Genomic DNA, 63268 nt, shown 5'->3' on the forward strand with positions numbered 1-63268 from the left:
ACCCTCACAGTACACCTCTGCTGTCTTCAACCAGGATCTCAGCGATCACTGCCTCATTGCCTGCGTCCGTAATGGGTATGCGGTCAAACGACCACCCCTCATCACTGTCAAATGCTCCTTTAAACACTTCAGTGAGCAGGCCTTTCTAATCGACCTGGCCCGGATATCCTGGAAGGATATTGACCTCATGCCGTTATTCTTTAAAAGTGCCTTCCTCACCATCTTAAATAAGCATGCCCCATTCATTTTTTTTTAACCAGGAACAGATATAGCCCTTGGTTCACTCCAGACCTGACTGCCTTTGACCAGCACAAAAACATCCCGTGCATTAGCATCAAATAGCCCCCGCGATATGCAACTTTTCAGGGAAGTTAGGAACCAATATACACAGGCAGTTAGGAAAGCAAAGGCTACAATTTTCATCCAGAAATGTGCATCCTGTAGCACAAACTCCAAACAGTTCTGGGACACTGTAAAGTCCATGGAGAATAAGAGCACCTCCTCCCAGCTGCTCACTGCACTGAGGCTAGGAAACACTGTCACCACCAATAAATCTACGATAATTGAGAATTTCAATAAGCATTTTTCTACGGCTGGCCATGCTTTCCACCTGGCTACCCCTTCCCCGGCCAACAACTCTGCACCCCCCACAGCAACTTGCCCAAGCCTCCCCCACTTCTCCTTCACCCAAATCCAGATAGCTGATGTTCTGAAGAGCTGCAAAATCTGGACCCCTACAAATCAGCTAGGCTAGACAATCTGGACCCTCTCTTTCTAAAATTGTCTGCCTCAATTGTTGCAACCCCTATTACTAGCCTGTTCAACCTCTCTTTCGTATCGTCTGGGATCCCTAAAGATTGGCAAGCTGCCGCGGTCATCCCCCTCTTCAAAGAGGGAGACAATCTAGACCCAAACTGTTACAGACCTATATCTATCCTACCCTGCCTTTCTAAGCTTTCTTCGAAAGCCAAGTTAACAAACAGATCACCGACCATTTCGAATCCCACGTACCTTCTCCGCTATGCAATCTGGTTTCCGAGCTGATCATGAGTGCACCTCAGCTACGCTCAAGGTCCTAAATGATATCATAACTGCCATCGATAAAAGACAATACTTTGCAGCCGTATTTATTGACCTGGCTTTCTACTCTGTCAATCATCGCATTCTTATCGGCAAACTCAACAGCCTTGGTTTCTCAAATGACTGCCTCGTCTGGTTCACCAACTTCTTCTCAGATAGAGTTCAGTGTGTCAAATCGGAGGGCCTGTTGTCCGGACCTCTGGCAGGCACTATGGAGATAACACTGTGTTCAACTCTCGGGCCGACTCTTTTCTCTGTATACATCAATGATGTCGCTCTTGTTGCTGATGATTCTCTTCTCCACCTCTACGCAGACGACACCATTCTGTATACTTCTGGCCCTTCTTTGGACACTGTGTTGACAAACCTAAAAAAAAAGCTAAAATGCCATTCACCACCCCTTTCGTGGCCTCCAACTGCTCTTAAATGCAAGCAAAACTAAATTCATTATTTTCAACCAATCGCTGCCCGCACCTGCCTGCCCGTCTAGCATCACTACTCTGGACGGTTCTGACTTAGAATATGTGGACAATTACAAATACCTAGGTGTCTGGTTAGATTGTAAATTCTCCTTCCAGACTCACATTAAGCATCTCCAATCCTAAATTAAATCTGGAATCAGCTTCCTATTTCTCAACAAAGCATCCTTCACTCATGCTGCCAAACATAGCCTCGTAAAACTGACTATCCTACCGATCCTTGACTTCGGCGATGTCATTTACAAAATAGCCTCCAACACTCTACTCAGCAAATTGGATGCAGTCTATCACAGTGCCATCCGTTTTGTCACCAAAGCCCCATTTATTACCCACCACTGCGACCTGTATGCTCTCGTTGGCTGGCCCTCGCTTCAAATCCATCACCAAACCCACTGGCTCCAGGTCATCTATAAGTCTTTGCTAGGTAAAGCCTCGCCTTATCTCAGCTCACTAGTCACCATCGCAGCACCCACCCATAGCACCCTGTCCAGCAGGTATATTTCACTGGTCACCCCCAAAGCCAAATTCTCCTTTGGCCACCATTCCTTCCAATTCTCTACTGCCAATGACTGGAACGAACTGCAAAAATCACTGAAGATGGAGACTCATATCTTCTTCACTAACTTTAAGCATCAGTTGTCAGAGCAGCTTACAGATCATTGCACCTGTACATAGCCCATCTGTAAATAGCCCATCCAACTTCCTCATCCCCATATTGTTTTTTTTCCCCTTTTGCACCCCAGTATCTATACTTGCACATTCATCTACTGCACATCTAACACTTGTGGTTAATTGCTAAATTGTAATTATTTCGCCGCTATGGCCTATTTATTGCCTTAACTCCGTAATCTCACTTTATTTGCACACACTGTATATAGACTTTTCTATTGTGTTATTGACTGTACATTTATTTATTCCATGTGTAACTTTGTGTTGTTGTTTGTGTCGCACTGCTTTTCTTTTTCTTGGCCAGGTCACAGTTGTAAATGAGAACTACCTGGTTAAATAAAGGTGAAATATATAATATAATTTACATAATCACACATGCCCATGTATTTCACTTTGTTTTATATAATCACACATGCCCCATGTATTTCCATTTGTTTTATATAATCACACATGCCCCATGTATTTCCCTTTGTTTTATATAATCACACATGCCCCATGTATTTCCATTTGTTTTATATAATCACACATGCCCCATGTATTTCCATTTGTTTTATATAATCACACATGGCCCATGTATTTCCCTTTGCATTTTGTACATTTTGTACACCTGGTAGATTTCAAATGAAATGATCTGTTTTTTGTTTTCAGTGAAACCACAGGACAATTATTGCCCGGACAAAATAGTTTATATTTTGTATACTTTATTTAATATGATAGATGAGTTAGGACAAATATTTGATTACTTTATTTGTCCATCAAAGTGGAAAATGTGTCTTTAGTACTGTATAGGGAGGAGCACAGTGTCAGCCTCAGTGCTGCCCCTGGAGATATGTAGAGGTTAACTAAGTGTGTTGCTCAAGAACAACAGTAGGAAGTGGTGCCAGGGATCTGAAACCAGCAACCTTCTGATTACTGATCCGTTTCTCTAACCTAACACCATCTCAAATTGAAATAAGTGTTTGACACTTTGAATTGTGGCTGTTTATCTGGAAGAGGATAGGCCATTGTTGAACTGGGTGTCTGAAATCAAATATTTCTCAATAGAGTATCAAAAGGAATGAAAACAAGAACACGGTATATATGCACAGCCTATTGCCAACTTTATTTAATTGTTTTGAATGGCTAAAATAAAATAAAAATTGAATAAGAAGCTGAAATGATTTCTCCTACTTTTAGCAGATTACTTTGCAGGAACGTGTTGAACATAAATAGAAAACTAATCTAAGCAGTAAAGGGATGGTAGTGGAGAGTCATTCATCTTCTCCTGCGTCGTGACCTTGTGACCTGGGTTTCCTCCGGGGTCACGCACTCTGTCCTCTGGCAGCCACATTTATTGATGTGGATGTAGGAGTGGTTGAACTTTGAACCGTCTGGGCAGATCATCTCCACTTCCTTCTTGGTGGTGGATTCTTCCCGACAGCAGGTACAAGAGCGCTCCATCATGTTGGCCTCAAGAGAATACCTGAAAACAGAAAGGAGAGATGATGTCATTATGTGGAAGTAATGATTGTAGCAGTTGTAATTATATAACATTGGCTGCGTTTACACAGGCTACCTAATTCTGATATTTTGACCAATCAGATGAGCTCTTTTGCCAATAATTGGGAAAAATATCAGAATTGGGCTGCCTTGTAAACACAGCCATTGTAACATAACATATTACTGAAAATATAATTTGTAGTTTGCATTTAGACAGGCAGCCAAATTCTGTTTTATTGGGAGGAATAATGTGTTAGTGTTCCTGAAATATTTCAGGAATGATCAAAATACTCACATGGCGTAGGTGACACAGGATCCACTGCATGTTGTCACTTCCACCGTGTTTGCAGACTTGCAGCCATTGCTGTCCAGGTACACTTTGCTCTTTGTCACGTTGCATGGCTTAGTTATTGGAATACCTGCACACAAAAGTGACATTTTCAAATGAATTAACGTTAATCATCCTGAGGACCATGGCAATAGCTAAAACACTTTCCCCAATGCCTGATAAAGGGCAAGAATGATTTACAAATGTCTATCAAAAAGGATGGTGTTAAAAAGACACTCACAGCCATGGCAGCAACCATCTGGACCAATGACTTCAGTTCCCTTAAAAACAAGAAAATGGAAGAAAAAACAAGAACATTTTTAAGTCACTGACGTAGCATTTACCAAACTGTCTCCTCATATTTTTCAGTGCAGTGTTCTTGTATTGTTCACTTTAAGCAACAGGTGTCAATAACCTCACATAAATACACAGTAGGCATACTATATTAAGCAACAGGCCTTGGTCTGAGTGACTGGGCATGTTTAAACTTCATTTCACAAATATGATTTTGCACATTGTCCAGTTGTTTTTAAATGGGCCAGTTATCCGGACCCAGATAATTTGCCAGATGGTTATTGTAACTCACGGGTACGCAGTCTTCTGGGTGGAAGACAGGGCACACAGTCTTAGCCTCGATTGGGATGAGTTGGTCCTGAATCTTTACGCACTCATATTTGAGACACTTGTCTCCCGATGGTATCCAGATGGAACCAGGCTATAGAGGTGAGAATATGAAAGATATCAACAGGAGATTCTTCAAATGATATACGATATACTGTATCATTGCTAAGATAGTTATTTTGCATAAAACTGTATTGCTACAGTAAAATTACATGTTGATGTTTTTAAATAATCAAGTGAAATAGGACTGATATGTTTTACGAATTGTAAAAAAAAAAAATACAATTTGAGAATCTGTGAGAGATAAATAATGCGTCTTGATGCTATTTTACCTGAATAGTGTGTGTGGTGTTATCTGGCAGCATAACCACACAGCTTGTCTGTACACACTTCCCACAACACTGCCCAGGAACGGCTTGATGATCATAGCCCTGAAAGGAAGAAGACAGACCAGAGAGGAGAAAACCTTTATGATGTGCACATGATCTCTCTTATACCAATGTGTGATCCTTGTAACTCACTAGTAATTACACTTATCCAGTAGTAGTCCAATAGTGGACACAGAGGAATCAGTGTTATTATAATATTTTGACATGGATAAGAACTCACATTACACTAAGTATGTTGAATTACATAATGAGGCCAAAGGGTGTCGATGCGTCAATGGAGATCACTTACCTGCTGGCAGTGAGTGTCACATTCAGTAGGATGACACTCAATGATATGTAGATGGCTTTGGGCATCTACACTGTCACCACACACACAATTCTTACACTTGTCCTCAGGAACATTGGCACCAGGCTGGAATGAGAACATATAATATTTATATTGAAAGTCTATGAATTGAGACACTTTTTTTGTCCTATCTAATCTCATAAATGGATTGACCAAAAACATTGTTGGCACCCTGACAGAGGCCTCTAATTGCTTAAAGGAGGAATTTGCATAGTTTAACTTGTTTTTTAATTAATGTATGCAAGTAAAAATAACGTTGTACTCTTTAATTAAGTTGATAATTTAGAAGTGGTGGGACTGGCCAAAATGAAAATAGCATAGAATGCATTCTCACCTGATATTCAGTGTTGTTAAACACACAGACATCCTTTGGCACTGTGGGGCAAAGAACATGGATAATCATTCAATAATGCAACTAAGCCTGTTGGGATTTCTAGGATATGCACAAATACTGTACACGCACACTCAAACACATGCAGACGCAAACTCACCGCATTGATAAGTTAGGCAGCAGACTCCCATAGTTGCCTCTGTCTCGAATCCGACTGGGCAAGTTATCTTGGAAGTAGAGCATCGTGTGACATCACACTCTGTTTGGAAAGAAAAAACGATTGTTTTAAAAACTATGCGAATGGCCACAGTGGTTGGATTTTTTTTTTAACCAAAATGTTAAAAAGCCCACATATAAAGCACATTATCCAAACAAGTCACTCACCGCATTTGTCCTTTTGACAACAGTCAACGGTTTCTACGATCTTAACTTGGCCCTCCTGATCACAGGTGAGAGGAGGCTGATGTTGGCATGCCATAGGCTGGCACTGGATTTCCAGACTGTACGGGTCACACACACACTCCTGGCAGTTGCTCACCCAGGTCTCATTAGCCTGCAATGAGGAACAATTTAAGTACACTAAGGTTTGTATGGACACTACCAGTACAAAGTTCAATCATTCAGTGTGTGGAATTAGTAATCACTGAAGCGCTTTGAGGTTTTATGAAAGCACTATAGAATTGTAATACATTATTATTATTATTATAATTATTATTATTGCATACATTACTATACATGATTGCCAAAAGTGAAATACAAGCTACATGACCTTTTTTTTTCAATTTTCGTCTATATTACATACTCAAATCTAACTGCCTGTAGCTCAGTCACTGAAGCAAGGATATGCATATTCTTGGTACCATTTGAATGGAAACACTTTGAAGTTTGTGGACATTTTTGTCAAAAATGAAAAAGGCATGCTGTCGTACAAGGTTAGTAGCTACAGTTTACGACATATACATGGTTTCCGGATACTCCCGTTAAGCCCAGCTCATTGGATATCTAGCTAGCTTTGTTTGACCCCGATTGGTGCTTATTTGACAAAGATACAGTTGTTCAAGTGATGGCCGCCCGAGTCATCGGCGTGCCATGAAGGCGTCGCTCTCTGACCAAATATGGTGTTCTATAGGATATACTACACCCCTAATGATATAGTAAAGTCTTGTTACCTTCTAGGATCTCTGAGGAATACATACAAACGTGATTTGACTCATTGAAACAACATTTAAGGTGAGATTCCTTTCTTTGCAAATTGAACGAGTGGAAATATAAAATAGATTGTGCGTGCTGTATGGACCTTTTTAGGATAGGAAAAGGGATTTTATTAAACAAAACGACACTTCATGTTATCTCTGGGACCCTTTGGATAGTAAATCAGAGCAAGATTTCAGAATATAAGTTTACATTTTACCTTCAGAGGTGAATTTATCAAACCTATCACAGTGAAAAAATTATTTTGTTGTTAGGAGCTCTCCTCAAACAATTGCATGGCATTTTTTTGCAGTAATAGCTACTGTAAATTGGACAGTGCAGTTATATTAACAGGAATTTAAGCTTTCAGCCGATATAAGACACTTATATTTACCGACGTTTGTTGTTTCTCTAAAATCTGCGATCTTGACATAACGCGCTGCATGATTTACAACTGTCCCATTGATGGGACGCCGATCCTTAAGTTAATGTGTATATCAGAAATGAATAGTTTCTCTTCCCTGCTTAAACCTGTGAGTGAAATTCAAACACAATTTTACCTCTTTCCATTCTCCATTTGGCAATGGGCAAATATCTAATGAACCAAAGAGAAAAAAATACATTACAAAAACTAAGTAATTGAAATACATTCCACAACTTCATTTTGATAATGCATTTTATATACCGGAAGCACTTGATGAAATCAATATCAATCAAAATAAACCAAAACCTGCACAATTGAAGTATCTGTGAAAAATGCTGTGGATATTTTTTGTTTGTTATACAAAAAGCTGAACCAGCTTTCAAAAGACCACTACAGTAGCAACAAACACTTTGTGCTTCCCAAAGTGAAGGTCAGCAGGATGTAGCTACTATCACAGCACCATACAGTAAGTCACCACACCCTCATTATACAATGCTGTTATTTGACCATTCTTACCACAGCTGGGGATACAGTAGTTTGAGCTGGAACTCATAAGAGTTGTCCCAGGGGGACAATAACATCCCTCCAATTGTATATCTCCCATGACACTGAACTCATTTTGAGTCTGGATGAATTTGAAATTGTACCTGCAGAGATATTCAAAAAATGTTTCAATAGCTGAAAGACGTTTGCCCATCATTATACCCATCCACTGAACAACAGCATTATACATACCAGGCATTACAGGTTGGTTCAACTTGTGGACCGCAGGCTTTATAAACCTTGGGTTTCTCACATGTGAAGTCTGTAGCGGGGGAGATAAAAAGGTTAATAACCAATAAGCAACATCATAGAGAGGCTATCTGAGCTTTATGGTCTTGAGGAGTGACCTACTTACCACATTGTCCATTTGTATAATTTCTCCACTCAATACAGACTCCTGCTTGTGCACATGCATCAGCATAGGTCTGCAAGCTGGTGCAGCCAATGGTAACATCATCCATATAACACACATCAAAGATACATGCCACAAGGAATGGCTCGTAGGGGATTATCTTATGGCAACTCTCAAAGACCCTAGAAAAGATGTCACGCTTCAGTTAGAGTAGATACTTAAATATGATAATTCACTTTGTTTTGTCATCAGGCTTTGTCAAATGATTGCCGTGTTTTAGTATGTCAAGTTACTGTTGGCACTGAGATTATTATGATTGGGAGGTTATCGATCCGACAGAAGAGCTAGGTTTACTGTAAATACTAATTGCTACTTACTTGCTTTGAATGAGATGACAAATGGGTGGATCACAGCCTGGTGGTGGTGTCGGCTCTGGTGGTGGTGGTGTGCACTGACTGTTATTGTGGTCAGCAACATGCCATTGGTGTGCCATGTCAGGACAAGATGAATCGATAGTCCCATTTGGCAAGCGGCAGTCATCTGTCCGGTTGTTGTCACATGTACCTGAATAAGATTGAAAACCATTGTTAGACAATGAGACATCATGGGGTAATCATCTTAACAAAGTGACCATAAAACACCTGTACTCACCACACTGTCCCTCAGTGTTGCCACTGAACTTGTCCCAGGGCAGGTATATGCTAAACATAAGACCAGTGAATGACACCTTGGCATTAATTGCTGGTATGACTAAAAGGGTCTCAATTCCGTTGTCTGTGATGCGGAAGTCCTTGGTCTCATATGCTGGGATGATGCGTTTCTGGTTTACATAAATCTAGGACCAAAATATTAAGAGATGGACAAAATAGTTACAATAATTCAATATTTTTATACCCAATAGTATTCTAGAACTGTATCCTATATCTAATACATAAAGGAAGTATATCAATCTTAAATGGAAGCTAATCAATATCTAAGCTAATCCAAAAACTAATCCCTCTTAAATGAAAAAACGACTGAAAATCTCTTGAACATACAATATTTGAGATATTTTAATTACCAGACTTGTGAAAACTCCATCAACGTCCTTCTTGGTCATGAATATCTTGTAAGATTGATAATAAATTGTCAGAGACTGAGGACAGGAAAGTCCATCTGGGGCATCACAATAGTAATTGTCGATTACAACACTGAAGTTGTACTTTGGCAGGATTTCTTTGACCAAGACGTAAGAACAATTTCCTTGGAAGCCATAGTATGTTCCATCAAAGGTGACATAGTGAGGGTCTCCCCAACCATAGCAGATACCTTTGTAAGAAGAGAATGATTAGCATTTAAAAGGACACAGATGTGGAATGTTTTATGCAAAATTAATGGTGCTGTGCTGAACGTTTTCCAATGTTAGACATGCATATACATTTACTGCTGGTAACTATTAGATAAACCTAAACAAGTCAAAGAGAAAGAATAATTTTGAACTAAAATCAATGGCTAAAGTAGGATTTGTGACACAAAGAGTAAACATATCTATTTTTTTGGGGGGGGGGGGTGGTAAACTTACATTGACACTCATAGTGGAAACAGCATCCAGATTCGTCAAACACTTGGATCGGAGGATAGTTATTTTCACATGTTATAGGCTTCGGAGTCTCACAATGTACATGCTCATAACTAACTTTCCCGTTGGCGCATGTTCCGTTGGTGCATTGGTTATGTTTCCAGCTGTCACCGTTCTACAAACACAGAAATATATTAGTTCTACAGGAAATGTCTATAAAATCATTCAATTATTTTTGTAATGTAATCATCCCTTTGTAAATAATAATTCCTATGGAACAAAAGTTATTATCTATAGCAGAGTAAAACCTGTCTTGGAGGATGCTCATGGTCACAGTTCTTCTCAGTTGGATATGTTACATGTGGAACTGTTATTGTTGGGGGCTGTGAAGTGGTTGGTGAAGTAGGAGTAACTGGGGTAGTTGATGTACCACAGCTGGTCAAATGTGTTTCTATTTCACAAGTCTTGTTGCAGAGACCAATGTAGCACCATCCATCATGGTCAGAGACATTATAAACAATTGAGCCTGAAAGTAATTTGAGGTGTAATCATTATTAAGGAAGTTTTCCAACTTAACGTGTAAAATGACATACAAATTGAACATCACTAATAGCTGAACTAATAGTACAAAAGGTTTCAAACTTGGAAAGGTGAAAAGTAAAACTTACCAATGAGGAAATCAGTATGATTGAAATGGCAAAAAGAACAATGAGTATTGGGTAATGTGACTGGAATCGATGGTTTCGCTGTTTCACCAGTTATTACAAAAAAAGGAGTTGTAGTAATAATAGTAGTGGTGGGAGGCAGAGTTGTTGTTTTTGTTGAAGATGGAACTGTTGACGTTGAGGTTGTAGTAGTGGGTGTAGGAGTAGTGATGTGAGGACCTGTCGTTGTTGTGGTGGTGGTTGGGATGTGTGTTGTGGTTCCACATTGACAACATTTCACTCGAATCTCGTAGTCGAAGCACTTTTGCTGAAGACCTTGCATATTGTTTTGACAAATCAGTCCAACGGATGGATTGCAAGTCACGTCTTGGCCAAGCTGAGAGATCTGAAGTCCAGGGTATTGTTTTGCTCTACATTCAACTGCCTCTGGAGCTGAGCAAATGTGATAACCAGCAGAAATGATGCTCTTAATGGATTCATTATCTCCACCTTCAGAGCCAGACGTTGGCTGACCAAGGTTGATCCAGTCTGACCACACACATTTTTCTTCACCACTGCATTGGATCGGTGTTACTCCTGTTGATGTAGGAGTAGTGGTTGGAGTTGTACTAGGGCTGGGTGTCTGAGTTGTTGTTTTTGTTGTAGGTGGAGCTGTCGATGTTGAGGTTGTAGTAGTGGGTGTAGGAGTAGTGATGTAAGGACCTGTCGTTGTTTTGGTGGTTGGGATGTGTGTTGTGGTTCCACATTGACAACATTTCACCCGAATCTCATAATCAAAGCACTTTTGCTGAAGACCTTGCATATTGTTTTCACAAATCAGTCCAACGGATGGATTGCAAGTCACGTCTTGGCCAAGCTGCGAGATCTGAAGTCCAGGGTATTGTTTTGCTCTACATTCAACTGCCTCTGGAGCTGAGCAAATGTGATAACCAGCAGAAATGATGCTCTTAATGGATTCATTATCTCCACCTTCAGAGCCAGACGTTGGCTGACCAAGGTTGATCCAGTCTGACCACACACATTTTTCTTCACCACTGCATGTGGTCGGTGTTACTCCTGTTGAGGTTGATGTAGGAGTAGTGGTTAGAGTTGTACTAGGGCTGGGAGTCTGAGTTGTTGTTTTTGTTGTAGGTGGAGCTGTCGATGTTGACGTTGTAGTAGTGGGTGTAGGAGTAGTGATGTGAGGACCTATCGTTGTTGTGGTGGTGGTTGGGATGTGTGTTGTGGTTCCACATTGACAACATTTCACCCGAATCTCATAATCAAAGCACTTTTGCTGAAGACCTTGCATATTGTTTTCACAAATCAGTCCAACGGATGGATTGCAAGTCACGTCTTGGCCAAGCTGCGAGATCTGAAGTCCAGGGTATTGTTTTGCTCTACATTCAACTGCCTCTGGAGCTGAGCAAATGTGATAACCAGCAGAAATGATGTTCTTAATGGATTCATTATCTCCACCTTCAGAGCCAGACGTTGGCTGACCAAGGTTGATCCAGTCTGACCACACACATTTTTCTTCACCACTGCATGTGGTCGGTGTTACTCCTGTTGAGGTTGATGTAGGAGTAGTGGTTAGAGTTGTACTAGGGCTGGGAGTCTGAGTTGTTGTTTTTGTTGTAGGTGGAGCTGTTGATGTTGAGGTTGTAGTAGTGGGTGTAGGAGTAGTGATGTGAGGACCTGTCGTTGTTGTGGTGGTGGTTGGGATGTGTGTTGTGGTTCCACATTGACAACATTTCACCCGGATCTCATAATCAAAGCACTTTTGCTGAAGACCTTGCATATTGTTTTCACAAATCAGTCCAACGGATGGATTGCAAGTCACGTCTTGGCCAAGCTGAGAGATCTGAAGTCCAGGATATTGTTTTGCTCTACATTCAACTGCCTCTGGAGCTGAGCAAATGTGATAACCAGCAGAAATGATGCTCTTAATGGATTCATTATCTCCACCTTCAGAGCCAGACGTTGGCTGACCAAGGTTGATCCAGTCTGACCACACACATTTTTCTTCACCACTGCATGTGGTCGGTGTTACTCCTGTTGAGGTTGATGTAGGAGTAGTGGTTGGAGTTGTACTAGGGCTGGGTGTCTGAGTTGTTGTTTTTGTTGTAGGTGGAGCTGTTGATGTTGACGTTGTAGTAGTGGGTGTAGGAGTAGTGATGTGAGGACCTGTCGTTGTTGTGGTGGTGGTTGGGATGTGTGTTGTGGTTCCACATTGACAACATTTCACCCGAATCTCATAATCAAAGCACTTTTGCTCAAGACCTTGCATATTGTTTTCACAAATCAGTCCAACGGATGGATTGCAAGTCACGTCTTGGCCAAGCTGCGAGATCTGAAGTCCAGGGTATTGTTTTGCTCTACATTCAACTGCCTCTGGAGCTGAGCAAATGTGATAACCAGCAGAAATGATGCTCTTAATGGATTCATTATCTCCACCTTCAGAGCCAGACGTTGGCTGACCAAGGTTGATCCAGTCTGACCACACACATTTTTCTTCACCACTGCATGTGGTTGGTGTTACTCCTGTTGAGGTTGATGTAGGAGTAGTGGTTAGAGTTGTACTAGGGCTGGGAGTCTGAGTTGTTGTTTTTGTTGTAGGTGGAGCTGTTGATGTTGACGTTGTAGTAGTGGGTGTAGGAGTAGTGATGTGAGGACCTGTCGTTGTTGTGTTGGTGGTTGGGATGTGTGTTGTGGTTCCACATTGACAACATTTCACCCGAATCTCATAATCAAAGCACTTTTGCTGAAGACCTTGCATATTGTTTTCACAAATCAGTCCAACGGATGGATTGCAAGTCACGTCTTGGCCAAGCTGCGAGATCTGAAGTCCAGGGTATTGTTTTGCTCTACATTCAACTGCCTCTGGAGCTGAGCAAATGTGATAACCAGCAGAAATTATGCTCTTAATGGATTCATTATCTCCACCTTCAGAGCCAGACGTTGGCTGACCTAGGTTGATCCAGTCTGACCACACACATTTTTCTTCACCACTGCATGTGGTCGGTGTTACTCCTGTTGAGGTTGATGTAGGAGTAGTGGTTAGAGTTGTACTAGGGCTGGGAGTCTGAGTTGTTGTTTTTGTTGTAGGTGGAGCTGTCGATGTTGAGGTTGTAGTAGTGGGTGTAGGAGTAGTGATGTGAGGACCTGTCGTTGTTTTGGTGGTTGGGATGTGTGTTGTAGTTCCACATTGACAACATTTCACTCGAATCTCGTAGTCGAAGCACTTTTGCTGAAGACCTTGCATATTGTTTTGACAAATCAGTCCAACGGATGGATTGCAAGTCACGTCTTGGCCAAGCTGCGAGATCTGAAGTCCAGGGTATTGTTTTGCTCTACATTCAACTGCCTCTGGAGCTGAGCAAATGTGATAACCAGCAGAAATGATGCTCTTAATGGATTCATTATCTCCACCTTCAGAGCCAGACGTTGGCTGACCAAGGTTGATCCAGTCTGACCACACACATTTTTCTTCACCACTGCATGTGGTCGGTGTTACTCCTGTTGAGGTTGATGTAGGAGTAGTGGTTGGAGTTGTACTAGGGCTGGGTGTCTGAGTTGTTGTTTTTGTTGTAGGTGGAGCTGTTGATGTTGACGTTGTAGTAGTGGGTGTAGGAGTAGTGATGTGAGGACCTGTCGTTGTTGTGGTGGTGGTTGGGATGTGTGTTGTGGTTCCACATTGACAACATTTCACCCGAATCTCATAATCAAAGCACTTTTGCTGAAGACCTTGCATATTGTTTTCACAAATCAGTCCAACGGATGGATTGCAAGTCACGTCTTGGCCAAGCTGCGAGATCTGAAGTCCAGGGTATTGTTTTGCTCTACATTCAACTGCCTCTGGAGCTGAGCAAATGTGATAACCAGCAGAAATGATGCTCTTAATGGATTCATTATCTCCACCTTCAGAGCCAGACGTTGGCTGACCAAGGTTGATCCAGTCTGACCACACACATTTTTCTTCACCACTGCATGTGGTTGGTGTTACTCCTGCTGAGGTTGATGTAGGAGTAGTGGTTAGAGTTGTACTAGGGCTGGGAGTCTGAGTTGTTGTTTTTGTTGTAGGTGGAGCTGTTGATGTTGACGTTGTAGTAGTGGGTGTAGGAGTAGTGATGTGAGGACCTGTCGTTGTTGTGGTGGTGGTTGGGATGTGTGTTGTGGTTCCACATTGACAACATTTCACCCGAATCTCATAATCAAAGCACTTTTGCTGAAGACCTTGCATATTGTTTTCACAAATCAGTCCAACGGATGGATTGCAAGTCACGTCTTGGCCAAGCTGCGAGATCTGAAGTCCAGGGTATTGTTTTGCTCTACATTCAACTGCCTCTGGAGCTGAGCAAATGTGATAACCAGCAGAAATTATGCTCTTAATGGATTCATTATCTCCACCTTCAGAGCCAGACGTTGGCTGACCAAGGTTGATCCAGTCTGACCACACACATTTTTCTTCACCACTGCATGTGGTCGGTGTTACTCCTGTTGAGGTTGATGTAGGAGTAGTGGTTAGAGTTGTACTAGGGCTGGGAGTCTGAGTTGTTGTTTTTGTTGTAGGTGGAGCTGTCGATGTTGAGGTTGTAGTAGTGGGTGTAGGAGTAGTGATGTGAGGACCTGTCGTTGTTTTGGTGGTTGGGATGTGTGTTGTAGTTCCACATTGACAACATTTCACTCGAATCTCGTAGTCGAAGCACTTTTGCTGAAGACCTTGCATATTGTTTTGACAAATCAGTCCAACGGATGGATTGCAAGTCACGTCTTGGCCAAGCTGAGAGATCTGAAGTCCAGGGTATTGTTTTGCTCTACATTCAACTGCCTCTGGAGCTGAGCAAATGTGATAACCAGCAGAAATGATGCTCTTAATGGATTCATTATCTCCACCTTCAGAGCCAGACGTTGGCTGACCAAGGTTGATCCAGTCTGACCACACACATTTTTCTTCACCACTGCATGTGGTTGGTGTTACTCCTGTTGAGGTTGATGTAGGAGTAGTGGTTAGAGTTGTACTAGGGCTGGGAGTCTGAGTTGTTGTTTTTGTTGTAGGTGGAGCTGTTGATGTTGACGTTGTAGTAGTGGGTGTAGGAGTAGTGATGTGAGGACCTGTCGTTGTTGTGGTGGTGGTTGGGATGTGTGTTGTGGTTCCACATTGACAACATTTCACCCGAATCTCATAATCAAAGCACTTTTGCTCAAGACCTTGCATATTGTTTTCACAAATCAGTCCAACGGATGGATTGCAAGTCACGTCTTGGCCAAGCTGCGAGATCTGAAGTCCAGGGTATTGTTTTGCTCTACATTCAACTGCCTCTGGAGCTGAGCAAATGTGATAACCAGCAGAAATGATGCTCTTAATGGATTCATTATCTCCACCTTCAGAGCCAGACGTTGGCTGACCAAGGTTGATCCAGTCTGACCACACACATTTTTCTTCACCACTGCATGTGGTTGGTGTTACTCCTGTTGAGGTTGATGTAGGAGTAGTGGTTAGAGTTGTACTAGGGCTGGGAGTCTGAGTTGTTGTTTTTGTTGTAGGTGGAGCTGTTGATGTTGACGTTGTAGTAGTGGGTGTAGGAGTAGTGATGTGAGGACCTGTCGTTGTTGTGTTGGTGGTTGGGATGTGTGTTGTGGTTCCACATTGACAACATTTCACCCGAATCTCATAATCAAAGCACTTTTGCTGAAGACCTTGCATATTGTTTTCACAAATCAGTCCAACGGATGGATTGCAAGTCACGTCTTGGCCAAGCTGCGAGATCTGAAGTCCAGGGTATTGTTTTGCTCTACATTCAACTGCCTCTGGAGCTGAGCAAATGTGATAACCAGCAGAAATTATGCTCTTAATGGATTCATTATCTCCACCTTCAGAGCCAGACGTTGGCTGACCAAGGTTGATCCAGTCTGACCACACACATTTTTCTTCACCACTGCATGTGGTCGGTGTTACTCCTGTTGAGGTTGATGTAGGAGTAGTGGTTAGAGTTGTACTAGGGCTGGGAGTCTGAGTTGTTGTTTTTGTTGTAGGTGGAGCTGTCGATGTTGAGGTTGTAGTAGTGGGTGTAGGAGTAGTGATGTGAGGACCTGTCGTTGTTGTGGTGGTGGTTGGGATGTGTGTTGTGGTTCCACATTGACAACATTTCACCCGAATCTCATAATCAAAGCACTTTTGCTGAAGACCTTGCATATTGTTTTCACAAATCAGTCCAACGGATGGATTGCAAGTCACGTCTTGGCCAAGCTGCGAGATCTGAAGTCCAGGGTATTGTTTTGCTCTACATTCAACTGCCTCTGGAGCTGAGCAAATGTGATAACCAGCAGAAATTATGCTCTTAATGGATTCATTATCTCCACCTTCAGAGCCAGACGTTGGCTGACCAAGGTTGATCCAGTCTGACCACACACATTTTTCTTCACCACTGCATGTGGTCGGTGTTACTCCTGTTGAGGTTGATGTAGGAGTAGTGGTTAGAGTTGTACTAGGGCTGGGAGTCTGAGTTGTTGTTTTTGTTGTAGGTGGAGCTGTCGATGTTGAGGTTGTAGTAGTGGGTGTAGGAGTAGTGATGTGAGGACCTGTCGTTGTTTTGGTGGTTGGGATGTGTGTTGTAGTTCCACATTGACAACATTTCACTCGAATCTCGTAGTCGAAGCACTTTTGCTGAAGACCTTGCATATTGTTTTGACAAATCAGTCCAACGGATGGATTGCAAGTCACGTCTTGGCCAAGCTGCGAGATCTGAAGTCCAGGGTATTGTTTTGCTCTACATTCAACTGCCTCTGGAGCTGAGCAAATGTGATAACCAGCAGAAATGATGCTCTTAATGGATTCATTATCTCCACCTTCAGAGCCAGACGTTGGCTGACCAAGGTTGATCCAGTCTGACCACACACATTTTTCTTCACCACTGCATGTGGTCGGTGTTACTCCTGTTGAGGTTGATGTAGGAGTAGTGGTTGGAGTTGTACTAGGGCTGGGTGTCTGAGTTGTTGTTTTTGTTGTAGGTGGAGCTGTTGATGTTGACGTTGTAGTAGTGGGTGTAGGAGTAGTGATGTGAGGACCTGTCGTTGTTGTGGTGGTGGTTGGGATGTGTGTTGTGGTTCCACATTGACAACATTTCACCCGAATCTCATAATCAAAGCACTTTTGCTGAAGACCTTGCATATTGTTTTCACAAATCAGTCCAACGGATGGATTGCAAGTCACGTCTTGGCCAAGCTGCGAGATCTGAAGTCCAGGGTATTGTTTTGCTCTACATTCAACTGCCTCTGGAGCTGAGCAAATGTGATAACCAGCAGAAATGATGCTCTTAATGGATTCATTATCTCCACCTTCAGAGCCAGACGTTGGCTGACCAAGGTTGATCCAGTCTGACCACACACATTTTTCTTCACCACTGCATGTGGTTGGTGTTACTCCTGCTGAGGTTGATGTAGGAGTAGTGGTTAGAGTTGTACTAGGGCTGGGAGTCTGAGTTGTTGTTTTTGTTGTAGGTGGAGCTGTTGATGTTGACGTTGTAGTAGTGGGTGTAGGAGTAGTGATGTGAGGACCTGTCGTTGTTGTGGTGGTGGTTGGGATGTGTGTTGTGGTTCCACATTGACAACATTTCACCCGAATCTCATAATCAAAGCACTTTTGCTGAAGACCTTGCATATTGTTTTCACAAATCAGTCCAACGGATGGATTGCAAGTCACGTCTTGGCCAAGCTGCGAGATCTGAAGTCCAGGGTATTGTTTTGCTCTACATTCAACTGCCTCTGGAGCTGAGCAAATGTGATAACCAGCAGAAATTATGCTCTTAATGGATTCATTATCTCCACCTTCAGAGCCAGACGTTGGCTGACCAAGGTTGATCCAGTCTGACCACACACATTTTTCTTCACCACTGCATGTGGTCGGTGTTACTCCTGTTGAGGTTGATGTAGGAGTAGTGGTTAGAGTTGTACTAGGGCTGGGAGTCTGAGTTGTTGTTTTTGTTGTAGGTGGAGCTGTCGATGTTGAGGTTGTAGTAGTGGGTGTAGGAGTAGTGATGTGAGGACCTGTCGTTGTTTTGGTGGTTGGGATGTGTGTTGTAGTTCCACATTGACAACATTTCACTCGAATCTCGTAGTCGAAGCACTTTTGCTGAAGACCTTGCATATTGTTTTGACAAATCAGTCCAACGGATGGATTGCAAGTCACGTCTTGGCCAAGCTGAGAGATCTGAAGTCCAGGGTATTGTTTTGCTCTACATTCAACTGCCTCTGGAGCTGAGCAAATGTGATAACCAGCAGAAATGATGCTCTTAATGGATTCATTATCTCCACCTTCAGAGCCAGACGTTGGCTGACCAAGGTTGATCCAGTCTGACCACACACATTTTTCTTCACCACTGCATGTGGTTGGTGTTACTCCTGTTGAGGTTGATGTAGGAGTAGTGGTTAGAGTTGTACTAGGGCTGGGAGTCTGAGTTGTTGTTTTTGTTGTAGGTGGAGCTGTTGATGTTGACGTTGTAGTAGTGGGTGTAGGAGTAGTGATGTGAGGACCTGTCGTTGTTGTGGTGGTGGTTGGGATGTGTGTTGTGGTTCCACATTGACAACATTTCACCCGAATCTCATAATCAAAGCACTTTTGCTCAAGACCTTGCATATTGTTTTCACAAATCAGTCCAACGGATGGATTGCAAGTCACGTCTTGGCCAAGCTGCGAGATCTGAAGTCCAGGGTATTGTTTTGCTCTACATTCAACTGCCTCTGGAGCTGAGCAAATGTGATAACCAGCAGAAATGATGCTCTTAATGGATTCATTATCTCCACCTTCAGAGCCAGACGTTGGCTGACCAAGGTTGATCCAGTCTGACCACACACATTTTTCTTCACCACTGCATGTGGTTGGTGTTACTCCTGTTGAGGTTGATGTAGGAGTAGTGGTTAGAGTTGTACTAGGGCTGGGAGTCTGAGTTGTTGTTTTTGTTGTAGGTGGAGCTGTTGATGTTGACGTTGTAGTAGTGGGTGTAGGAGTAGTGATGTGAGGACCTGTCGTTGTTGTGTTGGTGGTTGGGATGTGTGTTGTGGTTCCACATTGACAACATTTCACCCGAATCTCATAATCAAAGCACTTTTGCTGAAGACCTTGCATATTGTTTTCACAAATCAGTCCAACGGATGGATTGCAAGTCACGTCTTGGCCAAGCTGCGAGATCTGAAGTCCAGGGTATTGTTTTGCTCTACATTCAACTGCCTCTGGAGCTGAGCAAATGTGATAACCAGCAGAAATTATGCTCTTAATGGATTCATTATCTCCACCTTCAGAGCCAGACGTTGGCTGACCAAGGTTGATCCAGTCTGACCACACACATTTTTCTTCACCACTGCATGTGGTTGGTGTTACTCCTGTTGAGGTTGATGTAGGAGTAGTGGTTAGAGTTGTACTAGGGCTGGGAGTCTGAGTTGTTGTTTTTGTTGTAGGTGGAGCTGTCGATGTTGAGGTTGTAGTAGTGGGTGTAGGAGTAGTGATGTGAGGACCTGTCGTTGTTGTGGTGGTGGTTGGGATGTGTGTTGTGGTTACACATTGACAACATTTCACCCGAATCTCATAATCAAAGCACTTTTGCTGAAGACCTTGCATATTGTTTTCACAAATCAGTCCAACGGATGGATTGCAAGTCACGTCTTGGCCAAGCTGCGAGATCTGAAGTCCAGGGTATTGTTTTGCTCTACATTCAACTGCCTCTGGAGCTGAGCAAATGTGATAACCAGCAGAAATGATGCTCTTAATGGATTCATTATCTCCACCTTCAGAGCCAGACGTTGGCTGACCAAGGTTGATCCAGTCTGACCACACACATTTTTCTTCACCACTGCATGTGGTCGGTGTTACTCCTGTTGAGGTTGATGTAGGAGTAGTGGTTGGAGTTGTACTAGGGCTGGGTGTCTGAGTTGTTGTTTTTGTTGTAGGTGGAGCTGTCGATGTTGAGGTTGAAGTAGTGGGTGTAGGAGTAGTGATGTGAGGACCTGTCGTTGTTGTGGTGGTGGTTGGGATGTGTGTTGTGGTTACACATCGACAACATTTCACCCGAATCTCATAATCAAAGCACTTTTGCTGAAGACCTTGCATATTGTTTTCACAAATCAGTCCAACGGATGGATTGCAAGTCACGTCTTGGCCAAGCTGCGAGATCTGAAGTCCAGGGTATTGTTTTGCTCTACATTCAACTGCCTCTGGAGCTGAGCAAATGTGATAACCAGCAGAAATGATGCTCTTAATGGATTCATTATCTCCACCTTCAGAGCCAGACGTTGGCTGACCAAGGTTGATCCAGTCTGACCACACACATTTTTCTTCACCACTGCATGTGGTTGGTGTTACTCCTGCTGAGGTTGATGTAGGAGTAGTGGTTAGAGTTGTACTAGGGCTGGGAGTCTGAGTTGTTGTTTTTGTTGTAGGTGGAGCTGTTGATGTTGACGTTGTAGTAGTGGGTGTAGGAGTAGTGATGTGAGGACCTGTCGTTGTTGTGGTGGTGGTTGGGATGTGTGTTGTGGTTCCACATTGACAACATTTCACCCGAATCTCATAATCAAAGCACTTTTGCTGAAGACCTTGCATATTGTTTTCACAAATCAGTCCAACGGATGGATTGCAAGTCACGTCTTGGCCAAGCTGCGAGATCTGAAGTCCAGGGTATTGTTTTGCTCTACATTCAACTGCCTCTGGAGCTGAGCAAATGTGATAACCAGCAGAAATGATGCTCTTAATGGATTCATTATCTCCACCTTCAGAGCCAGACGTTGGCTGACCAAGGTTGATCCAGTCTGACCACACACATTTTTCTTCACCACTGCATGTGGTCGGTGTTACTCCTGTTGAGGTTGATGTAGGAGTAGTGGTTAGAGTTGTACTAGGGCTGGGAGTCTGAGTTGTTGTTTTTGTTGTAGGTGGAGCTGTCGATGTTGAGGTTGTAGTAGTGGGTGTAGGAGTAGTGTTGTGAGGACCTGTCGTTGTTTTGGTGGTTGGGATGTGTGTTGTAGTTCCACATTGACAACATTTCACTCGAATCTCGTAGTCGAAGCACTTTTGCTGAAGACCTTGCATATTGTTTTGACAAATCAGTCCAACGGATGGATTGCAAGTCACGTCTTGGCCAAGCTGAGAGATCTGAAGTCCAGGGTATTGTTTTGCTCTACATTCAACTGCCTCTGGAGCTGAGCAAATGTGATAACCAGCAGAAATGATGCTCTTAATGGATTCATTATCTCCACCTTCAGAGCCAGACGTTGGCTGACCAAGGTTGATCCAGTCTGACCACACACATTTTTCTTCACCACTGCATGTGGTTGGTGTTACTCCTGTTGAGGTTGATGTAGGAGTAGTGGTTAGAGTTGTACTAGGGCTGGGAGTCTGAGTTGTTGTTTTTGTTGTAGGTGGAGCTGTTGATGTTGACGTTGTAGTAGTGGGTGTAGGAGTAGTGATGTGAGGACCTGTCGTTGTTGTGTTGGTGGTTGGGATGTGTGTTGTGGTTCCACATTGACAACATTTCACCCGAATCTCATAATCAAAGCACTTTTGCTGAAGACCTTGCATATTGTTTTCACAAATCAGTCCAACGGATGGATTGCAAGTCACGTCTTGGCCAAGCTGCGAGATCTGAAGTCCAGGGTATTGTTTTGCTCTACATTCAACTGCCTCTGGAGCTGAGCAAATGTGATAACCAGCAGAAATGATGCTCTTAATGGATTCATTATCTCCACCTTCAGAGCCAGACGTTGGCTGACCAAGGTTGATCCAGTCTGACCACACACATTTTTCTTCACCACTGCATGTGGTCGGTGTTACTCCTGTTGAGGTTGATGTAGGAGTAGTGGTTAGAGTTGTACTAGGGCTGGGAGTCTGAGTTGTTGTTTTTGTTGTAGGTGGAGCTGTCGATGTTGAGGTTGTAGTAGTGGGTGTAGGAGTAGTGATGTGAGGACCTGTCGTTGTTTTGGTGGTTGGGATGTGTGTTGTAGTTCCACATTGACAACATTTCACTCGAATCTCGTAGTCGAAGCACTTTTGCTGAAGACCTTGCATATTGTTTTGACAAATCAGTCCAACGGATGGATTGCAAGTCACGTCTTGGCCAAGCTGAGAGATCTGAAGTCCAGGGTATTGTTTTGCTCTACATTCAACTGCCTCTGGAGCTGAGCAAATGTGATAACCAGCAGAAATGATGCTCTTAATGGATTCATTATCTCCACCTTCAGAGCCAGACGTTGGCTGACCAAGGTTGATCCAGTCTGACCACACACATTTTTCTTCACCACTGCATGTGGTCGGTGTTACTCCTGTTGAGGTTGATGTTGGAGTAGTGGTTAGAGTTGTACTAGGGCTGGGTGTCTGAGTTGTTGTTTTTGTTGTCGATGTAACTGTCGATGTTGAGGTCTTTGTAGTGGGTGTAGGAGTAGTGATGGGAGTAACTGTTGTTGATGTGGTAGGTGGTGTAGTCGATGTTAAGATTGTGGTATTTGGTGTTGGAGTAGTGGTAGGAGTTGTAGTTGTGGTTAGAGGTAGAGTTGATGTTGGAGGAGTAGTGATTGTTGTTGGTTTACTTGTTGTTGTAGGTAATGTGGATGCTGACATTGTTGTTGTTGTGACAGTAGGTTTAGTTGTTTGGACTGGTGTTGTAGTGTGACATTTCACAGTCTTGCAACACTTCACCTTAATTTCATAGTCAAGGCATATTGGAGGAATGCCTTGATCTTTGTTCTGGCATATTAGTCCAACCTTCGTATTACAGACTACATTCTGTCCTAATTCAGACAATGGGATCCCTGGATATCGCACTGCTTGGCACATGACATCCACTGGTTTTTCACAAATATGTTTTCCAGATTCTAGAATCTTTTTAATTGATTCATTGTCGCCACCCCCAGGACCAAATTGAGGATAATCCACATTATACCAAGGTGACCACTCACAAACTGTGCAGTTAGGGGGTTTTGTATTCAACGTGGTTGTTGAGATAGTGGAGGTGGTTGCGTTTGTAGTTGTTGTTGTAACAGGTGGTCTTGTAGTTGTTGGTGAAATGGTTGTAGGCTTAGATGTACAAAGATCTTCATCACAGCAGAGGACTCGAACTTGGTAGTTAAAGCACAGTGGAAATTTGCCTGACTGGTCTTCATTTCTGCAAGTCAACCCTTCTGCTACATTACACTGCACCACTTGGCCTACTTGGCTTATGCTAACATTTGGGTACTTCTCGGCTCTGCATTGGATCTTGCTTGGCTTCTCACATATATCGTGTCCCTCTGCTCTTATGTTGTTGTAGGTTTCAGAGTCTCCTCCTGGAGTTCCAAGTGTAGGGAATGTGGTATCAAACCACTGTGACCACACACATGGATAGCCACATGTAGTAGTAAAGGTTGTTGGAGACACTGTTGTCTCTGTTGAAGTTGTGGTTGGCGCTATAGAATCAGGGATTACATTACAGTTATTTGGTTGAACTTGAAACAAACAAACCATTTTAAATGATGTAAAAACATTTAATTATGGGGCATAAATAGCAATGTCCTTAGCCATTTTGATCACAAAAGATACCTGCTGTAGTTTTTACATTTCACACATCAACTAATTCACAGTCATTCAAGTCTTAGTCTCAAGTACCCACCAGTTGTGGGTGTTGAGAAAGTAAAGACAGTTGTTGTCACTGTAGAGGATGGAGTAGAGTTAGGAACAGATGGAGTTAAAGTTGGAGTTGTAGTTGAACATGGGTAAATGTCCCTCTGAGTGGTTCCATTCTTCCCACAGATGGCTGTGATACAACTGCCGTGCCCATTTGTGGTGTGATAGATGATATGCCCATTGGGGTATTTGTTCCCATTGTAGGTGCAAGTGCAAGCTGAAAGGGTAAGATATATTTTAGGGTACTGGAATGTTGCAGAAATCATGTATGTGTTGTTGTTTTGGTTGAAGGATCTGTTCATACCTTGTACATCGTATTTGCAGTCCACTGTCACAGAATTACAATAGCTTTGGAAAAAGAAGCATTTACAATTCTACTTAGTTTCATTCTTAACACTCAAACACAGTTACAGTGTTCACAATTTTAGCCAAAACCAAGATTCTCTGCATTATTAAAGGCATACCATGTCTGGCAGTTTTCTGTGGTCGGTACTTTTTCGCCATTATTGTAGTGTTTTCCATCTCTGCCATAGCAGCCACACTGCTCCTTCTCCACACACTTCATTATATCTTCATCAAAGAAGGGTTGAGCAGGAGGACATTTTGGATAGCAACCTAAAGAAGAAGAAAAATATTCAAATATTAATGATCAAAAAGCTATTTTTTGATAGAGGGATATGGTGAAGAAACACAGTGAATAGAAAGGGAGTGAAAATGTAAGAATATCTAAAATGACCTCAGACAGTTATTCTTCTAAATACTTGATGATTGTAAAACTGGAATAGTCCAACAAAAAGACAAAATAAATGAATAGAAGTTTATACTATAGTTATACCACCAACACCAGGTACACAAACTCTTTACTATCAAGCTGAGCCATATACTTGCTGGATCACTTTTCAGTTAGCATGGTTTGGTAAAAGATGTAGCCTGCATTTCTTTCACACTGCCAATTCCATTCAGATAAAATTGATAGTAATTTAAAGCTAGAATCCTTTGTCACGAAAGCATGTCGTGCCCCATAAAATAACCTAAAATATATACTTGTTTAACCCCAATATTTGTAAACAAAACAAATGAAATCAAACACTTTATAGCCTCAAAACATGGTTAAAACAAAACTTTTTATGTCATGAATTGTCAGCCCTTGCATCCATAGCTCTGTCTATGGATTTGAGAGTGGTTACAATTTTCCTGGGCCTTCCCTCAGCTTTTTACCTAAACAGAGGCGGGGTGGCGACTTTGTTATTGTTTCAATTAAGGACTCTAGCTTCAACATTAAATAAATACTAAGTACCTGTTATAGAAAATTGTAGTTACTCAAAATAGATCCTAAATTAATGTCTACTGTACCTTCAAGAGGTGGTATCTGAGTTGAGCAGCTCCCGGAGGGATTCCTGCAGGTCTTCATACACTGAGCTCCACATGCCTTGTAGTGCCACTCACATTCTCCAGGGGGGTTGTAGTAATCACAGAACAGTGCTGTATGTGGTGGACAAAAGCTCTCTGTAAGTACTATCTTCAATTCGGTTTAAACTGACTGGATTAAGCCTATTTTTATGTCAGCACTTAAATGAATGGAACATTTAGAAACTCACGGCAGATTTGTGGGCTTCTCCAGGCTATGCAGGCTCCAGCCTCATTACAGGCCTCTGCATAAGCTGCCACAGCAGTACAGAAACACTCACAGTCTCCACCACTGTCGCAAGCACACGAGTCTGTCACACAAGCATCGTAGAAAGGAGAGGGGTCCACCTAATTGGAAAACAGATCTTATTTGACATGATCATATCAAATTCCTAAACATTCAGTGAACGACTAAAGTCTAAACCTACTTTAGAATGGCAGTCTGTGAAAACGTTGCTCTGTATGATGCTGCACTGCTTCTGTGACCAAGACTGCCTGTAAGGGTTGGCAGTACAGGGGCTCCTTTTGTTCTTTGCATCGGGGCAGCTTGCAGAGACTTTCCAGCTGTTTCCAAAGTCTAGAGGATTGACAACTACTGCCTGGCTCCTGGTAGTGAAGTCATTGTTTGCATTGCCATCATAGTTTCCACACAGACCACAGACATGTCCCTGAAGAGGACATAGCAAAAGATTGAGTTGAGTGATTAAAAGGAGTCATAACAGACTTGTGAATATCAGTTGATGGAACACTACACCCATATTTTAATATCTAATGTGTCATCCAATCAAAGTTGAAATGTACCTTGAACTGTGGGTTCAGTTTGATGAACATGCTTGTTTTCCTGTCCCACATGAGAATCAACCCATTATTGGCTTCAATCACAAGGTAGATGCCCATTGTACGAATCTGGTAAGGAACCGCCTCCCCTGTATTTCTCTCAACGACTTGGTAGTTCCCGTCTGTCAGAATTAGTTCATTGTTCTGAAATAGATTTTTTTTTAAATAGTTTGAGTATGCAGTTAAGATATTAATTTATGTAATTACTCATCATGTTATAATGTATGCCATAATGTTCATTTTTTTGCCAGGCCTCATGAAGCTTTGATTTATGTGTATATTGTGCTTTATAGTATGTATGTATGTATGTATGTATGTGTGTGTGTGTGTGTGTGTGTGTGTGTGTGTGTGTGTGTGTGTGTGTGTGTGTGTGTGTGTGTGTGTGTGTGTGTGTGTGTGTGTGTGTGTGTGTGTGTGTGTGTGTGTGTATGTATGTATGTATGTATATATGTATGACCGAATATTAGTAGTCTTGGCTTCAGTAATGGTATGTGCCAGGCAGAAAGCAGGAATCTAGTTACCCCCAGGAAGAGCTTAATGGCCTTGGAGCAGGTGGTGCCTGTCGTTCCACAAGGGATGTTCTCAGTGATGACTCTGAAGCTGCCGTTGGCATTGTTGCTACCACAGTAGTCCTGTTTAAGGTTTCAGTCATAAATTTAACAACAGCCAACATAGTATTTTGGTGGATGGAGCATTATCTCCAACAATACATGTTGTAAGTCAATCACTGAAATAGTGAAAAGGTTCAGCTTGTTGGGAATGCTACAGCAACATCTGCAAAGCAACAGCAGATCATGGCCAAACAGTTTCAAATATTGCTATTCAGACTCCGCAGAAACACCTACAGTATATATACCTTAAAACAATTAACACAAACCCTTATTGTTCAGCATGTAATATTGGTGATGATCACTTAGACTATCAAGAAACCCTGCAAGCATACCTTTGTAAGTGTGTATTCACAGTCTCCTTCGAAAGTGAATCGTTTCCCATCAAAAGTAATGTAGTGTCCATCTCCATAAATGGCACAGGTTCCAAGGCACAGGTTAGTTGTGCACTGCCATTTTCTGTCTTTACAAGTGCTGAAAGTGGCAAAAACAGATATATCAGACTGAAGTCTTAATTGGTTTAAAACGCCAATTGAGGCAAGATAACCTTACCAAGTATTGCAGTCGACCTTGATTCTGTCTCCTGGTTGGTAAGTAGCTCCATTGTGAGAACAAGGACAAAGGTCTGGCTTGATGCAGCCTTCTTTTCCATCGGATACCAGTCCAGAGGGACACATACAGCCTGATATGCACTCTGTGCTGATCTGTAAAGTGAAAATTATTGATTTGAAAATCTACTGTGTAAAAATTGTGTTAACTTCCGCTCAAATGCGTGGAGTCTGGTGGACCAGAAGGTCAAACTTGGCCTTCATTAGCCATTAGCCAATACAGAAAGACCAGGAGAAACTCCCAGGGCATAGGCATTGGCTTATTCAGCTTAATCTACCAACCAATCATCTCCCACAATACCTTACCCCTAACCCTCCCCCATACGTTAGCACACCACAAGCACAGCGCTACGCCTAGCAGTCGTATGTTTCGCTCAAATTAAATGATAACACATGCTTTACTCAGTAAAGATACTCCCATGGAAGTATATGGTTACTCCCACTAAGGACAAAATTAAATCGTTGATGTACCAAGCTTATATGTTCTGGGTGCAATAGCTTGGACATGAGGTTACCTGTATGTTAATATAAAAATATATATTTTTAAAAAATGAAAGTTTATATTTTACACTCAATTTCTATTCACAATCCTATGGGCATTATATGACTGACTATTCACTGAGTGTAGAAAACATTAAGAACACCTCCTCTTTCCATGACATAGACTGACCAGGGGAATCCAGTTGAAAGCATTGATCCCTTACTGATGTCACTTGTTAAATCCACTTCAATCAGTGTAGATGAAGAGAAGGAGAAAGTTAAAGAAGATTTTTCAAGCCTTGAGACAATTGATACGGATTGTGTATTAATATCAATATTAGGAAGGTGTTTTTAATGTTTTGTACACAAGCTTATATCCGTTGTGCAGAATGGCCTGGAGACGAGGTGAATAGGGGACTTACACAGGCCATATCCAGAATGTTGCAGCTCTTCTGACACTCTAACCCTCTCACTCCTGGGCTTGCATTGGAACAGTTGAAGAAAACCATTGGTGCAACACATGCTGTGAAAATAAAGGGAATTCATGTGTCATGACTCTGTTGTGTCTTTCACCAAATCAATATGCTCTGTAAAGTGTGTACTAGGATGGAGAGATAATATTTCAAAATGCACATAGCCTGATTCTGTTGCCAATAGCATACTATTACCACACACCATAAATGTATATAGGATTTGGAAGATTGCCATTAAAAGAATGGACTTATTTCAAATTCAGTGTTGCCCGGCACAGTACAATAGCTCAAAATTGTGAGTTGTTTTGACAATTAATATACATGAACTTACATGGCTGATCGGGTGAATCTCCAATGCAACGGAGTTTTCCCTCCTTGCAGGTGCTGAAATAAAATGTTGTTAATGGTACTTGAATGTCGCTATGCTCACTACGGGAAAGCAAGACCCAAGGCTCTTGGTTCATAAAGTCTCAAAAATATGCAATAAAATGTGTAGTGAATTACATTGATATACAGCTTGAGTATAGGTAGGTAAATAACTCGGTCCATACCACATGGTTCCATCCTTGCTGATGACCTCTCCAGGGGACACCACTGAGCCCTTGTAATAACAAGGGCAGCTGGCTGGTGGAACACACTTGCCCTCATCATCCAAGTAGGTTCCCTCAGAACAGACACACCCATCCACAGGCTCGAAGGTGATTGAACAGGTAAAGTCAGAGTCGCTGTAGCAGCGGCAGGAGCGATCACTGTTTTTTATGCTGTAGCTGTAGACCATGGTGCTAGGGCACGAGGTGGAGTATTTGTCTGGGGATGGCAACAATTAGTGTTTGATGTAAATATTTATAATATTTGTATCTTATTCTCCCACAATTTACACATCTTCTTAGGTATTACTGTGTGATTGTCACTCACTGCAGATAGTGTCTCTCCAGCCGCTGAGTTGGATACCCTCGGCAGCACAAGCGTGGACATAAGAAGAGACGGCAGCACACATGCAGTCCTCACTCTTCTCACAGTTACAGCTGTCATACATGCAGTTCTGAATAGAAAACCACAGTCAGAACAGCATCCATATTATACTGTACAATAGTTTTAATTAATTGTGTGTGCATAATATGCACAAGTTCTGTGCAGATAAACAATACCTAACAGCAAGCAACGTAATTCTCAAATTCCCCATAACAGCTGGCATCACGTTACATACATTTGTGAATTAGTTATCCTCAGGAAATTGTGTGAAATGAATAGTATGGTGAAATGGTCTCACTTCTTTGTACATGTCTGGGCTTATTGCTGTGTGGCATTTAGCAAACAACCCTTTAGGATCAGCCAGCTGAGAGCACCAGTGCTGGGCATATTTCTCTGAAAAAGTGAAAAAATAAACCACAGTTAGGCCAACTTTAAGAAACACTTGCACCGTTCTCCATAACAATTAAAACAGACATGGAAAGGTGATAAACCATGCAGATACCATTGTCAAGACTTAAACTGCAGGGGCTTTCAAAGCTACTCTTGACGTCTGGGCAGCTGGCTCGTGTTTTCCAGGTGTTTGCAAAACCAATGGCTGTGCCCTCAGTCACTCCGCTCAGGACCTTGAAATCATCTCCTTGGTTGTTGTTGAAGTTTCCACAAAGACCTGTAGGGTGAACATGTATTTATATACAGGGAAAATAAATCATTCCCAGAACATGAACACCTCAGTGGACTGTGGTGGTTGGTCAATGGATGATGAGACATACCGCAAGTTCTCTGCTGCCAAACGGTGCTTGCAGCAATATAGACCTGCATGATTGGTGAGAGTTGGATTTCCAACTGGAGGCCAAAGGTGGTCTGGACAATGATGAAAAATGAGGAGGCTCTGAAAATAGTTACTCCAGCTATAAGGAACAAAGGGAAGAGGAAGGAATGAGTAAGATTCAGAATTATGATGTTAAGGAAAATATATGTGTCAGTGTTGAATGATAAAGCTGCATTACCATCACAACATTCCCATGTATCGTTATGTATTCCCCATACAATCATGTGCTTTAACTGTAGGACACAAGTTTCATGTATGCCTAGTCATGACTACATTGATTGTACTGTATGTTTATTGTGCAACTGTAACTTACCAGCAGAAAAGGGCAGCTGAGAATAGATTCCATTTACAAAGGCTTTTCCATTTGGTTGTATGTTGATCACCTGCATAGAGGGTCATTGTTTAACCATATGCTTATTCATGATATTCAAACAATGCATTAAAGTCTAAAACCTAACAACACTAGGGAAAAAACATTTACTGCAGTCAAAGGCTGATAGCATGTCAGTCAAATAATACTTACAGTGGCTCCTTCTGAGAGGGACAGGGTAACAGCCTTTAGACAAGTCTCACTGTCAGAAAGCCCACACTGCACCAGATCACCCAGTACAGTGAATTGCATCCCATCACAGTCCTGAAAAAAACAAAAATAAGTTGTTACAAATATTTCCCTTAATGAAAGGAAATATCCTTCGAATTCTTTTGAAAAAGGAATATCTCAGTGTAAAACAAGAGACAGAGTAAACAACCCACATATCTTCATAGATACATGTATCAATGCAAGATGAATAGTACTGTTCTATATGAGGGCTCCCCAACTCTGTTCCTGGAGAGCTACTCTCCTGTGGGTTTTAGCTCAGCAGTTGTAACTAACCTGAATCAGCTCATCAACCAGCTTAATATTAGAATGAGGTGTGCTAAATTAGGGTTGGAGTGAAACCCTACAGGGAGGTAGCACTCCGGGAACATGGTTGGAAAGCCCTTTTCTATATTACAATTTTCATCATACAAACTGGATATATCAGAAGAAAAATAAAGAAGATGGAGGCAAAGCTGTAATACAGACATAATAACTACAAAGAAGGTAGCAAGTTTCAAAATGTATTTAATGTGACTGAGATTCATGCACACAGAGCTTTGGTGAGGAAACTGTACTGTACCTTGGTCAGAACATAAGAGCAGTCCCCATGGAAGGTGTAGGTTTTTCCATCGTAGGTGTTGATGTGGGATCCTCCCTCCACAGCACAGGTGCCAGGACAGTCCTTGTCCACACACTTCCACTGACCACCAGCACAAGAACTAAGGGCAAAATATAAATTATTCAATGGAACTTACATATGGTCACCCCTGGAATAACTTTTAGACTCAAGTCAGAATTCTTAGCCTGGTTTTCTTACCAATCTTTACAAGTGCTTGAATAAGACTCTCCGGGTGCGTATGTTTTTCCATTGTGGCGGCAGGAGCATTGACTCAAGGCGATACAACCATTCTTGTTGACGTCATCAAAAACGGTTCCTTTGGGTGAGAGCATACATGTGTTTATTATGTCTCCATCCCAACCTACTGCCCTTCATAGGCAACACCTATTAACGATGTCTTTTGTTTTACTCCAAAATCTACATTCACAGTATTTTTCTGTCTCGACAGACAATTTCTGAAACTCCATGATATATTCTGATCAACTGGCTTGTCCTTGTGTCAGGAACTAAATACCACATGAATCAGATAGTATACCAGGCCATTACAAAACAACAAACTCGTAATTGCCTTTGTAACTCAACAGAGTCCAGTCCACAATATGGAATCAATTGCTTTACAATTCAGTATACAGTCTGCTCCATTCCAATGGATTTTTATTACATCTCTTTGAAGAAGAGGATGTGCAGAGAACGTTTAAATATGTCTGCCTACCTGGAGGACAAAAGCAGCCATCTGAGCAGTGTTCCTCACACAGCTGGCCTCTCTCTGGGTTGGAGCAGGTGTCAACACAGGGGTTTCCACACTCCTGGTACTCCATGTTGAAGGGGCATGTCTTATCTGCAAAGATACGGTTATGTCAAAATATGAGTACACTGTTGCAACTAACCAATGTGCGATTTGAATGTTGATACGGGGAGTAAGGGCATGCTTACAGCAGAACTGTTCAGTCCTCCATTGTTTGGGCTTCCCCCCTGCATGAACACACTGACGGGAGTACTCTGAGATGGTGTTGCACAGGCAGAAGGAGTTGGTGCTGTTATCACAGTGGCACAGGTCAGATACACAGGCCTCAACAAATGAGTCGATGGCCAACAAGTCCTTACAACTGCTGAAGGCAGGACCGGAGAGCAACTGCTCACAAACTGGTTTCTATCAAACAAAAACAGAGAGATGTTATTATTAGGACATATACAGTGGAGTCTGAAATTATTGACACCCTTGATAAAGACGAGCAGAAATTACTGTATAAAATAAATGCAAAACAGATTTGGTAAAATATATTATTTTATATTAATACGATTGCTTCTAGAAAGAGATTTTGTTTAAAAAGTAAATAAAAGTAATCTCAGAAAGGTAGGGGTCAAAATGATTGACATCCCTATTTTCACTGTCTTTCAGTACTTCACCTTGTGAGGATAACTGCAATAATCCTTTTCCAAAATGTTTTAGGAGTTGAAAAACAAATTAGGACCACAGGAGGTTGGTGGCAACTTAATTGGGGAGGACGGGCTCGTGGTAATGGCTGGAGCGGAATTAGTGGAATGGTATTCCCTTTACTCCGTTCCCGACATTATTACGAGCCGTCTTTCCCTCAGCAGCCTTCACTGTTTAGGATCTTTGATGTCCTCTGTCTGTTCTTATGGACTGCCCTCTTTAATTCAACCCCCAGATGTCCAATGGGTTTCAAAGAGAGACTGAGATGGCCATTGCAAAAAGGGGCTATTTTGCTTCCACTAGTCCTGGGGCTCTTGTAAAGATCAATCCTGAAATTTACCCAGTACCTGGATATTTTAGCAAAAACCTTGTTGGCACTGCCACTTGGCCTTCAGTGGATCTTCCAGCAATACAATAACCCCATGCACACATCAAAATCCCCAAATAAACATATATTTATATATATTTATATAAATCAACTCAGTCTCCGAACTTGACACCCATTGAAAATCTGTGGTTTGAAATGAAGAGGGCCGTCCATAAGCACAGACAAAGGATTTCAAGGATTTTGAAGGATTCTGTATGGAGGAATGGTCTAAAATCCCTCAGAATGTGTTCTCCAACTCATTTTAGAAAAAGGCTCAGTGCCATTATTTGCAAGGTGTGGTATTGAAAGGTATTGGAAACAGGGGTGTCAATAATTTTGACCCCTGACTGGAGAGAAAGAAAATATGACGTTTAAACAAAATCTCTTTCTCAGAGCAATTGTATTAGTATAAAATAATATAATTTTCAAAGAAATGGAGCACACAATATACTGTAGCAGTATACAGTCATGTTTGCAAATCTTTATCAAGGGAGTCAGTCATTTCGGATCCCACATGTTGTTAAGTACACAGCAGCCTAGCCAATATCCCTATTCTTATCATAAGCGATAAAGTGTAACCTACCAGATTGGGGCATTTCTGATTTGAAGGCAGTATGTTTTCAGTACAGCTTTCAGTGGGACCATCCAATTTCCAGAAGTTTCCGAAGTCGACAGCGGACAATTTCATACCTTTGGCATAAAAATAAATCCAATTATTGTTAAATGTCAACTGTATTCCAAATAATAGGCCATTTTTGATGTGTTGATATTGTCAGTGAAAATGTACCATGGCTATAGAACTCATCAAATTGCTGAATTGCGTTAAAATCTCCACATAGACCACAGGTCTTATTTCTGAATTTGATGTCCATCTCCACCTGAAATAGAAGACCATTAGACATTTTAGGGTGACATTTTCCCTCCATTACCCTTGACAAAAACAGGAAATGACTGTAACAAAACAAGGATTTAACAGGAGTGACAACCTATTCCTTAATAAAATAACTATAGATTAGGACTACCTTAACTGTTGTTAACACAGTGCCCACCACAGCACAGGCCTTCAAATGTAGACATTGACCACACCGCAAAAACCTAACTCCACCTAGAAATATTCATAAATGCATAATTGTTGTACTACCAAGAAGGAATCATCCTGGTTCCATATGGCTACCAATCCCAGTTTTGCTTTGATCTTGATGTAGGAGGGAGTCTCTTCAATGAGAATACCAGACTGGCTGAATGGTAAGGTGGCACTGGAGGAAGAGGAAGACAAAGCACTAGATTCAACTAGAACTTAGTCAGACCAACCACTTTTACATTAGCTCAATTGACTTCATTTTGAGACATTTTCATTGGTACTTTAAAAACAACATTCTCATCTCTGTCACTGTAATTATGTGCTTGAGCATAACTACACAGTATAAGGTTGAGTCTAATCTGTTAAGTCAACGCGACTGGGACAACAATATGACATCCAACTACTTGAGCACTGATTTAAAAACAGCTACATGAGAAATTCTTGAGGAACTTACTTATTCCCATTAACAACAACGGAACCCTTGGATAGCTCCACCACTGTGCCATCTAGCTTCATGGTGATCTTGCTAATGGTGGGCTGGTTGTCCACCACCTGCCGCCTCATCTGGATGTTGAAATCCTCATAACTGCTATGGCACAGTGAGGTCACAACATAGTTGCAGGTGGAGGGAAGTTGAAAGATGTCTCCATCAAAGGTCTTGAAGTGGTAGTTACCCCACGTACTGCAGACTTGGCCATTATGTATAGGACTCACTCCTGGGAAAAAGGACAACCAATTCAGCTATGATAGCATACAACTCAACAGGTTTTATCTTTAGATATTTAGAAAGAAATGAATAGGTAACGTAAAACCCTGCCCCTCGTAAAACGTTGCTTTTAACTAGGAGTCCATTGGTTGACTGCTAGATTGGCCTCACTCACTCACCATAAGAGTCTACTGACACACCTGTGTGTCAATCTAATTAACATAATACAAAAATCCCCACCAAAATCTGTCAGTTTAAGCTAAGGATATCAGTTTTTTTTGCATGGGCTGTGTCTCAATCCACCGCATCCACCTATGTCCACCTTCCGCATCTGAGGTTGAAAGTGGCAGAGCTACAGAGCTGTTTGTCACACCAGGGGACATCCTGAAAATCGGTATTCTCACAAAAACGTCTTTAGCGTCCAAACGATTTTGCCTACTAGCTAATATGACCACTCTATGGTGTCATGGAACTCGTCTTATGTCGGTACCGTCGATGTGCCAACTACTGTCTGTAGCGTCTGAACCGTTTGGTCTTCGACCTCCACAAGTGTCACGGGACTCGTCTGAAGTAAACCCATACAAATGATTGGAATTATGGAGGTAGTTTTGTGCCAACATAAAAAGGTGGTTAAATATGTGTACAAAAAACACGAATATTTCCTGAGATTTCTTATGGGTCCAGACACTTCAAAACCGTATTCCTTAGGATACATTTTTTGGCATTTTAAGAATGTGTTATTCAAGGCGTTTCTATGGGATATAGTAGTAAACGCCAAATTCATTTGATCAACTAAACAACCAAGACTTTCCAATCTCTATAATGTTTATGAACTTGAACAACAAATGAATAATCTAGTGCTCCTTCACGCTTTTTAAATCAGCTAATCCACAAAACCTGTTGCACTACTTGCTATGACTGTCTCCATCATGGTTATTGTCCTTTCACCATTGTCTGTGGATATGTAAGGCTGCAGTGTTAATCATTGTCATCATCCTCAGGGCTCATGCATCTGTATAGCACATGTATTATGAAGCTTACCTGCAATCTCAGGTATCCTTGACATTGAGGGGATGATGTTAACTGTGGCCTTTGATGTATCCTCTGAAATCAAAGTGTATGTTAATAAGTTACAGGAATTTTTACGGTAAATCATTGTGGAATCCTGTGTATTTCAGGCTCTGTTATGTAGTTCTCTTGCCAATCCTAAATTTACCTGTTCATCAATCATAACCCATGCTTAAAAGGCACATAAAGGCAGGACTGAGCATATTCCCTCATTGTTAGGCTGTCCAATGAGATAAACATTGGAGCTATTATGAGAGCGCTATGACATACAGTAACATACAGTTTAGCCCTGTCAACACTAAAGTACAAGGTTTCATGTAAATCAAAATCATGGATTCTACCTACCACTTTGAGAGGCAGTTAAACCAATCGCCAGAGCCATCCATATTAACACCCATGTGGGCGTCTGTGTTGTCCCCATGGTCATCCTCTGGGTAGTGAACACAGGTGGTATGAGAAAGGTAGTTGCTTGGATCTTAGCTTTATACCACCTGAGTGAAGGGAAGGCCCTTGGTCCTTCTGGATGTGAAGGTGTGGCAGAAGGGCTGGCTCCGTTCCAAGGATTTTATGGCCCTCTCATACCAATATGAGAGCTTTAAACAGTAGGTGGGTTGGCAGCTAGCCTAGTGGTTTGAGTGTTGGGCCAGTAACCGAAAGAATCCCCGAGCTGTCAAGGTAAAAATCTGTCATTCTGCCCCTGAACAGGACAGTTAACCCACTGTTCCCCGGTAGGCTGTCATTGTAAAAAGCAATTTGATCTTAACTGACTTGCCTGTTAAATTTAATAAAGTCATTGCACAAAAAAAGGTATAATAAACAAGTGGTTCCTGGATTTGTTTACCTTGTGACCAAGTTCCAATATTTATTGAGACCAACCAAATAAACCAAACGCATGTGTCAACCTAGTCTTCAGTTGAACCACAACCCAGGAGGATATATCCCTGACCCATCATTCAGGAGACAATGTCCATAACCATTATTGTTGCTTTAGTTATCCATTAGATTGATTGTATTTATACATTTATATATATATGGACTGAATAAACACCAAAACAGGTGAAAAAGTGTTTGTGTTAATATGTTTTGTTTATCTTTTGATGACTCATTCAACAGATCAACATAACACGCTGCAGGTGTGTTCCTCTGATAAGAGTGATTACTGACTCAATCTATTGTCCTTACACTGAGGCTACGATTTCTTATTGTTTCTCTTATCACAAATAGTTTTTACACACAATGGCAATACTGCTCATGACTTGATATGAAGGAAAACCCTTGGTTACATTACTAATTAATTGTTTTATAAACACGAAACGTTTTCAAAATGCCATTAGTATTGTTGTAATGCACAATGTGATTATGTGGTGCTGTGGAATGTAGCTCCACCACCTCATGTCCTTATATCAATATTCTTGTATAAGGGTCGTTCCATTTGATTTCAATAACGTTTTGACTGCACCTCTTTTAACTTGAACAAAACTTTCTATACATTTTTGCCCATCGTAGAAGTAGTCAGAAACAAACTTTTTGGACGTGACTACCAAACATTTAGGAGATAGAGGTGCTCACAGTTGACCCATTTTGCATACCCCACTCTACCATGAGACATCCATGTCTTCGTCACTGGAAAGACAAACGGTTGAGATTGATATAATTTAAAAGCTTGCAAACATGGTAGTCAAACTTTTTTTACATTTCTTGAAAAAATGACATAAATTGTCAAAAAATGCATGAACTGATGCAATGTTTTGTTGCTGTATATGTTGTAGCTTGACCCTATTCCACATCATCTGAGGTGTTTGTGTTGTGCCCGATATCGGTTTCTTGAATGCAGGTTGTGTGTAATGTTTTGTCTGAAGAAATCAAAATGTCAATTTTTAAAGGATAGCACAAAGATGGTTGGAGGTCCACACATCAGAGAATGCTGACATGAATGGGAATATCAGTTGTTTTAAATTATGCTGTCAATCTTCCACACAAAACCGAAAAAAAAAATAAAAATATAGATATATAATATATAGATAATTGAATAGCCATTCCTATTTAAGTTGACGTTCGACAGTGTAGACCGGAAGCCATCTTGGTGGATAAAAAAAAATCTAGTTTTATTTTAAAATAGATGTTCAAGATATTATAAAGTAGCTTTACAATCCTGTTTTTAAGATTTTAAATGATTTAAAATTAAACCGTTTATCTTTTCCAGTGCTGAAGATATGATGTCTCATGGTAGGGTGGGGTATGCAAAATGGTCAACTTTAAGAACTTCTATCTCATAAATGATTCTGACCACTTCTATCACAGCAAATAGCTATGTAAAGTTTTGTTCAAATCAAACAAACACATACTTTTAACAATACGAAAACAGGATAAAAAAGTTCATTTTGACATGTTGAATTGAACTTGAAAACTGATTGAAATCAAATGGAACGACCCAGAAGGTTCAAAACGTTTGGGCATGAAAACCCATTTTTGGCTTCAAAATACGCCCATTAAAACTGTTAATGAATAGAATGTATTGTTAAAGCTGTGTTCCTGTTGCAAATCATCACTTGACTTCAGATTAGAAAATGCAATTGTCACTGAGCTATTCATTAATTTCACACAAGGGTTAGAGAGATTAATAGTCTGACAAGACTATTAAGGATATTGATACCAGTTTGTGATTCAAACATACAGTCATATCCTTGAATGTAAATAAATGGTAACATTTTATATTTTGGCACACATATTAGCCACTAATGTGTAGTTCATAAGCATGTACAGTACATAAGTATCTAATAACAATTAGCAACTAAACTTCTTTCAATAGCATCTTTAAATTAAAATGACCACTATGTATTATCACTTGCTGCTAGTATACTGTACAGAGGTCTCCATGTGAATTTGGACAGTGATACTCTCCATATGTATTTAATGTGTCCAATGAGGTCATCAAATATGAAAGGCAACAATGTATAGCTGTAACGGTTTTCTGTGGACGAAGGATCGGACCAAAGCGCAGCGTGGTTAGAGTTCAATGTTTAATAAAGACCATAAACATGAACACTACAAAATACCAAAACAACAAATGTGAAAAACCGAAACAGTCCTATCTGGTCCATAGACACAAAGACAGAAGACAACCACCCACAAAACCCAACCCAAAACAGGCTACCTAAATATGGTTCCCAATCAGAGACAATGACTAACACCTGCCTCTGATTGAGAACCATATCAGGCCAAACATAGAAATGGGAAAACTAGACACACAACATAGAATGCCCACTCAGCTCACGTCCTGACCAACACTAAAACAAAGAAAACACAAAAGAACTATGGTCAGAACGTGACAATAGCACTTGCTGCATATTGATGCAAATAAAACACTGTCTTTATTAGTTCCACATTGAGACAGCTACTTGTGTACTATGCTCTTTATTAAATAGTAATGTCTTTATTATGGCTAACTCATGACTTCTAATCTTTTTGTTTTTATTTTAATTCACCTTGATTTAATTTAACCAGGTAGATCAGTTGAGAACAAGATCTCATTTACAACTGCGACCTGGCCAAGATAAAGCAAAGCAGTGTGACAAAAACAACAACACAGACTTACACATGGAATAAACAAATGTATAGTCAATAACACAATAGAAAAAAATCTATATACAGTGTGTGCAAATGAGGTAAGATTAGGGAGGTAAGGCAATGAATAGGCCGCAGTGGCGAAGTAATTACAATTTATCAATTAAACACTGTAGTAATAGATGTGCAGTAGATGAATGTGCAAGTAGAGATACTGGGGTGCAAAGGAGCAAAAAACAAACAAAAAACAATAGACTGCATCCAATTTGATAGACTGCATCCAATTTTCTGAGTAGAGTGTTGGAGACTATTTTGTAAATGACATCACCGAAGTCAAGGATCGGTAGGATAGTCCGTTTTACGAGGGCATGTTTGGCAGCATGAGTGAAGGATGCTTTGTTTCGAAATAGGAAGCCGTTTCTAGATATAATTTTGGATTGGAGATGCTTAATGCTTAATGTGAGTCTGGGAGGAGAGTTTAGTCTAACCAGACACCTAGGTATTTGTAGCTGTCCACATATTCTAAGTCTGAACCGTCCAGAGTAGTAACACTGGATTGGCTGGCAGGTGCGGGCAGCGATCGGTTGAAGAGTATGCATTTAGTTTTACATGCTTTAAGAGCAGTTGGAGGCCACGGAAGGAGAGTTGTATGGCAACAAAGCTTTTTTTTTAAAGTTTGTTAACACAGTGTCCAAAGAAGGGCCAGAAGTATACAGAATGGTGTCGTCTGCGTACAGGTGGATCAGAGAATCACCTACATCATTGATGTACACAGAGAAAAGAGTCGGCCCGAGAATTGAACCCTATGGCACCCCCATAGAGACTGCCAGAGGTCTGGACAACAGGCCCTCTGATTTAACACGCTGAACTCTGTCTGAGAAGTAGTTGGACCAGAAGAGGCAGTCTTTTGAGAAACCAAGGCTGTTGAGTCTGACGATAAGAATGTGGTGATTGACAGAGTCGAAGGCCTTGGCCAGGTCGATGAATATGGCTGCACAGTACTGTCTTCTATCGATGGACGTTAGGATATTGTTTAGTACCTTGAGCGTGGCTGAGGTGCACCCATGACCAGCTCAGAAACCAGATTGCATAGTGGAGAAGGTACGGTGGGATTCTAAATGGTTGGTGATCTGTTTGTTAACTTGGCTTTAAAAGACCTTAGAAAGGCAGGGTAGGATAGATATAGGTCTGTAGCAGTTTGGGTCTAGAGTGTATCCCCCTTTGAAGACAGGGATGACTGTGGAAGCTTTCCAATCTTTTGGGATCTCAGACAATATGAAAGAGAGGTTGAACAGGCTAGTAATATAGTTTGCAACAATTGCGGTGGATTATTTTAGAAAGAGAGGGTCCAGATTGTTTACCCCAGCTGATTTGTAGGGGTCTAGATTTTGCAGCTCTTTCAGAACATCAGCTATCTGGACTTGGGTGAAGGAGAAATGGGGGCGGTTTGGGGAAGTTGCTGTGGGGGGTACAGGGCTGTTGACCAGGGTAGGGGTAGCCAGGTGGAAAGCATGGCAAGCCGTAGAAAAATGCTTATTGAAATTCTCAATTATCGTGGATTTTTCGGTGGGGACAGTGTTTCCTAGCCTCAGTGCAGTGGGCAGCTGGGAGTAGGTGCTCTTATTCTCCATGGACTTGACAGTGTCCCAGAACTTTTTGGAGTTTGTGCTACATGATGCAAATTTCTGTTTATAAAAGCTAGCCTTTGCTTTCTGAACTGCCTGTGTATATTGGTTCCTAACTTCCCTGAAAAGTTGCATATCGCGGGGGCTATTTGATGCTAATGCAGTACGCCACAGGATGTTTTTGTACTGGTCAAGGGCAGTCAGGTCTGGAGTGAACCAAGGGCTGTATCTGTTCCTGGTTTTACAGTTTTTGAATTGGGCATGCTTATTTAAGATGGTGAGGAAAGCACCTTTAAAGACCAACCAGGCATCCTCTACTGAGGAATGAGGTCAATATCCTTCCAGGATACCCGGGCCAGGTCCATTAGGAAGACCTGCTCGCTGAAGTGTTTTAGGGAGCATTTGACAATGATGAGGGGTGGTCGTTTGACTGCAGACCCATTACGGACGCAGGCAATGACGCAGTAATCGCTGAGATCCTAGTTGAAGACAGCGGAGGTGTATTTAGAGGGCAGGATTGTCAGGATGACATTTATGAGGGTGCCCATGTTTACAGATTTGGGGTTGTACCTGGTAGGTTCATTGATCATTTGTGTGAGATTGAGGGCATATAGCTTAGATTGTAGGATGGCAGGCGGTGTTAAGCGTGTCCCAGTTTAGGTCACCTAACAATATGAGCTCTGAAGATAGATGAGGGGCAGTCAGTTCACATATGGTGTCCTGGGCACAGCTGGGGGCAGAAGGTGGTCTATAACAGGCGGCAACAATAGGATATCCACCTTCTATTGTCATGTATTGTCATGTTGTCTTGTTTCTGTCCTTTCCTTTCACCCTGTCTCCCTCTGCTGGTCGTACTAGGTTACCGTTTCTGTCCCTCTTTCCCCCAGCTGTTCCTTGTCTTCTCTGACTACCTCATTCACCCCTTTTCCCACCTGTTCCCTTTTTCCCTCTGATTAGGTCCCTATATCTCTCTCTGTTTTTGTTCCTGTCCTTGTCGGATTCTTGTTTGTGTGTCTCATGCCTGAACCAGACTATCATCGTGTTTGCTGCAACCTTGTCCTGTCCTGTCGGAATCTACCTGTCCATCTGAGCCCACGTGTGTTCATCATTAAAGAAACTCTGTTTGTTAATTCGCTTTTGGGTCCTCATTCACGCACCTGACAGAAGAATCCGACCAAGAATGGACCCAGCGACTTCGGATCCTCTCCACTCAGCCGTCGAGATCCAGGGGGCGATGCTAGGCAGACACGAGCAGGAATTGTCTGCTGCTCGACATGCCGTTGAGACCCTGGCCACCCAAGTCTCCAACCTCACAGAACAGGTTCACCATCTCCGCCTCGATCCACCGGCCACTTCCAGGGCTTTCGAATCTCCGGAGCCCAGAATCAATAACCCGCCGTGTTACTCTGGGGAGCCCACTGAATGGCGCTCGTTCCTCACCCAGTGTGATATTGTGTTTTCTCTCCAGCCCAACACTTACGCCAGGAGCACTGCTTGTGTCGCCTACGTCATATCTCTCCTTACTGGACGGGCTCGTGAGTGGGGCACGGCAATCTGGGAGGCAAGGGCTGAGTGTACTAACCAGTATCAGGACTTTAAGGAGGAGATGATACGGGTTTTTGATCGATCTGTTTTTGGGGAGGAGGCTTCCAGGGCCCTGTCTTCCCTATGTCAAGGTAATCGATCCATAACAGACTACTCTATTGAGTTTCGCACTCTTGCTGCCTCCAGTGGCTGGAACGAGCCGGCTTTGCTCGCTCGTTTTCTGGAGGGTCTCCGCGCAGAGGTAAAGGATGAGATTCTCTCCCGGGAGGTTCCTTCCAGCGTGGATTCCTTGATTGAACTCGCTATTCGCATTGAGCGACGGGTTGATCTTCGTCACCGAGCTCGTGGAAAGGAGCTTGCGTTCTCCGTTGCCCCCCTCTCCGCATCACTACCATCTTCCTCTGCCGGCTCGGGAGCTGAGCCTATGCAGCTGGGAGGTATCCGCATCTCGACTAAGGAGAGGGAACGGAGAATCACCAACCGCCTCTGTCTCTATTGCGGTTCTGCTGGTCATTTTGTCACTTCATGTCCAGTAAAAGCCAGAGCTCATCAGTAAGCGGAGGGCTACTGGTGAGCGCTACTACTCCTGTCTCTCCTTCAAGATCCTGCACTACCTTGTCGGTCCATCTACGCTGGACTGGTTCGTCAGCTTCCTGCAGTGCCTTAATAGACTCTGGGGCGGAGGGCTGTTTTATGGACGAGACCTGGGCTCGGGAACATGACATTCCTCTCAGACAGTTAAGGGAGTCCACGGCCTTGTTCGCCCTGGATGGTAGTCCTCTCCCCAGGATTCAGCGTGAGACGCTACCTTTAACCCTCACTGTTTCTGGTAATCATAGCGAAACCATTTCTTTTTAAATTTTTCGTTCACCTTTTACACCTGTTGTTTTGGGCCATCCCTGGCTAGTTTGTCATAATCCTTCCATTAATTGGTCTAGTAATTCTATCCTCTCCTGGAACGTCTCTTGTCATGTGAAATGTTTAATGTCTGCTATCCCTCCTGTTTCCTCTGTCTCTTCTTCACAGGAGGAGCCTGGTGATTTGACAGGGGTGCCGGAGGAATATCACGATCTGCGCACGGTGTTCAGTCGGTCCAGGGCCACCTCTCTTCCTCCACACCGGTCGTATGATTGTAGTATTGATCTCCTTCCGGGAACCACTCCCCCCCGGGGTAGACTATACTCTCTGTCGGCTCCCGAACGTAAGGCTCTCGAAGATTATTTGTCTGTAGCTCTTGCCGCCGGTACCATAGTCCCCTCCTCCTCTCCCGCCGGAGCGGGGTTCTTTTTTGTTAAGAAGGAGGACGGGTCCCTGCGCCCCTGCATAGATTATCGAGGGCTGAATGACATAACAGTGAAGAATCGTTATCCGCTTCCTCTTATGTCTTCAGCCTTCGAGATCCTGCAGGGAGCCAGGTTTTTCACTAAGTTGGACCTTCGTAACGCTTACCATCTCGTGCGCATCAGGGAGGGGGACGAGTGGAAGACGGCGTTTAACACTCCGTTAGGGCACTTTGAATACCGGGTTCTTCCTTTCGGCCTCGCTAACGCTCCAGCTGTCTTTCAGGCATTAGTCAATGATGTCCTGAGAGACATGCTGAACATCTTTGTTTTCGTTTACCTTGACGACATCCTGATTTTTTCACCGTCACTCCAGATTCATGTTCAGCACGTTCGACGTGTCCTCCAGCGCCTTTTAGAGAATTGTCTTTTTGTGAAGGCTGAGAAGTGCTCTTTTCATGCCTCCTCCGTCACATTTCTCGGTTCTGTTATTTCCGCTGAAGGCATTAAGATGGATCCCGCTAAGGTCCAAGCTGTCATTGATTGGCCCGCCCCTAAGTCACGCGTCGAGCTGCAGCGCTTTCTCGGCTTCGCGAACTTCTATCGTCGTTTCATCCGTAATTTCGGTCAGGTGGCAGCTCCTCTCACAGCCCTTACTTCTGTCAAGACGTGCTTTAAGTGGTCCGTTTCCGCCCAGGGAGCTTTTGATCTCCTCAAGAATCGTTTTACATCCGCTCCTATCCTTGTTACACCTGACGTCTCTAGACAGTTCGTTGTCGAGGTTGACGCGTCAGAGGTGGGCGTGGGAGCCATTCTTTCTCAGCGCTCCCTCTCTGACGACAAGGTCCACCCATGCGCGTATTTTTCTCATCGCCTGTCGCCGTCGGAACGTAACTATGATGTGGGAAACCGCGAACTGCTCGCCATCCGGTTAGCCCTAGGCGAATGGCGACAGTGGTTGGAGGGGGCGACCGTTCCTTTTGTCGTTTGGACTGACCATAGGAACCTTGAGTACATCCGTTCTGCCAAATGACTTAATGCGCGTCAGGCGCGTTGGGCGCTGTTTTTCGCTCGTTTCGAGTTCGTGATTTCTTATCGTCCGGGCTCTAAGAACACCAAGCCTGATGCTTTATCTCGTCTCTTCAGTTCTTCAGTAGCCTCCACTGACCCCGAGGGGATTCTCCCTGAGGGGCGTGTTGTCGGGTTGACTGTCTGGGGAATTGAGAGGCAGGTAAAGCAAGCGCTCACTCACACTCCGTCGCCGCGCGCTTGTCCTAGGAACCTTCTTTTCGTTCCCGTTCCTACTCGTCTGGCCGTTCTTCAGTGGGCTCACTCTGCCAAGTTAGTCGGCCACCCTGGCGTTCGGGGTACGCTTGCTTCCATTCGCCAGCGTTTTTGGTGGCCCACCCGGGAGCATGACACGCGTCGTTTCGTGGCTGCTTGTTCGGTCTGCGCGCAGACTAAGTCCGGTAACTCCCCTCCTGCCGGCCGTCTCAGGCCGCTTCCCATTCCCTCTCGACCGTGGTCTCACATCGCCTTAGATTTTGTCACCGGACTGCCTTCGTCAGCGGGGAAGACTGTTATTCTTACGGTTGTCGATAGGTTCTCTAAGGCGGCTCATTTCATTCCCCTTGCTAAGCTTCCTTCTGCTAAAGAGACGGCACAAATCATCATCGAGAATGTTTTCAGAATTCATGGCCTTCCGTCAGACGTCGTTTCGGACAGAGGTCCGCAATTCACGTCTCAATTTTGGAGGGAGTTTTGCCGTTTGATTGGGGCTTCCGTCAGTCTCTCTTCCGGCTTTCACCCCCAGTCTAACGGTCAAGCAGAACGGGCCAATCAGACTATTGGTCGCATCTTACGCAGTCTTTCTTTTCGCAACCCTGCGTCTTGGTCAGAACAGCTCCCCTGGGCAGAGTACGCCCACAACTCGCTTCCTTCGTCTGCGACCGGGCTATCTCCTTTTCAGAGTAGCCTCGGGTACCAGCCTCCGCTGTTCTCATCTCAGTTCGCCGAGTCCAGCGTCCCCTCCGCTCAGGCTTTTGTCCAACGTTGCGAGCGCACCTGGAAGAGGGTCAGGTCTGCACTCTGCCGTTATAGGACGCAGACTGTGAGGGCTGCTAATAAGCGTAGAACTAAGAGTCCTAGATATTGTCGCGGTCAGAGAGTTTGGCTCTCCACTCAGAACCTTCCCCTTAAGACGGCTTCTCGCAAGTTGACCCCGCGGTTCATTGGTCCGTTCCGTATTTCTCGGGTCATTAATCCTGTCGCAGTTCGACTTCTTCTTCCGCGATACCTTCGTCGCGTCCACCCGGTCTTCCATGTCTCCTGTATCAAGCCCGTTCTTCGCGCCCCCGCTCGTCTTCCCCCCCCCCCCCCCCCCATCCTTGTCGAGGGCGCACCCATCTACAGGGTCCGTAGGATTTTGGACATGCGTCCTCGGGGCCGTGGTCACCAGTACCTCGTAGATTGGGAGGGGTACGGTCCTGAGGAGAGGAGTTGGGTTCCCTCTCGGGACGTGCTGGACCGTGCGCTGATCGAGGATTTCCTCCGTTGCCGCCAGGTTTCCTCCTCGAGTGCGCCAGGAGGCGCTCGGTGAGTGGGGGGGTACTGTCATGTATTGTCATGTTGTCTTGTTTCTGTCCTTTCCTTTCACCCTGTCTCCCTCTGCTGGTCGTACTAGGTTACCGTTTCTGTCCCTCTTTCCCCCAGCTGTTCCTTGTCTTCTCTGACTACCTCATTCACCCCTTTTCCCACCTGTTCCCTTTTTCCCTCTGATTAGGTCCCTATATCTCTCTCTGTTTTTGTTCCTGTCCTTGTCGGATTCTTGTTTGTGTGTCTCATGCCTGAACCAGACTATCATCGTGTTTGCTGCAACCTTGTCCTGTCCTGTCGGAATCTACCTGTCCATCTGAGCCCACGTGTGTTCATCATTAAAGAAACTCTGTTTGTTAATTCGCTTTTGGGTCCTCATTCACGCACCTGACATTCTATTACTTTGAATAGGAAAACACTTAAACAAGGCCTTATACAGTGGGGCAAAAAAGTATTTAGTCAGCCACCAATTGTGCAAGTTCTCCCACTTAAAAAGATGAGATCATTTTCATCATAATTTTCATCATAGGTACACAACTATGACAGACAAAATGAGAAAAAAATCCAGAAAATCACATTGTAGGATTTTTTATGAATTAATTTTCAAATTATGGTGAAAAAGCATGGAGGAACAAGGAGGCTTACAAACTTGATTCAGTTACACCAGCTCTGTCAGGAGGAATGGGCCAAAAATCACCCAACTTATTGTGGGAAGCTTGTGGATGTCACGCCCTGACCATAGAGAGCCGTTGTGGGGTGGGCATTCTATGTTTTGTATTTCTTTGGTTTTGGCCGAGTGTGGTTCCCAATCAGAGGCCTATCGTTGTCTCTGATTGGGAATCATACTTAGGTAGCCTGTTTTCCCACCTATATTGTGGGATCTTGTTTTTTGTTAGCTCTGTGAAGCCGGCAGAACGTGACATTCATTATTCCTTTTGTTGTTTTTGTTTGGTGTCCTGAGTATTAAAGATCATGAACACTTACCACACTGCACCTTGGTCTACATCTTCAGACAAACTTTACAGAAGATCCCACCACAAAAAGACCAAGCAGCGTTTTCTGGAGGAATGGACATGGGAGGAGATACTGGAAGGCAAGGGACCCTGGGCACAGGCTGGAGAGTATCGCCGTCCTAAGGAAGAGCTAGAAGCAGCAAAGGCGGAACGGCGAAGATACGAGGTGTTGGCAACGAGGAAGCATGCACGAGAGGCAGCCACACGGGGAAATTGGCGGAGTCAGGTTATAGACCTGAGCCAACTCCCCGTGCTTATCGTGGGGAGAGAGTGACTAGTCAGGCACCATGTTATGCGGCTCTGCGCCGTGTGTCACCGGTGCGCATGCACAGCCCGGTGCGCTCTGTGCCAGCTCCTCGCGTTTGTCGAGCTAGAGTGGGCATTCAGCCAGGACGGATGGTGCCGGCTCAGCCCATTTGGCCTCCAGTGCGTCTCTTCGGTCCAAGATATCCTGCGCCGGCTCTGCGCACTGTGTCTCCTGTGCGTCTCCACAGCCCAGTACGTCCTGTGCCAGTGCCCCGCAGTTGCCGGGCTAGGGTGAGCATCCAGCCAGGAAGGGTGGTGCCAGCTCTACGCTCCAGACTTCCAGTGCGCCTCCACAGCCCAGTATATCCTGCGCCGGCTCTACGCACAGAGTCTCAGGTGCGCTTTCACAGCCCAGTGCATCCTGTGCCAACGCCCCGCAGTTGCTGGGCTAGGGTGAATATCCAGCCAGGATGGGTTGTGCCAGCTCTGCGCTCCAGACCTCCAGTGCGTCTCCACAGCCCAGTATATCCTGTGCCAGCTCCACAAACCCAGCCTCCAGTGATGATCCATGGCCCGAAGCCTCCAGTGATGATACATGGGACGAAGCCTCCAGTGATGATCCATGGCACGAAGCCTCCAGTGATGATCCATGGCACAAAGTCTCCAGTGATGATCCATGGCACAAAGCCTCCAGTGATGATCCATGGCATGAAGCCTCCAGTGATGATCCATGGCACGAAGCCTCCATTGATGATCCATGGCACGAAGCCTCCAGTGATGATCCATGGCCCAGAGCCTGCAGTAAGGATCCAAGGCAAGGAGCCTCCAGCGACAGTCTCCAGTCCGGAGCCGCCAGCGACGGTCCCCAGTCCGGAGCCTCCAGCGACGGTCCCCAGTCCGGAGCCTACAGCAACGTCTCCAGTCCGGAGCCTCCAGCGATGGTCCCAGTCCGGGGCCTGCAACGAGTGTCCGCAGTCCGGGGCCGGCGGCGAGGGTCCCCATTCCGGGGCCGGCGGCGAGGGTCCCCGCACCGTAGGCACCACCAAGGTGCGGGGAGCCAGAGGCGGAGCGGGAGCTACGTCCCGAACCGGAGCCGCCGCCAAGGGTAGATGCGCACCCGGACCCTCCCCTGTAGGTTCAGGTTTGCGGCCGGGAGTCCGCACCTTTTTTTTGTGGGGGGGGGGGTACTGTCACGCCCTGACCTTAGAGCCGTTTTATTTCTCTATTTGGTGAGGTCAGGGTGTGATGTGGGGTGGGCATTCTATATTTTGTATTTCTTTGGTTTTGGCCTAGTGTGGTTCCCAATCTGAGGCAGCTGTCTATTGTTGTCTCTGATTGGGAATCATACTTAGGTAGCCTGTTTTCCCACCTATGTTGAGGGATCTTGTTTTTTGTTAGCTCTGTGAAGCCGGCAGAACGTGACGTTCGTTATTCCTTTTGTTGTTTTTGTTTGGTGTTCTGAGTATTAAAGATCATGAACACTTACCACGCTGCACCTTGGTCTACTTCTTCAGACGAACGTTACAGTGGAAGGCTACCCAAAACGTCTGACTCAAGTTAAACAATTTAAAGGCAATGCTACCAAATACTAATTGAGTGTATGTAAACTTCTGACCCACTGGGAATGGGATGAAAGAAATAAAAGCTGAAATAAATCACTCTCTCTCTACTATTATTCTGACATTTCACATTCTTAAAATAAAGTGGTGATCCTAACTGACCTAAGACAGGGAATTTTTACTAGGATAAAATGTCAGGAATTGTGAAAAACTCAGTTTAAATGTATTTGGCTAAGGTGTATGTAAACCTCCGACTTCAACTGTCCCATTCATCAAACGTTGTTGGGTCAGAGTTGAAGCAAAAAAAATACCAGACTTGGGTCAAACAGGAGGGCAGTCAAGCGTACTAGCAAGGCAGAGGTCCTGGGTTTGAGCCTCGGTGTGAGCCAAATCAGGAGGTGGCACTCGCTAAGCAGAGTGACGTCCTTCACATGTGCATGTTTTAAAAAATGTCTTAATCACCTTTTAGTAACATCAAACCAGATATGAAGTTGTTTTCAGTTTATTTGACATTTTCACAATTGCACACATAACTTCCATAGATTTTTAGCTAGCAGTGGCTAGCATTTGTGGTGGCTGTTCAGTGAATGGATAACAGTTTTTCCTGGCCCACAGACTACTTTTAGGATGAGGAACCATCTAACAAGTTGTAAAATCCTGAACTTCCCCTTTAATAAAGCCTGTCTTGATGTATGTCTTACTGTATGTACTGTATTGTAGCTTTCAATTAATCTTGAAATTATATACAAAAATCAATTTAACCAACAGGGAGAAATGTCAGCCCATCTAGCCATATAAGACCAGCGAAATTGGACTCTGCACTGATGAACTAACCTCTTGTCATTGATTGGTCATTCCCACTTCATGCACTGCCACGCCTTAGACTCACCAATATGTAGGCTGGTCATAGGAATGGTTGCACTGCCAAAATTAGTCAGCATTACGCTATAAAGAACAGGATCTGGATCCTGGATCTCATGAATATGCGCCAATTTAAAAAGTAATAAAGCTGTATTTGACGTCCTTGATGTGATAGAAGTATCAGAGAATTATCATTTGAAACCAATAATTTGATGGAGGACCTCCCTGAGAGGTCAGCAGGCCTTCCATTTAGTCATGAGTGATATCAGAACAACATTTCTCAAGCACAGCGCAAAGGAGTATCATTTGGCAGTCTCACAGGGACTTAGCTATTCAATCAATCCTGCAATTGATCTTGAGCTATACATACACTCCCCATCATATTTATTTGGACAGTGAAGCTAGAATGTTACATTTGGCTCTATACTACAACACTTTGGATGTGATATCAAATGTTTTATATGAGCCAACAGAAGAATGTCACCTTTTACTTGAGGGTATTTTCATACATACTGTATCTGTTTTACCATTTATAAATGAAAGCACTTTAGGTATCTAGTCCCCCCATTTGAAGTGTTATAAGTATTTTGATAAATTCACTTATAGTGAGGATAAATGGTGACATTCTGTACTGTTGCCTCATATAAAACATTTGACTTCACATCTAAAATGCTGGAGTATAGAGATAAACGTTTCAGCTTCCCTGTACAAATAAATGTAGGGGAGAGTACATACAGGTGAAGTCGGAAGTTTACATACACCTTAGCCAAATACATGTAAACTGAGTTTTTCACCATTCCTGACATTTTACCCTAGTACAAATTCCCTGTCTTAGGTCAGTTAGGATAACCAGTTCATTTTAAGAATGTGAAATGTCAGAATAATAGTAGAGAGAATGATTTATTTCAGCTTTTATTTCTTTCACCACATTCCCAGTGGGTCAGAAGTTTACATACACTCAATTAGTATACGCTAGAATTGCCTTTAAATTGTTTAACTTGGGTCAAATGTTTTTGGTAGCCTTCCACAAGCTTCCCGCAATAAGTTGGGTGAATTTTGGCCCATTCCTCCTGACAGAGCTGGTGTAACTGAGTCAGGTTTGTAGGCCTCCTTGCTCGCACATGCTTTTTCAGTTCTGCCCACAAATGTTCTATAGGATTGAGGTCAGGGCTTTGCGATGGCCACTCCAATACCTTGACTTTGTTGTCCTTAAGGCATTTTGCCAAGACTTTGGAAGTATGCTTGGGGTCATTGTTCATTTGGAAGACCCATTTGTAACCAAGCTTTAACTTCCTGACTGATGTCTTGAGATGTTGCTTCAATATATCTACATAATTTTCCATCCTCATGATGTCATCTATTTTGTGAAGTGCACCAGTCCCTCCTGCAGCAAAGCACCCCCACAACATGATGCTGCCACACGGTTGGGATGGTGTTCTTTGGCTTGCAAGCCTCCCCCTTTTCCCTCCAAACATAACGATGGTCATTATGGCCAAACAGTTCTATTATTGTTTCATCAGACCAGAGGACAAAAGTATGATCTATGTCCCCATGTGCAGTTGGAAACCGTTGTCTGGCTTTTTTATGGCGGTTTTGGAGCAGTGGTTTCTTCCTTGCTGAGCGGCCTTTCAGGTTATGTTGATATAGGACTCGTTTTACTGTGGATATAGATACTTTTGTACCTGTGTCCTCCAGCATCTTCACAAGGTCCTTTGCTGTTGTTCTGGGATAGATTTGTACTTTTCGCACCAAAGTACGATCATCTCTTGGAGACAGAACATGTCTCCTTCCTGAGCGGTTTGACAGCTGCATGGTCCCATGGTGTTTATACTTGCATACTATTGTTTGTACATATGAACGTGATATCTTCAGACGTTTGGAAATTGCTCCCAAGGATGATCCAGACTTGTGGAGGTCTACATGTGGAGGTCTTGGCTGATATCTTTTGATTTCCCCATGATGTCAAGCAAAGAGGCACTGAGTTTGAAGGTAGGCCTTGAAATATATCCACAGGTACACCTCCAATTGACTCAAATTATGTCAATTAGCCTTTCAGCAGCTTCTAAAGCCATGACATAATTTTCTGGAATTTTCCAAGCTGATTAATTGCACAGTCAATTTAGTGTGTATCAACTTCTGACCCAGTGGAATTGTGAGTTATGAGTGAAAAAATCTGTCTGTAAACAATTATTGGAAAAAGTTCCTGTGTCATGCACAAAGTAGATGTCCTAACTGACTTCCCAAAACTATAGTTTGTTATCAAGACATTTGTTGAGTGGTTGAAAAACAAGTTATAATGACTCCAACCTATGTGTATAAAAACTTCCGACTTCAACTGTACATAACTGCATGGGATTGAATGTGTCTTATGTCTCTGTATATATGTTGTTTTAGACTTTTTCAAGTCAATTATTCTAGTCAAAAACAACATTGGTAACTTAGACAAGGTCCCAAAGATGCAAAATCTCAGAAAAAGTTAAGTTGCAACATCAGAGCTAAAAGTATTTATTTCTTTAAACCATCAGGTTTGTGAATGATTAATAATCCCCAACTCCATTTCGAAGAAGGACATATACATGCCTCAAACAATACCTTCCAAAAATGACTATCTCCTCCTTCCTGATTTGGAAATGTCTCAATCCATATATGTGACAGGGCTATTTAGTCCAAAGGGAAAATGCAAAGCCCATGCTAGTGAGAATGACGTCTAGCTAAGGCTGGGTTTTTCTCCACCAAACGTTCACCGTAGCAAGACACCAGTACTTAAAGCTTTAACTTACTGCATGCAAGTCGGGGTGGCTGGTAGCCTAGTGGTTAGGGCTTTGGGCCAGTAACCGAAAGGTTGCTGACAAGGTAAAGATCTGCTGTTCTGCCCCTGAACAAGGCAGTTAACCCACTGTTCCCTGGTAGGCTGTCATTGTAAATAAGAATTTGTTCTTAAATGACTTGTCTAGTTAAATAAAGGTAACATTTTAAATGCACCAAAATCTCTGTACTTAGCCCTCTGTGTGGTGAATGGAGATGTCACAAAGCCTCTACTGAGTATGTCTAGGGGAGTATAAAGTATAAAAGTGAAAACCCTGATTAGTAAAGTGTCTCTCTCTCCACACCGTGTTGATATTTTGCACACAGAGCATTTCATTTTACAGTTAGAACCCATAGGTCTGTGGTTAGAACTACATGTGTGAGGGGGTGGATTTCTTTCTGGGAGGAGATTGTCAGTGTATATTGCGTGTCACTAAGAGCCAAACAAACCTGGGCGTTAAGTCTACGTCTTTATTGTAACCAAGCAGACAAAACAATATGCAAACATAACTAAACAAAGTGTGGTAACTACATGCTGTATACTGTACATTTGGTGTGTTGTTATGATGCTGACAACAACAACAAAAAGCTTCCAAAATAATGTTTTTCTGTTTGCATATCTTAACTTTACAAGTAGAAGCTTTTCATTCCCACTTGATATGCTAATGCTGTTACCTGTATTAGTTCTGAGCAAATGAATGAATAATACTATGCAAGTCTCCCAAGATGTAACAATATTCTTCAAATGTTTTTTGAAGAGTTTTTTTATACATACTTGTAGCTAAAGAATTTAGAAACCTCAAAAAAGTGTTTGATGAATTGTGCATCAGTTCATACTTTGGGTTCTATCACCAATGACAAGGTACTGGTTCAAAAGCCCTACCCACCTCTAGATACACAGGTGGAGTGGCTGCCCGCAGGGAGTGTCAGGAAGCAGTGACTCGGATTTGTAAAAAAAGTTCTGGATGGAAAGACCTTATGTGGTGAAACACAGGCACTTAACACTTCTGTTTGCGTATGCAATTACACAGTCCTTTCTGGGTGTCCATACCTCAATATTTGTCAGCCCTTTTGCAAATATTTGCAACTCACTGGTGCCATCCAAGATACACATTGGTAAGCAACCAAAAAACCTGCTAGTCTTTCTCACGCTAAGATTAGCATACAACCACTTTGCCAAAATTACAGTCCATCATTAGCTGAAAAAGTATAACATGTATAACATGACTGACAGACGGATCTCACCCCCACCCCTGGAGCAATCTAGAAGTCAGGGCTAAGACCTCAGATAATGAGGGTCAAAACCTTTCTGCCTCAAGTGAATGTGGCTGCATTTACGTACAGTGGGGCAAAAAAGTATTTAGTCAGCCACCAATTGTGCAAGTTCTCCCACTTAAAAAGATGAGAGAGGCCTGTAATTTTCATCGTAATTTACAAATAAATTCATTAAAAATCCTACAATGTGATTTTCTGGATTTTTTTTTCTCATTTTGTCTGTCATAGTTGAAGTGTACCTATGATGAAAATTACAGGCCTCTCTCATCTTTTTAAAAGGGAGAACTTGCACAATTGATGGCTGACTAAATACTTTTTTGCCCCACTGTATGTACGGTAAAAAAACAGTGTTGATAAATAATGTTGTAAATAGAACGTAAAATGTGTCTCATTGCTACAATTAACCCTTTTCTATCTTCATATGTGGAATTTGCGTCATGTTGGGATTTTCTTCCTTAAGCTCAAATGGGACAACATCAGGATACAGCATTACCAAACAATGATAAACTTCTTCAACCAAGTGATATTGGCAATGGGACATTATAGTTTGTGTTGAACACGGAAAACAAGTTATTGCGGTTTGAAATGTGTGGAATTTTGAAAAAATTACAAATAAAGCACTAATATATATTGACAAGATACAATATTCAACCCCCTGGGTCACAACATGTTGTGTTTGGGTGCATATGTGTGTGTGCGTGCGCCCGAGTGTGTGTGTTAAGTGTACTGCAATGATGGCTAATTAGACACTCCTCAGTCCTTTGATGAAATTACAGGGAACATAAATTGATTTCCAGACAATCAAAACAGCTTTGCTTTGATTGGGCGGAATGCTTCCTCAAGTGTTTGTCAGCCAACTGGGCCCATTACCCAGTAAAGTGAATTAGGACTCCTAGTCACGACCTGTCCAGCTGCCAAGCAACAGCACTGGGACAAAAAAATATTGTCCTTAAAGAGAACGTTGGAAATTTACCACCATAGCAACATGAGAGATAAGACGAGTGATGAGAAGTGACCCAGTACAAATACATATTTATGGCAATAGATTAACACAACACTCTGGGAGCACTTGTAGCACCTGCACTGCATATCACCTTTTGAATGTTTTTTACATTTTTTGACATTTTACATTGACATTCAACTATATCCACTGAAACGGTTACATTTTACTGTATTTAACTAGGATTAAAGAACTACTATATAAAGTTGTTTATTTAATAAAGAAGGATTTGAAGCCATGTGCTTGCTTTTGCTGCCATTCCATATACAGTACAGTATGTGCCTTGAATCACTTGAAAGGTCATCATGTCCTCCTTCCTCAGTGTTCCAGGTGATTCTCAGGAATAGTTCAGGAATCGTTCTCAGGAATAGTCTGATTTTATCCTCACTGCTCTGCTGACAAAAATCAAACAGTGTACATTTTATTGTTCATATCAGGATGTAAATTAGTTCCTGATTGGATCTTTATCGGTACAACACTACGGAACAAATACCAAAGATAAGCTCAGACTCCGGAAGACACAAACACACACACACACACAGACACACACATAGCACCATCATAGGATGCCACCTTTCTAACAAGTCAGTTCGTCAAATTTCTGCCCTGCTAGAGCTGCCCAGGTCAAATGTAAGTGCTGTTATTGTGAAATGCAAACGTCTAGAAGCATCAACGGCTCAGCCGCGAAGTGGTAGGCAACACAAGTTCAAAGAGTGCTGAAGTGTGTAGCAGGTAAAAATTGCAGAGCGCCGAGCCTTGTGCAATGTCAGCACAAGAACTGTTCGTCTGGAGCTTCATGAAATGGGTTTCCAAGGCAGAGTAGCCGCACAATCCTAAGATCACCATGCGCAATGCCAAGCGAGGGCTGGAGTGATGTAAAGCTCGCCGCCACTGGACTATGGAGCAGTGGAAACGCGTTCTCTGGAGTGATGAATCACGCTTCCCAATCTGGCAGTCCGAAGGACGAATATGGGTTTGGCGGAAAAGTTTGGTGGAGGAGGAATAATGGTTTAGGCTAGGCCCCTTAGTTCCAATGACATTCTAGATGATTCTGTGCTTCCAACTTTGTGGAAACAGTTTGGGGAAGGCCCTTTCCTGTTTCAGCATGACAATGCCCCCATGTTAAGCCAGATCCATACATAAATGGTTTGTCAAGATCGGTGTGGAAGAACTTGACTGGCCTGCACAGAGCCCTGACCTCAACCCCATCAAACACCATTGGAACGCTGACTGCGAGCCAGGTCTAATTGTCCAACATCAGTGCCCAAACTCACTAATGCTCTTGTGGCCAAATGGAAGCAAGTCCCCGCAGCAATGTTCCAACATCCAGTGGAAAGCCTTCCCAGAAGAGTTATTGCAGCAAAGGGGGGACCAACTTCATATTAATGGCCATTATTTTGGAAAGACATGTTCGACAAGCAGGTGTCCATATACTTTTGGTCATGTAGTGTATTTTGAGAGCCTAGCAGACAAATATGACATGTTCACTCCCAAGCACCCATGTAGAGGATGACAAATGTGTCTCTCCATCTTGCAATGTGGGATGAGGCTGAGTTATCCTCTCTCTTTTTACCTCAACGCAACCTGTTACTGCTCAATGTACGACAGATACAGGAGCACATCCTAAAATAACTCTGCAAGACAGATATCCACATACTGCTGGGTGGCAGCCTGGTGAAGCCTGCGCCTAGGTTCAAAAGGATTGGAATGAAGGAAGAAGCGAGAGAGAGAGAGAGAGAGAGAGAGAGGGAGGCAGAGAGAGTGAAGCGACAGAGAAAGAATAGTAAAAGAAACTGAATGAGAAAGCATGTCTTGGGAAGGGATGTTGAGAAATATAATGGAGGAAAAAAGACTACATTTAAGATTGAGGAGAGAAGGTCATCTTTCTGAGCGATGTCTAACAAAAGCCTCATTAAAACAGCAGTGAATCACAACCGTCCCTGCTTTTTCACAACCATTCACCTGTTTTATTTGGTTAGAATTTTTAGCTTCCATCTTGAGACTCAGTTTCTCTGCATTATTTCACTCATTTATGGGTTTCCGGTCTAAATCATTCCTATCTCTCTTCACTCCACTCTGCCTTCAGAATACACTCACAATCTCCAGCCCAATTTTCTAAAGATTTGATTCAGTTCCTCTTTTCTGACCTTTAAAATACAGTAAAAAGGCTATCTTATTCTTTCTTTTCTATGGGGGGTGAGCAGTGTGTGTGTGTGTGTGTGTGTGCGTCCTTCTCCCTATCCCACTCTTCTCTGTGTTCCTCTTCCTCCGTTTCTTCTGCAGTGACCTTTTTCCACTCCTCTCCAAGTGCTGAAGAAATGTACTCTCTTAATGTTTACCCTGGTAGACGTTATTATGAGGACAATGGCTTGTGAGCAAAGGAATGATTTCTAGGTCTAGTAATTATGTTTTCAATGACTCCCGAATGGGTAGAGAGAGAGAAGGTGAGTGAGAGATTGAGATGCAGTGAGTGGGCTTTCCTCCATTGACCTTTTCCCTATGGTTTGATTATACTCACTCCATCTTTCCATCCATCCATCCCTTGCCTTTTAGCCCTGTTGTTCTCTCTCTTCCCTCTCTCCATCTCCTCCTATTTACCCAGACTGATGAGAGACACCTTGGAGGCACCATCAGACCTCTTCAGCTGAGCACAGACAGTCAATTACCCCCAGAGTGAACACTAGTGTGTGTGAGTGTATGTTGTTGGGTGTGTCTGTGAAAGTTTAGGGGTGGCTCCACAGATGTCAACATAATCATTCCCTCACAGTACAAAGGCAAAGACACATGGCCTTGTGTCATTTCAATGTAACAGATATACCATAATTTCACTGAGTTAATCAGAGAGCTGTATAAGCCTAAATATGTGCATAACACTGATAGAGGGACCTTACTGTGGAACTGTACAGATTACAGAGACTACAGAGAGATTGGAGGAGATAGGGGACAATCACACAGCTTCCTGCCCAGGATTGATTTGTTGACTTGTTCTGTACTGAACACACACTTGAATAGAATCCCTGCTGCACTGCATGCACACACTTGTTATAAATCAGAGTACACACACACACACACACACACACACACACACACACACACACACACACACACACACACACACACACACACACACACACACACACACACACACACTTTTGCTACGCTGGTTCTGCTCAACTCCTAGTGGAAAAGGCACTTATCACTTGAACAGATAAAAAAACAATGCAAACCTCTGGATTTCTAGAGACTCGGAGCTCCACTTACTGGTTATAAAGTGGAAGTGTTGTTCCACATGTAGCTCAGAGTACACCTTTAGCTGAATACCAATAAAAGCCCATGTGTACCCACAGCGAGAAATCTCCTTTTCATGCAGATTGGCACTTTTAATATGGTTAAATATGATTAAGTGAAGTGATTACACCAGCATAAGTAGCTCTGTATGTTTCTATATCCATCCCTCCCCTGTGCCGGGTTACGACAAAGTCAACCTTCACCCACAAACTGGCCATCAATTACTGAGGCAGGGTCCATTAACGGAATAAAGAATATTAAGTGGAGGAGGCGGTCTTATGGCACAGTGCACTTATTCATACTCTCTCTCTTTTTCTCTCCATATGAGTGATAACAGGGCTAGTCTAGATGATCTCCAGGTTGCTGTTAACTGTTAATAGAAAGTGATAATGTATCCACAGAGAGACTATAACGTAGCTGGAGAATATGCACACAGAGTATTATGTGCTGTGCTATGACTATGAGGTGCCGCGAAAGCTCAATTTAAAAAGAACTGACAACCATCAGAGTCAGTTCCAACAGCCTCAGAATCAACTCATTGGATTGCCCCCACCCTATGACCCAACTAGCAATTTAGACAAGCCCGGTCACAACTAATCTGATGCGTTGCACTGTTACCCACAACATTTTACAAGGAGGAGAAATCAAATGAAAATATTGACTTTGTAGCATGTGTGAAACTTACTCCTCAGCCTGAAGTGTCCCCACTCGCACCAGCAAATAGATTGTTTTTTTGCGTGGCACCACTGGTAAAATGCTTCAGGAGGGCAGACAGCGGCTTGCTTAGTGAGTATCTATGAGGGGGGATAAAGGCCTAAATTCAGCCTAGGCCACCGTGTTGCTATCGCCTACCATTGAATGTCTGACTGACATGACGATACCAACGCCTTGCAAACGTCTGCGCGACACCTTTGTGTTAATGAAAGTCATAAGGTACATAGTTTATATTTGATATTTTGGTATGCAATCTGGTTCCCCTCAGGTTATGGATGTGTCACTGCGACCTTAAAAGTCCTCAATGATATCACCATTGCCCTTGATTCTAAGCAATGTTGTGCTGCTATTTTTATTTACTTTATTGGCCAAAGCTTTTGATACGGTAGACCATTCCATTCTTGTGGGTCGGCTAAGGAGTATTGGTGTCTCTCAAATAGAGTGCAGTGTATAAAGTCAGAAAATCTGCTGTCTCAGCCACTGCCTGTCACCAAGGGAGTACCCAGAGGCTTGATTCTAGGCCCCACGCTCTTCTCAATTTACATCAACAACATAGCTCAGACAGTAGGAAGATCTCTCATCCATTTATATGCAGATGATACTATACTGATATTATACTCAGCTGGCCCCTTCCCGGATTTTGTGTTAAATGCTATACAACAAAGATTTCTTAGTGTCCAACAAGCTTTCTCTACCCTTAACCTTGATCTGAACACCTCCAAAATAAAGGTCATGTGGCTTGGTAAGAAGAATGCTCCTCTCCGCACACGTGTGATTACTACCTCTGAGGGTTTAGAGCTTGAGGTACTCACCTCATTCAAGTGCTTGTGAGTATGGCTAGACGGTACACTGTCCTTCTCTCAGAATATATCACAGCTGTAGGCTAGAGTTAAATCTAGACTTGGTTTCCTCTATCGTAATCTCTCTTTTTTCACCCCAGCTTCCAAACTAAACCTGATTCAGATGACCATCCTACCCATGCTAGATTACGGATCTATAATTTATAGATCGGCAGGTAAGGGTGCTCTCGAGCGGTTAGATGTTCTTTACCATTCGGCCATCAGATTTGCCACCAATGCTCCTTATAGGACACATCACTGCACTCTATACTCCTCTGTAAACTGGTCATCTCAGTATACCCGTTGCAAGACCCACTGGTTGATGCTTATTTATAAAACCCTCTTAGGCTTCACTCCCCCCTATCTGAGATATTTACTGCAGCCCGCATCCTCCACATACAACACTTGTTCTGGCAGTCACATTCTGTTAAAGTTCCCCAAAGACCACACATTCCTGGGTCGCTCCTCTTTTCAGTTCACTGCAGCTAGCGACTGGAACGAGCTGCAGCAAACACTCAAACTGGACAGTTTTATATTTTCTTTCAAAGACTCAATCATGGACACTCTTACTGACAGTTGTGGCTGCTTTGCTTGATGTATTGTTGTCTCTACCTTCTTGCCCTTTGTGCTGTTGTCTGTGCCCAATAATGTTTGTACAAAGTATAGTGCTGCTACCATGTTGTGTTGCTACCATGTTGTTGTCATTTTGTGTTGCTACCATGCTTTGTTGCCATGTGTTGTTGCCTTGCTATGTTGTTGTCTTAGGTCTCTCTTCATGTAGTGTTGTGCTGTCTCTCTTGTCATAATGTGTGTTTTTTCCTATATTTATGTATATATATTTTAAATCCCAATCCCATCCCCGCATGAAGCCTTTTGCCTTTTGTTAGGCCGTCATTGTACAAAGAATTTGTTCTTAACTGACTTGCCTACCTAAATAAAGGTTAAATAAAAATAAATAAAAAATCTATATTTATATGAATTAAATATCAACCATAAATGTCAGAAACGTACAGTTTTTTCCCGTGCAGTCCAACATTCCAATGTAGCCACCTTGAGCTATGTTGTAGCCTACAGTTAATAGAATGTGATCATGTATCCACAGAGAGACTATAACAAAGGAGATAGTGATGAGCGTGAGAGCGTACAGTATGAAAATAAAGACCCATTGGGATCTAAAATGAGTGTTGGGTGCCCTCTTGTGTCTCCTTTTTGTCAGTTTTAGGAAACTACAGTCACCCCTGGTGGAGGTTCTTAGAACACTGCTATTTAAGTCTGAGCAGAGGTTGACGAAAACCTTCAAAGATGGTGGTGCTATCTTGAATATCAGGAAAATGTTTGAGTACAGAATTAAATGGTGTAAACTTAACAGGTTGAACTTGTTGACTACACTCTTTGAAAAAGGGGTTCCAACAGGGTTATTTGGCTGTCACCAGGTAGAAGATGCAGGTAGAAGTATTCTTGGTTCGTAGAACCCGCTGTTGAACAGATCCCAAAAGGGTTCTACCTAGGCATAGAAGGAGTTCTACCTGTAACCAAAAAGTGTTCTCCTATGGGTACAGCGGAAGAATCCTTTTAGGTTTTAGATGGCACTTTTTCCTGAGTGTAGGCCTATATTGCAATGGTGGCTCTGTGGTTTTCTGTAAAAAAAAAAAAATTTAAGTGGTTAATTGGTGGTGGGTAGATAAGATAATCAGAAAAACTATGAAACATCCCCACTTTGAGCACACATTTGCAAGCAGGCAAAGTAGCCTTCTATGCGTGCTGAGGCATGTGATCACTCAACACTGACAGGACCGACAAAAAAAGACATGCTTACATGCAAACAAAAGATACAATTTGTAGAACTTGCAACGTTATGCAATTATCAAGACACTAAATACAAATAGCTAACACAGGCGACCAATGTTCTAGCATTAATTTATTGATGCAAGCAGATCAGAGATGTCAAGGTAGTACCCAAGCATTTGCCATATGTGACACACACAAAAACGTATGGTCATATTTTGCATGTTTTATTTAGTTTGTTATTTATTGGAGCCATCACTTGTACAGTGGGGCAAAAAAGTATTTAGTCAGCCACCAATTGTGCAAGTTCTCCCACTTAAAAAGATGAGATAGGCCTGTAATTTTCATCATAGGTACACTTCAACTATGATAGACAAAATGAGAAAAGAAATCCAGAAAATCACATTGTAGGATTTTTAATGAATTTATTTGCAAATTATGGTGGAAAATAAGTATTTGGTCACCTACAAACAAGCAAGATTTAAGTCTCTCACAGACCTTCTTTAAGAGGCTCCTTGTAAGGGCGTTCGTCTGTAGGAGGAAGAGAAGCGGACCAAAGCGCAGCGTGGTGGTTATTCATGTTTTAATAAATCACTACACATGAACAAACTAACAAAAACAAGAAATGTGACAACGCAAAACAGTCCTATCCTGTGACAACAAACACAGTGACAGGAACAATCACCCACAAACACACAGTGAAACCCAGGCTACCTAAGTATGATTCTCAATCAGAGACAACTAATGACACCTGCCTCTGATTGAGAACCATACTAGGCCGAAAACATAGACATGCCCCAAACATAGAAAAACAAACATAGACTGCCCACCCAACTCACGCCCTGACCATACTAAATAAATACTAAACAATGGAAATAGAGGTCAGAACGTGACACTCCTTTGTCCTCCACTCGTTACCTGTATTAATGGCACACAGCTTTTGAAGGAACTTGGCAGGTAGGTTGGCCCAAACATCTTGGAGAACTAACCACAGTTCTTCTGTGGATTTAGGCAGCCTCAAGTGCTTCTCTCTTCATGTAATCCCAGACAGACTCAATGATGTTAAGATCAGGGCTCTGTGTGGGCCATACAGTCACTTCCAGGACTCCTTGTTCTTCTTTACGCTGA

At 42.8% G+C, this 63268-nt stretch overlaps 1 protein-coding gene across 1 annotated transcript; it reads right to left on the reverse strand.

The window, feature by feature from the left end:
• Positions 1-3305: 3305 nt before the first annotated feature.
• Positions 3306-36592, reverse strand: LOC110506112 (mucin-5AC-like). The gene is made up of 49 exons (XM_036963618.1): positions 36492-36592; positions 36120-36182; positions 34827-35088; positions 34433-34547; positions 34079-34169; positions 33875-33981; positions 32423-32639; positions 32202-32327; positions 31688-31805; positions 31451-31589; positions 30814-30924; positions 30604-30673; positions 30232-30369; positions 29964-30128; positions 29760-29854; positions 29405-29531; positions 29041-29296; positions 28821-28873; positions 28439-28539; positions 27481-27632; positions 27264-27402; positions 26842-26952; positions 26285-26464; positions 25912-26151; positions 25675-25831; positions 25430-25558; positions 24541-24691; positions 24381-24424; positions 24063-24293; positions 13346-23859; positions 10459-13297; positions 10099-10316; positions 9794-9965; positions 9293-9540; positions 8884-9067; positions 8610-8796; positions 8236-8414; positions 8073-8142; positions 7854-7984; positions 7474-7508; positions 6107-6275; positions 5883-5981; positions 5726-5766; positions 5335-5457; positions 4989-5087; positions 4622-4750; positions 4277-4316; positions 4003-4126; positions 3306-3690 (listed from the first exon to the last, which is right to left on the reverse strand). Exons 1-49 carry the CDS (start codon positions 36571-36573, stop codon positions 3483-3485), a joined length of 19779 nt encoding a protein of 6592 aa, XP_036819513.1. The 5' UTR covers positions 36574-36592; the 3' UTR covers positions 3306-3482.
• Positions 36593-63268: the final 26676 nt, after the last annotated feature.

This window comes from Oncorhynchus mykiss, chromosome 26 (genome assembly GCF_013265735.2).
Source record: "Oncorhynchus mykiss isolate Arlee chromosome 26, USDA_OmykA_1.1, whole genome shotgun sequence".
In the NCBI taxonomy this organism is placed as follows: Eukaryota; Metazoa; Chordata; class Actinopteri; order Salmoniformes; family Salmonidae; genus Oncorhynchus; species Oncorhynchus mykiss.

Bases quoted from the DNA above. Each gene is read 5' to 3' on its own strand.
- LOC110506112 (XM_036963618.1), bottom strand. From the start codon at position 36,573: ATGACCATGGGGACAACACAGACGCCCACATGGGTGTTAATATGGATG. The intron at 24,692-25,429 runs GTACAGTAGACA...CTTCTTCTTTAG, and splicing joins TCAGATACCACCTCTTGAAG to GTTGCTATCCAAAATGTCCT. The intron at 24,425-24,540 runs GTATGCCTTTAA...CTTTTTCCAAAG, and splicing joins ACAGAAAACTGCCAGACATG to CTATTGTAATTCTGTGACAG.